The 72,089-nt window shown below is 36.1% G+C and overlaps 1 protein-coding gene across 2 annotated transcripts; it reads left to right on the top strand.

Annotated features, from left to right (window-relative positions):
- Positions 1–17,410: 17,410 nt before the first annotated feature.
- On the top strand, positions 17,411–63,427 carry Calcr (calcitonin receptor). Of its 2 annotated transcripts, XM_026391568.1 has the most exons (13): positions 17,411–17,461; positions 25,058–25,211; positions 27,862–27,972; positions 31,517–31,629; positions 34,101–34,193; positions 42,229–42,278; positions 43,380–43,506; positions 51,067–51,220; positions 52,770–52,830; positions 52,913–52,979; positions 54,777–54,995; positions 56,198–56,239; positions 63,197–63,427. In XM_026391568.1, exons 1-13 carry the CDS (start codon positions 17,411–17,413, stop codon positions 63,425–63,427), a joined length of 1,473 nt encoding a protein of 490 aa, XP_026247353.1. The 2 variants fall into 2 exon arrangements, with proteins under 2 accessions (XP_026247353.1, XP_026247354.1); XM_026391569.1 differs by lacking the exon at positions 42,229–42,278 and having other exon boundaries at positions 34,101–34,192.
- The last annotated feature ends 8,662 nt before the right edge of the window (positions 63,428–72,089 follow it).

Below are 72,089 nucleotides of genomic sequence, written 5' to 3'. Positions count from 1 at the left end.
GATTCTAGATAAGCTTTAGGTCAAATTAATGATTGAAGTAAATTGGATTTTTAAGTATTCAATATATAAATATCCACATTTTGGAATTAGAGTGAAATATTACTAATTTTACCACAGAGACTTTTCAGTTCTGGACTTAGGCTTTCAAAATTCAGTATTTTTATATGAATCATTTATTTGATTGTTCCTGAACAACCAAATAAATAAAATCCCTTTGAATATTTTTCATTGAACAAATAAACTGGAAACTTCTGCATTTGGCAGAAAGTTAACTTCCAAATGTGAGTATTTAAAATGCTGCTTGGGCCAAAGTCTTGAGAGAGAAAATAAAGCTAGTTTTTGCTTTGAAAACAGTTGACCTCTAAAGTATTAGATTGATGCTAAATTGGAATTTTTTGCTGAGTTGTCTTGAAAGTTTTTTCATTTTGTTTTGATTTTTGTCCTGTGTCCAAAAGAACTTCAGGCTTCTGTTTATTTATATGACTTAAGGTTAGGAAGACTGTTAGCTCTTAAATACCCTATTAGGATCCTTTCCTTCCCAGGTAATAATATATTTCTAATACTTGAGTCTCAGAGTTTCTAGCGACTATCAGAGGATGACTCCCCAAATTAGATTTTCAGTAATGTGCAAGGTAAGACTTCATCATTTTCTGTCTGAAAACCAATATTGTTGAGGACAATTTAAGAGACTTGGAGAGAAAAGAATTCTGTGTGGGAATCTTATGGGATCCCTCTCTGCTGTGCTTTTATTTGGACCACAGAGCTTTGCTCTGCCCTCAGCCCAGTAACGAATCTCTCAAAGGCAAAGTCCAGTTCCTAGAAACAAAACTTCATTCTGTCTCACCAAAACTAGGTCATCTCTCAAACAAAAACATTCAATCTAATTTGCTGAGGATCATCTTCATCTTTCTTGGGCAGATGTGCTAGTGCCCCAGAGAATGACATTGAAATGAATGGGCACTCAGTTCCAGGACCTTGATCTTCCTTGTGGTTCAATTAAGTCACCACCTCATGGCTTGTTGTTTTCCTGTATGTCATGGTCCATTTCTGCCACACAGAATTTTTAACATAGTTCAGTTTTCAATGATCAAGAAATGAGAATGAGCTGGGTGTGGTGGCTCACACCTGTAACCCCAGCATCTCGGGAGGCTGAGCCAGGAGGATTACATATCCAAAGCCAGCCTCAGCAGTTTAACAAGGTTAAAGACCCCATCTCAAAAAATAAAAGGGCTGGGGATGTGGCTCAGTGGTTAAGTGCCCCTGGGTTCAATCCCCCATTCCAAAATAATAATAATAATAATAATAATAATAATAATAATAATAATAATAAATAAAACAAAATGAGAATCATCATTTTATCTCCTCTAAAAACTATTTCCTTAATTTCAGTTAAGGATCATTTATTTCTAAAAAATAGAATAGTGTGCAAATGTGTTCTTTCTTTCAGGGAAAGTAAAGGATAGGAATAAAACAAAGAACTAAAAGTTAGCGTTGTATCTAGCCAAACTATTCCCCAGGAATCAAAGGAGATGTTTTCTTAGCAACACGTGGGATGCACCCACTGAATCAGAATCTTAAGTGTGGGCCCAACATACTGGTGTTCTGATAAAAATTCCCCAGATGATTCTCATGCACCCAGGCTTGTGAAGCCCTAGGTTTCCTTCCATAAAGGAGTACTGAATACTGCCCATGTCCCCAGTTTGTATTTGCTACTCCATATTATCTGTGTGGCTTTTAATATTGTCTATACTGCTTTTGTATCTGTAAAGTTAAAGTGGCAAGTCATGCTCGCTACCTCATTTTCTTTTCATCATGAAAATCATAAGCAGAAATGTTCACCTTCCATATAGCAAATTTGAAGGGGTTGTAAATGTGCATCAATGCAGATAGGAAGATAAACTTATCAGAGTCCACTCTGTTGACTCTATGGTAATTAAAGCTCCCAAGGTATTTAGTAAATGGCGATTACATGATTTTTTTATAATTTTTTTGCATTCATTCACTCAGCAAATATCTATTAGGCGTAGCTTATTATAGCCCCTTAAGAATGCTCCATCATAGAATTGTGGATTCTAGGGCTGAAAGGGATCTAGTCCAGTTTTCCCAATTTGAAGATGAAAAAATAACCCAGAATCAAGACTAGTTATAACCAGACTAACACATCAAGTGTTTTGAAGAACTAGAAATAGACTCAACTGCTTTTTCTTAAACTTTTTTCTGAGCCTTAAGGCCGTATTTTATTACAGTTCTATATGGCTAAGGTAATAAATTACCCAATCTTTAGTAGCTTAAGACAATAATAGTTTCTTATCTCTCAGTTTCTGTAGGTCAGGAATTTGGACAGGGCTCAGCAAGAACAACCTGACTTTGTTCCACGATGTCTGGGACATCAGTCGGCAGATTTATACATAGAAGGGCTAGAATCATCTGCTGGCTCTTTCATCACAAATGTGGCAGATGATGCTTGTATCATCAGTGAGAACGCCTGAGCTTGACCCTTCCTTGTGTTGTGGCCTGGGCTTCCTACAACATGGTGGCCAGATTCTGAGGGCCAGCAGAGCAGAAATTATCTTACTTTCTATAGCTAAGACTAGAAAGTCATGCAGAGTCACTTCTGTTCCACTTTCCTGGTCAAATTGATTACTAACTAATGTGTACCCAGATTCAAGAGGAGGGAATACAGATCTTACCTCTTCCTTGTGGAGTTATGCTGTCTTGCCCCATTCATACACAAAACTTCTGAGCACAGTTTTCAACTTGTACCAGGCTCCCATAAATAAGCTCTGATCTGTGACAGATTTTATTTCTCCAAATATGGCAGCTCCAAAATTCATCCCATTCTCACGTGATTTGTTTAGAGTGTGATGTGGACACTCCTCCAATAAGAGGTAAGGAACACTCAACCACTGAGCCACATCTCCAGCTCTGTTTTGTATTTTATTTAGGGACAGGGTCTCACTGAGTCGCTTAGTGCCTTGCCAATGCTAAGGCTGGCTTTGAACTCGAGATCCTCCTGCCTCAGCCTCCCGAACCTCTGGGATTATAGATGTGTGCCACTGCACCTGGATTTAATGAGCTTTTTAAGATCCCGTTTCAAATATAGTCACATTTTAAGGGAACATGGGGTTGGAAAATCAGGTTAAGAATTTGAGGAGTGAGGAATACAATTCTGCCCATGAAGTATGGTCTGTGGGGTCTGATACTCTGTATCTTTGCAGGCATGTCTTACCTTAGCTCACAGGATCCTCAGATTTAGCACATTCCCTCACACTGAGGGCTTTACACATTTTCAATACCTGGAGTTCTCTCCTCCTGTACTTGATAAGCTCCTACTCCTTCACCACAGCCGACAAACAACTCAGACCATTCCAGGGAAGCTTCCCTGCCTATCCTTGCTAGGTAAATATCCTTCTTAGAGACTGTCAGAATTCTAAGGGCTCTTTTTTGGTTTGTTCATTTAATACTGGGGATGGAGCCCAGGGGTGCTGTACTACTGAGCTACAGCTCCATATCTTTTCTTTATTTTTTTTTAATTTATTTTGAAACAGGGCCTCATTAAGTGGCAGAGGGTCTTGTTAAGTTTCCAAAGCTGACCTTGAACTTGTGATCCTCCTGCCCCAGCCTCCCAAATGGCTGGAATTATAGGCATGCACCCTGTGGAAGCACTTATAATTGTGATTTTTCTACTTAATCTTCTAGTTTTTGTATTGTTATTTGTATGTCTCCTCTACTTCACATTAAAACCCATGTAGGCAGGGATGTCATATACTTTTTTTAGCATTATTTTTCTAGGGTCTAACACATCTTTTTGGCACAAATTAGAACCTCAACAAATTTGTTTGTTTGTTTTAGTAAATTAGATGATTTCATAAGATTACTTAAAACATTAACAAATATATCCCAATAAAATGAGCATAAAGAAAGGATGTTCATTTCAGAGTTTCTGCCTTTTAAGTAAGAGACAAACAAAGATTTCACATAGAAATCTCTAGTTGTATGCTGGGTGCACATTATAGGAACACCCCTATAATGCCAGCTACTCAGGAGGCTGAGGCAGGAGGGTTACAAATTCCAGGCCAGCTTTGGCAACTTAATGAGACTCTGTCTCAAAATAAACAATAAAAATACCTGGGATGTAGCTCAGAGGTAGAGTGTCCTTGGGTTCAACCCCCAGTACTATAATAAGAAAGAAAGAAATCAATCAATCTCCAGTTCCGAACAAAATCTAATATCTGCCCCATAATGATATTCTTTTCACCATTGTTTGGCTCTCACACAGGCAATACATCCATTTACAACCTCTGGCCATTTATCCATCCTGTTGAAAATCTTTGTCTTTTGTCTTGGTTTATTGTCTCACTTTGTTTTATGCTTTTTTTTCTTTTTGCTTTTTTATGATGATTTTAGCAATCCCCATTGAAATGCTTATTAACCATGAAAACCACCTTACAAAAGCATTTTAATGATATCTCATTCTCTATTTGATAGTCACTCAAAGGAGGCTGTTCTTATTGTCCTTTCATGAGGGATGTGTCCCAATGTCCAAAGGAAAAGAAAAGAACTATTAAAATGAATAATAGACCTGATTCAATGATTTCTATTTCTTGGCCACGCTCTGGAGCTATCCAGTAATGGGTACCCTCACAATTCTTTTCATGCAATTATTTAATGAAATAGGAATCTGCCCCTCTCCAAGCAGTGTCCTTAAATTGAGTTTCTTTGTTCAGCACACTGCCATCCAGAGGGGGGAAGTGACCTTTCCCCGCAGGGAGATATGAGTGTAAAATGTATCCTCTAGCTACTAAGATCTTGACTGCTATTTAGAGCATAGGATTACTCTGCCCATCATTTTTTTCCCCACAAGAAAAATGTCTTTCTGCTCCCTCTTTCCTCCATCCCTTAAAATTGAGCATTGTTGTGCTTGATTCTCAGTTCTCTGTGTTCTTCATCTCCATAGTATTACAGTTACTGAAGGTTAGAGAAGCTGTAGTGCCATCTTAATTTCACAGCGATAGTCCACATCTTGCCCAAAGTTGCTGGATCTCCAGAATCGTGTTCTAGTCATTCCTTCTTAACCACTTCCCCACACATTTCTTTTTCCTTCCTGATTCGGGGAATAAATTATCAATAATGACAATCATGTGAAACTTTTCATTATTAGTATTATTATTTCTTTTCATTATTATTAGTACTTTTAATTGTAGTGACATACACCTAACATAATGTTCAAATTTCTCTTTGAATCCCTGCTTTCAGTTATTCTGGGCACATACCCAAAAGTGTAATAATCATTGATCATTTGGTAATTCTGTTTTTAATTTTTTTTGAAGAACCAACATACTATTTTTCCATAGAAGCCACACTGCTTCATATTTCAAAAAACCATGTGCAAGGAATCTAATTTCTCTACAACCTTGCCAACATTTGTTATGTTTTGTTTTTATATGTGGTAGCCATTCTGATGAGTAACAAGTGGTATCTCATGGTGGTTTTCATTTGCATTTCCCTGGTAATTTATGATGCAGAGCATCTTTCCATATACTTACTGGCCACTTATATACTTTTTTTTTTGGAGAAATATCTATGTATGTCCTTTCCTCACTTTTAAGTGGTGGTGTTTGAGTTCTGTTTGCTTTATTTTTTAAGAATTGTCGAGCATTTTGTTTTTTGGTTTTGTGGTATATAGCACCTATATTTTCTATAAAATATCATGCTAAAAATACCATATCAATAAAACTTGAACATGATTCACATTAACATAATTCACATTAAGTTGCTAATATAGTATATGTTGTGTTTGTCAAAAAATATATTATAAATCACAAGACCTGACACATGGTAGGTGTTTTCTTAGTGCACATTTAATTCATTCTTAACACTTATTCTTTTTTTCTAGAGCTATGAGTAGTCCACAAGGATTCATGAGCTAATAAATATTAGCAATTTATTTCAAAATGAACTTATGTGGTGTTATCATTAGGACTTTAATATAAACTTTTAAAGGAAGCTTTTGAATCTATACTATACTAAAATTAATGTTAAAGTAATTGACTTTATTTATACACAGGTATTATGTACTTACAGGCATATATTCTAAAATTGATCTGCAATTCAGATTTATTATATTTGCTGAAGAATTCTATTTCTCTTAAGAAATGAAAAGACTATTTGGAAATAGAGTTTCAAACTATTTTGCTAAAAAACCCTGCTCCCATATTTGTATCCCTTTGCTAAAAAACCCTGGTCCCATATTTGTATCCCTTTGAATATCTTTTGAAATATTTAAAAGATAGTTGCATCAACCAAGTAAAGGTCATTTACAACTCTCTTTTTAAACTAAGCAGAGAACTATTTCATTTGATACTTGAATTAGATGAGACCATACATAAGTTGAAAATTCAAACATATGTTTACAATTTTAATATATACATTAAAAATAACTTCCAAATGGAAATTATTTTGTTAGATAAAAGAGTGGGGTGAAACGATTCTATAATTTAGGCTGAAAAATATTGAAATGAGCTCTGAATGAGAGCATTTCAATATTTAACAGTGGAGATCCATACATAGAATCTTTAGAATTCAGAGATACCCAATCTATTGAGATTGGGAAACTTGAATCACAGATTAAGAAATGGAGGAATACTTATGAAAAACTTTAGAGGAATTATTGGCTTATATATCTTTTTAAAAAGTTAAATAATTTTTAGTAGTAGTACTATTACAGCTAAGTTCCTGAGAGAAAAAGTGAATTTAAAAAATTGCAACACTGAGAAAGATGACAGGACTCAGATTGATCATTTGTTATCATTTCCAGTTCAAAATATATTCTTGAATTGCCTACAAGTACGGGAGTTTAATAAAAATAAGCAATATGAGCATTGTATTTGACTCAACTTGCTCGTCATACAAGAATGAGCCAAGAACCACCTTAGAATGTGAAGTATCTACTATGCTATATAGATACTGAGGGACAGTATAAAGAACTGTATTTGGATGTGATTTCACTTACTCTTTTTCAAGGATACAGTTGGGTTCTCTTGTTATCCCACTTTGTAGACATGGTTTATCCACTTCTTTCTTTATTTGGTCTTTATATCTCATGGTGGAGATGGGAAGTTTGGCAGCTTCCTGAAAGGAGGGGGCGTGGAGAGAAGACAGGAGAGGAGTAAGACCAGATGAAATGTCCAAGGAAGACCATCCACTCACTGCACATACTTGATTCCCATTGCCAGGCATACACTTTCTGACTTTGAACAAGGTCCTTTTCTCCTCTCTGAGCCTTAATTTCATGTTCAAATAAGGGTATCTGATTACATCATCTCTAGAAAATCTGGGAAAGTTCATATCCTTCCAATTGTCCCAAATGGAGGGGTACCTATTTTTATAACCAGTGCCATCACATTCTTCCCTCTTTGACTAAAAGAGACACAACTGGATGTGCCAACCAATTAACTGAAAAGGGAGATCAAACTATTTTGGAGGAACTAAGCAAACACCAGTGTAATGATGAACTTTTCCATTTTCTTATTTCCGGCTCCATCTAGACACTATTGAACTTGACAAATATAGACCTTTTCCATGTGACCTTGGAATGTCAGAACTGTTACCTTCCTTGACACTTCCCTTTAGTAAACCATGGGGTGGGAGGCCTAGGACAGGGGTGGCTGAGCTAAAAATTGCCATCAGGGCTCCACTACTGACACCATAGCTCATTCCACATCAGCAACCAATGAGGCGGCGAAAACCACATGGAAATACCCCTGCACCATTAGGATCGTGGCATCAATGGTGTATGGCTTTCTCTCTTCAAATGAACTTGGAGATGGTCAAAATTTTCACTGGAGTGGATAGATCAGCAGATCACATATTTTATATCCAGTATGAGAAAGGAAGACTCTGCTCGACAGAGGAAATAAGTGACTAAAGAAATCCCGGGGGCTCAGGAGGCAGAGGCAGGAGGATCTCGAGTTCAAAGCCAGCCTCAGTAATTTATGGAGGTGCTAGGCAATTCAGTGAAACCCTATCTCTAATAAAATTAAAAATGGGGCTAGGGATGTGGCTCAGGGTAAAGTGCCCCTGAGTTCAATCCCTGTTACCCCCCTAAAAAAGAAAAAGAAATCCTGCTGGCATTCTTTGAGTATCAATATTGCTGAGGTTAGATATTGTAACTGTTTTAAGGCCTATTAGTTTGCATTTAGGGGTTTCTTTATTTCAAGCATAGATCTTGCAAAACTTAACCATTTTTAGCTACAAATGTGAAATTTCCTGTTAGGGCAAACTTTCAAAGAAGCAAAACAGTGGTAAGATTAAAATGGGAAATTTGAGCCATCTTCTGTATTATCACTGAAAGTGTTCTGCCTTTGTATTTTGTTGGGAGTTGTTTTTATGAACATATTATGACTATTCTTCATTGACCACTGAGATTCATTTCCCTTTATAGTTTTTTAATTACATTTGTGAAATACATTTTTAACACCTAATCAGCATCAGGGCACTCTTAAGAGATGTAATTAGAAAGCCCATCAGACATTCTGTCTTAAATCCACTGCTAATTAGTACTAAGTCATTTTTTTATTGTAATGTTGCTAGTGGTATCATGAATGAAGCTTTAATATAGAAAATGGCATTTCTATTGGTTTAAGTGTCTTCTTTTAATTTGTTATTTGTTATTCCTTATTAGGGATTATTGTCAAACATTTTTAAAGTATAGTTTCAGTTGCCTAAAAACAAATAGAAAGTAAGACCAGTAATTAAGGTGTGATAGCTCTAACTGCCCCTTCTCCTGTCTACAGCTTTCTCATTTTGAACTCCACAGCTATCCCACAGGGAACATTCCTATCAGCAATGGCGAATAAAGCCAGAACAGAGCAAGATAGTTAATTTTGTTTCTTCCTATTGTTCCCTCTTCCTTTCCTCTTATCCCCTCCCTTCATTTTATAAGAATGTAAAAATGCAGATGAACAAAAGAAAATAAGATTGCTTGCCACTCCATCACCTGGAGAGGTTCTAATCCGTTTTAATATATTTAAATTTGGCCACAAGTATTTTTATGCATCAATCAATGAGGGTAACAGACAGATTTTCTAACTAAACACTAAGTTCCACTAGTATCAGTGTTTTATTTGGCTGATAACAGAAACTAAGAAGGAAACTCTGTTGCTTGCTACCAACCCACCAGCAAGCAGTTGTCTCTGGTCCCAGAAAGACATGCCCATGAGCAACCTGCCCACTAGCCACAGCAAAGAAGTACTGAACTTAGGTTAAAGTCAGTCTGTACTTGGAGAAACTACTGATAGTCCAGTCCTGTTCAGGTTAACTCTAGGTCAAATCAGTTATCCCTCTCAGTTGACTCTGAGTAAGTTCCACCTCTTATTTCTGCTTCCTGAGTAAATTCCACCTCTTATTTCTGCTTCCTTTGGTTCCTATCATTGAATGAATACCACCACCAGAGGGAAGCAAGGAGATACACAATGTCACATGCATCTGTGGATCAGATATTGGAAAAATTTGGATAAAGATTACCTATGGATCTAAGTTAAGTAGATGCTTCCAGATACTCTGTAACAACTAAATTGAGGCAGTTTTGACTTCTCAGTTATTAGCTCATCCATATTCCCAAACCAAATTACATTAATGAAAATTACTTTCTTGGAATTCTTAATTTTGTCTGGCTAAGCCTTCTTTTGTATACTATAACTTCTTTATGTACCTGTTTTTTTTTAATAAAAAAAATGAACTGACAAGATGAGTCATCAAGTTTTTACAATTACTAAGCTTCTTTTTAATTAAATAGTATATTCACTTCACCTGAAAACTTAAATTACCATATTGAAATTAATTTTGACACCATAATTTAGGTAAAAGTCATTCATGTTAGAGCTTTGAATATTAGCTTTTGGGTCATGGTAGGAAAGAACAGATATGGTGAAAACCATTTGCATCCCCATGGCTGATGTTTAGAGATGCAACTTGGCTGGCTATCCCTGATGTCATTAATCTCACTTAATCTCTCTGTTTTTTTAAGGGAATCCAGCTAATTTTACACCTTTTGAACTGCTTACACAGTCATGCAAAATGGATAACTTCCAATTCACTCAAATTTCTGGGAAATGGATCCTTAAATAATTGAATAAGTGGCTAAGTTTGTAATGATTAAATTACATTTGATGGTGCTTCTCTCTATTAATAAATATGTGCTCCTGGAATTGGAAATGCAGGAACAAGCTGGTCCCTTATAAGGATCTCGATGAAATATCTTTGTATAGAATCCCATACATGATGGGAGGATTGGGAGATGTGTATGTTAAGGGTATGCAAAAGGTTAGCTCCCAGTTGGGCATTCTCTGCAATGCGTAAAGACTCCGCAAGAGCAACTCTGCATCTGACTCAGTAAATATTTGATGAATGAATTTATAAGTACCATAAATGCTCTCTCCCTCATTCCAGCCCACCTCCATTTCTGCAAACACAAATATAAAGGATAGATACACAATGTATAGCAAGGTTATAGGGGAAAGGAGGAATGTAGCTTCCAGCTAGTGAGCATTGCCACAGCATGCCTGTGGTTACAGCCGGCAATTGTTCTGCTTAGTGCATATTTTAGTAGCAATGGTTGTTAAATACTTTGAACAACACTTCTGGATGTCTCATTACTTATCCTCATTTATCAGGTCTAAGCACCTTCTATCCTAAGACATCCTCAAAATCAGAAGAAAAAAAAAATATCCCTAAAGGTGATTAACAGAAATCCAATTGGGCAAGAGGAGGAACTACGATCATTGTATTCCAAGACCATGTTTTAGAGGTTTCTATGCAGAGTATTAAAGGCAACTGAGACACAGGGTGATAATTTAGAACATGCACTAGGTTAGAAAATATGATAGAGATTTTAACCAGAGCTCTTCCATCAACTTCTAACAGATTGGAGGGAAATTGTTTTGGTAGGTTTCACTAGTTCATTTCAGGTAGAAATGCTTACAAATTTAAAGCAATGAGACCAGCAACTTTTCAAACTGTCATTTGTACTGTTTTGACCAAGGTTAGTCTAGCACTTTGAGTGTTCTCTCTACTCCTTTTATACCTTCATAGCTGAAAATAAGTATCCATGCCAGATTATTCCCATCAGAAATAATGTAGGTAAAAAACTATAGATTATTGTCTTTGACCTTTTATGGTGTCATAATAAAAATGCCATCTTATGCTTAAAAATGACAATGAAAATTACTTATATTGAATTAATGAACAGAGTATAGTAGAAATCAAGACTGGAGACCCAGGCTGGTTATGGAAAACTTATACCCAAAAAGTGTTTATTAAATAAATGAATTTATAAGTATCATATGATATAAAAGGCCTCAGGTTTGTTTTGGGCAGCCATGAACCAGTTTATGACCTCAAAGAGCAGGTGAAAGTTGGAAAGCAACTTCAAGGCATGAGAAGAACACTGGACTAGAAATCAAAACATATATTTGCCCACACAGTGACTACACAACTGGAAACTAACCTATCTCCTTTGGTTTTTATTTGTTCATCCATAATTTGAGTGTAGAAGGAGAATCCACATGTTAAGACAAAATCAACACATATATAATTATCAAGCATGGTACTGAAAACATAATAATTAGTAAGTGCCAGTTAAATGGTATGTGTGTGTGTAAAACACAAGGTAGAAAGTGGTTAAGTCTGTAATTATTATATGTGCTACTAAGTTATCATGACTGATAGAAATCACATAGCCAAGTCATTGACGTAATTCAAGGAAAAAATCTTATTTCTCTCAATATGACATCAATTTTATCCTCTTGCACCAATCATCTGGATCTTTTATCATAGGTCGTGTGCCTTGCTGTTTATCAATAACAGCTCTTCATTTTAGAGAGTGCTAGAGTTTATTCCACTTAGGCTTGAAGCCTGGATTTAGATGAGCATTTTAAACTCATGATGAAGAGCAGAAAAGTATTCTGTTTTGCTTAATGTGGCAACATAAATTGAGTTAGGCCACATTATGCCTTGGCACATTAATTCCTGTGGTAATGTAGAATGATTTTCAAGTACGTTAGGTAATCAGTTGACCGAGCAGAAGAAATTGCTAAAACAACAAAATCAGCCCACCCTGTGATTTCACAAAACTCATTTACCTGCTCAGACCATATCTACAGACATATAGTAAAGACAGTTGACAGATTTTAAATTTGAAACAGATTCAATGCTGTGAGTGACAAAAGTCCACAACTGTTTTTAGACTAGTAGTGCTTCCTTCTGCTTGGTTCCTGCTCTTTGCTCATACACCTTATTCTAGTCCTCGTTTCCATAACCGGGATGTTGATGGACAGCCCCTTAACAAACAATGCTCCAAAGGAGCAATTGCCTCTTAGATGCCTATTAATGGTGTTGGGATTCGAACCAAGGATATGGCTATGTAAGACCTCAGACATTCCTCTTTTACCGCATGGAAAAGAAAGAAATACTTTTTAAGTTAAAAGGAGTTCATTATCATGATTTGCAGTCTTTATTGACTGGGGCGGTTTAGAAATTGCATCGAGATAAGAGTGTTTTCCTAAGTGTATGTATACATGTGTTATTAGCTGTTACCACCCAAATAAACAAACAAAAAAATAGTGTTTCGTGATCAATCAAGCTTGGGGAATGAAAAGTCAAATAAATGAATGTTTTAGTGTAGGAAAAATAATGTCTTTATTTAAACTACTAACATCTAGGATAAATCTCTAAAAGGAGTGTAGGCAAGACTTAATTTCCTAAACTTATTTGGGTGTGGAAACCTTATTTTATACTGTTCCTCGTGGAATTACTATGAAACATGTTTTTGGAAATACTGACCAATGAGAATAGACATATTATTTTCAGACGTTGATGTTTCATATTCTCCATAAAAAGTAAATAAGTAAAAATCATGTAACTTTGCTTTTCAAGGAAATTTACTACCCTTAAGGATGATTACTCGATTCAATAATTATCCAAGAATTAGTGATTTAGATTCTGCTTATTCACCATAAAAATGGTTCCCCCAGATCAGCCCACCTTTGCAACCCAGAGAGAGTTTTCTAGAGAGGGGATTATTCACAAGTGTCCATTTGTGAATGCAGGGCAATGCTGAATCTGTTGTCCCACCAGCAACTGCACCTCTGAAGATGGTCTACTCATCTTTATGTTTAAACTTAGGTTCCACATTTGGGATTTTAGTCTCCACATTGATCTGGCTTATATAAATGCTCCACAAAAGCTTTTCTTAGGTAAAAGAATGATTCAAAACTATCTTCGGAACACTGACCTTTACTAGTTAGACTATTGAGACAGATCCAGAGGGATCAATAGGGTTCATACACAGTTGTGTGCTCTTTTGTTCAAGGATGGCAAAGCCATGTAATAGTCATTCAACAGATGGGAAACTGGCATAGAAGTGAAGCTCTTTTCTCAAAACTAAAACAATAATTAAAGCAGAAACAGAAATTGGAATTTCTGGGCTGCACAGTTAGGGCTCTCTAGGAAAAGCCTAAGGCTGGCTATCTTTCCAGATTCCGATTGACATGTCTTGGATTCTGTCCCTAACTTATCCCTTAAAACAACCAACCAGCATTTATTGAGCATTTACTACATTCCAGACTGTCTTCTTGATTCTGGGCTTAGAAAAGTGAACAAAGCCCTTGCTGTGGTTAAGGTAATTCATCAAGAAGGGAGTAAGCAAATGATCCCAAGTCAAAGTAAAACCTTGTTTTATTTTCCGAGGCATCTTCCAGGTATACCAGATGACTGGTCATGGGTCATCTATCTTGCTTGTTTTCATTTCAGGTTCACAATTTCCAAGCTACATTTTTCTCTCCACTAACTGCTATTTGCTTGATGCTGTCCATCCTACTTGCGTTCTAGTTTAAACTCTCTAAGCCGCCAATCAAAACAATTCTCCTCAAGGTCAATGTAAATAACCAGTATCACCCTGAATCCTGCCTACTTGAAATCCAACATTCACCTTTCTCTAGATTCTACCTGCAACCCATCCACTTTTTTATTCTATTTTGTAATCATCTCTTTAGTTAAGCCACAAGTCTCCAGCATTTATCCTGCATTTTTCATGGCTGTCACTCTCTTTAAGCCTTTCCTCATTCCTTTTACTCCTTCTTTCCCTTATATATCTTATCTTCATTCTAGTGCTACTTTTCATTGCCTTTTTTTCTCTGAAATTGATAAAACCATCTCTTTCTTCACAGATATACCTTTATTTTCTTGGTCCCTTTATCAGGAATCCTCAATGAAGCACATCTTTCAGAGGCATATCTACAAGGCACTATTTAATCAGGACAATTGTAGGGCAAGCTCAATGCTTGTTACAGTTGAAAATAATGCAAGAATCTTTAAAATGATAGACCTCATCAATTAATAATCAGAAAGAAAGGATCTTGTGTCTTGCTTAACCCCCCCCCCACCCCAATCATTTCCAAATGTTCATCCTCAGATCTATTTTCATACTGTCTTTATTCACCTTGGTTGGTCCTGGTACAATTGTCAAACTAGTGTATTGGGCTTTGAAACCATGGGGCTCCCCTTTTCTGCAGTAAGATGGCTGTGCAGTTCCATTCACCCTAAAAGTGAGGAGTCTCCAATGGCCTCCAATGCTCTTCATTTTAATGATATCGTTGAGTCAAACAGAGCAACTTCTACATTACAAAATATTGATTGATATCAAACAGATGGTATGGATAGTAGAAGCCAATTAGCTGACTAATGACCCCATATTCACATTCATTGAGAAGTTATCTCCCCACCAAGCTTAGGTCCCACATATGAACTTAATGAGAGGGACTTTCATTTCAAGAAGAAACCTGAATTTAAGCAATCTTTTTAAAATTCATGTGTAATGATCTAATCAACATAGTCCACATTTCCATCTCCCTATACACTTTAAAAATTTTTTTGATCAATACATAATATTTGTACAGGGTGATATTATAATGCATGCATACACTTTTCTTTGTTTATCAGTGATTAACATTTCCACCTGACACCAATAAGGTCCTGCACATCCTGCTTCTCTTCAAGGCTAAATCATGGGACTGTGATAAGTAGGAATTCCAAAAGCAACCTTATTAAGAAAGGTTTCTCATGTCCTTATATATGCATACATTTCAAAATCCTGCCTTTCACTCCAGGAAATAAGTCTCACCCAGAACATTCCTGTTGCATTATTCTCAATTAAGGGAGAGGACACAGATCAAAAGCTCCTCCTCCTACTACTTCTTTCTCCTAAGTTATTTGTCCTTTTGTCAAGTTAGAGACCTAGGAGACAACTTTAATTTCTTCCTCTTTATTTCTCTCCATTATCATATTGGTGCATGTTACTTTAGGAGGACCATATATTATATTACTAGCCAAAAGTTTTGTGCATTTGCCTAAAATGCATAAGCAATTATTGACAGAGGATAAGATCATATTCATTTTATTAGATAAATTGAGTTGGAAAGATCAAGATGTGGAGCACTGAAACTGGTCTGGAGGCTGTAGCCAGAGGGGAAAGAGGGGTGGACATATATTTGAAAGATACCTAAATGCAAATAGTCAGAATACTGGAGACAATATATTGGGGATGAAGAAGGGGTGGAATCAGGATGATCTCTAGTTTCTCATCCAGACAATTCATGGATAATTGTGCAATGCAAGAAAATTAACATGTTCAGATGTGCTAGTGTGGCTAGTGTGGTGGTATGGAGAGGACACACTTGTGAGAACTCAGAGCTCTATGATTCATTTAATTTATTAGATCACAAACCATCATCATTATCAGTAACAGTAAAAACTATTTTATTAAAAAAATTATTTCAGCTGTAACAAGCATCAGATAAGGTTGTTATAATGTGTATACATAAAGATGAATATGCATGTATACAATGTGCCAAAATGGTGGGTTTCAATAATAAATAAATAATAAATTTCCTGAGCACTCAAAAGTCTACTTATCTAGCCTTATATCCACTTTCTGAGAGACTCTCTGCTCTAGCTAAATTAAACTATCACATTTATTATTCTTTGGATATAATGAATTTTCCTATCTCTGTATCTTATTTGCTTTCTCTGCCTAGTAGGTTTTTGCTTTTCGAAAACCTATTTAATTTTCAAATTCTATCTTAAAATATAAATCCTGCCCTGGTCTTCCCAATCAAGAATTATCTGGCTCTCTTCTAAGTCCCTGTATTTTCATAATTTTAATGAGCTTTGTATCAAGGCAGCATTTTGGTTATTTTACCACACTCCATGTCATTTATACCTACTCCCTGCCCTGCCCCAGATGTTCAGATTCTTATAATAGTGCCATAGCTCATCCAGCTCACCCACATTTGTATGCTTGTAGTGCTTCAGCACTCAATGCATGTATGTGTGTGCTTTTAATCCTCTGAATGGACTTGAATTAAATCAGAAACAATGAATAAGGATAAGGATATAAGATGACATTTCAAAATTATACTTTACGTTCTCCATTTATTATTGTGCCAGTATGCAAATCGAATAGAATTTACTCTTTCAGAAGCAAGTACATCAGGCCCACATTGTAGACACCAAGAGTGGGTAAAATCTATCATACAATGAATAAAGTGTAAGAGGCAATCATGCCACTTAAGAGAAATCATAATCACTCTCTCCTGGTTGAAATCCAGTTTTCACCCAAATCTCACTGATGAAAAGCAATACATATTTAAATTTTCACCCCTTTATTATCTTTCCTTGTGTACCATTATCTGCTGAGCTCTGAGAAACTGATATTTGTGACACAGTAGCCTTTTCTGACTGTGGTTCTCTTGAGCGGGAATGGCGAGCAATTGGTGACATAGTCCAACTTTGCTAGGTGGAAGAAATACATTCTTACTAGCAACTTGAAGCTTGAAGAAGTATTTATGGGAAAAAAATAATCAAGACTCTAAATAAAACTACTTTTAGAGTTGACTTTACGTTATCTACAGGGCATAACCATGAATCCTTCACAAACCACAGATTTTATTTGCTTATGTCCAGTGAGGTGAGTTCTTTGTGGATGCTTGCATAGCAATTTTCAGCAGTTCTATTAATGGCACGCACTGTCAAAATCAACCTGAATTGCTCTGATTTCTTAGAATTCCTTTATTTCAGTCCTGATATGCAAAACTTGCTCCAGAACTTTTTAACAGCGCCTCAAGGCCAATGATCTGTTTGACAGGAGAGACAATGGGACATACAGTTGCAACTGTGTCAGAAGAACGTTGTTCCTACTTATGTGTATTTTATTTAGGGTGTCTTGGGATATCGATCCTCTTCGAGTCAAGAAGACAGAAAAGGAAAATATAAGTTGTTATGGAGGCTATATTGATTTAAACCTTTGTTACTTTTATATTTTTATAGGACAAGGAGGGATCTTCAAAACCCCAAAATGAAGTTGCCAATGACATTCCGGTGCCTGGCACTGTTCGTTCTTCTGAATGTAAGTAAAACAGAATTATTCTAAGACATCAAGAATGCCAAATAGGGAAGAATGTTTGTGTGTGATCGAATTGGCATGTGCAAGGATAGGCATTCTTCTAAACTATCATTTAAAAATATTTCATTAACAAATCTTCTTCCTGAACTTTCACTAATTTAGATTAGTCCCATTGTTTTCCCAGAAATTTGAGTTTTGTCTATTTACAAAATTTCATGTTCATTTGAAACACCTCTGTATTATCTTGGAAATAAGCATGAAGGTTGATGACGTTCTCGTATAAAATGTTTTTCCTGTTTGACATGTGTATTTGAGTCATAGTTTCATGGCTGTACAGTACTTTCAAAACATCTGATCTCCATTAGTCTGGTTATTCACTTCAAATGTATATCTCATCAAAAACTAAGAATCTCCAAGTCTTTACATACCACTGTCAATCCATAACTTTCTCTAGCCTTTTAAAACATGTTTAATTTGTGTCATTTTATATTGTTTTTTCCTAAAAAAATGCAGCTTATTAGAAGTATAATTGTTTTAGAAAACACTATCAATGTCTAGTGGGTTAACAACATTGTTAACCCACAATCACATCAGTTTCAATAGCACATGAGAAGGAGAAGGGTGAATTCCATGTAAATCAATCTGGAGTTGTCTCAATCCTTACTCTTTCACCACATCAGAATAACATGTGTCAATGAACTGGCAGTAGAGGTCACTTAGGATCTTACACTATGATACTGACGCAAGCTAAACTTGTCCAGGGTTCCAGGATTTCCATTATTCATCAGTGTGAGATTGCAGGCTTATAAGTCCACCTAAACTGCTTCTCTTTACATTATTTAAGAAAAAAAATATTACTAGTGTTCCAAAAATGTTAATTTAATTTGTAAGAGAATTTTTATTTTGTAACAGTATACTTCAAATGAATGGTTTACAGGGATGATTGTTAATGCAACCCTTTTATGCTTTTTTGGATAATGGGCATAGTTTATTATATCAGACTGTCCAATTATTTTAACCTATTAAATATTTCTTTAGATAAATTACAGTATAATTTTCTTAAAGTAATCCAGTTTCTAGAAGTGTACATTACTTCATGCCATTGGAAATCTAAGAAAAATACAAAAGAATATTGTAAACTAATAGAATAGTTTATCTTGTTGATAAATGTCCAAGCCCTATGAGCTATTGTATAGATGCAGAATAATGGTATATATTATTCATAAATCTATGGTTATTTTTAATATCTCAAATGAAATCCTATGTCATAGCATATATGTGAATATTTCTAAATAATTTGTACCATAAAGTGTATAATTATATTGAACATGGTAGAAGAAAAACTAAAGAAATCACTAAATATTAAACAAAATACATTAAACTATAGATTATTTGAGTGTATTAAAAAACTAAAACACTGGGCTGGGGTTGTGACTCAGCTGTAGAGCACTAGCCTAGAACATGGGAGGCCCTGGGTTTGATCCTCAGCACCACATAAAAATAAATAAAATAAAGGTATTGTGTTTAATTACAACTAAAAAATAAAATTTTTTTTAAAAAAACTAAAACATAATTTTTACTTATCTTCCAACTTAAATAATGAAAAAAATGCATATATTTATATGAGTTATAGATAGAAATATCTTATGGTTTGGAGGCATTTCTTGAACAGCAACATAAGTGAGCACAGTACTTTGTGCTCTCTTTGCTGTATTTGGATTATATATGTCATCTGGAGAATATTTTAATAAAACAAAATTCTGCCAAGACTCGAATTTTAAAAAACAACTAAGTGAATAGCATGAAGATCAGTAGAATAGAAGGAAGGGAGTGAGACATTTAAAGGCAGGGAGGAGAAGGGGAAGTACTGGGGACTGAATCAGAACAAATCATATTCTGTGCTTTTATAATTATACCAAAATTAAATCTTTTGGCATGTTTAAAAAGAACCAATAAAAAATAAGTTCATAAACTGCATCTCAAAAAATAGCATACAGATAAAATATTTTTGTTCCAAAGATTCATTTTGTTCCACATTGGTAACTTAAAAATGGCAGTGGTCTTAATTCACCTAGTAACTTTTTACATAATACACTGTTATGCAAAACCACTGCCAGTATATTTATTAAATTCTACCAGCTGTTTTCCACATGGTCTTGTAAAGTATGGTTCTGGGCCATCACCTTCCCTTTGGTGATGTCTTCCCCATTAACCAAATCCATGCACTTTCTCTTCCTTCTCTGAGGTAATGTAACAGGGTTTGGATAGGAGTTGATAGATTGTGAGTGCTCAAAAAAAATGTTATCGATGTGGACGGATAGCAACAATGATGAGGACATAGAAAAACTAGGTGGGAGCACTTAGTTCTTGTTGCATTTCCCTAGAAAGTACATAGGACACCAACTAGGCATCTGATCCTACCTGGAAGAACCAGGTACAACATTGTATATTTTACAACACTGTATTTCCTCCTTTGTTATTTTGAAAAGTTTAACTGAAAACTCCAAATAATTATAACATGTACATTACAAATATTTAGGATGATGACATAGATCTACTGTTTTTTTACATCAATTTGTGGATCCTTGATTCAAGTTCTTTTTATTACTAAATATTATTTGCATTGTATAAATGTATGAGGTCACATGATAATTCAATATATGTTTACAGTTTTTAATGGTCAAATCAGCGTACTTAACATTTCCATCTCCTTAAACATTAAAAAAATTTATTACCACATGTGCTTTTTAGTGCAGTTCTGCCCATGTCCATCAATAGGAAACTTTTCCTTCAGCACGATAGCTTGGGCTTGAGCCATTGCAGAGATGGCACATTTTTCAAAGTTCCAGACTAAACAGCACTATAACTATTCTGTCTGTGTACTTCTAGAAACTACCTTTAACCCAAAACAGACTGATGTCTGATATATAAGTAAGAATTGCCTCCATATGTGGCCATTTCAAAGCAGATTACTTTCCTCTCTGTGGTTAGTGTGGATGAAACCTAGAATGTAAGCTCCATGAGGGCAGGGACCTTGCCAGTCTTGTTCACTGTTAAATTTCTGGAACCCAGAATGGGATCTGGAGTGTGGGAGGCACTTCAAGTATTTATTCACCAAAAGAACCAATGAGGGTCAGCTGCTGATTGCTGGTGGCAGCTTGGCTGTTGGATGTGTGGCGTCATTTACTTGAACCTTTAGAAGTGACATCAAATATCCAGCAGCTAAACTGCCATGGGGGACAACAGTTGAGAGATTGTTAGTTTGTTTAAGAATCATGTGAGATTGTTTATAGGCAAAATTCGAACATCAGTCTTTTCTCAAACAAGCAATATACCCTTAAGGTAGCATTTCTATCTTCATTTAAGCATAGAATCATATATTTATTTAAATCTCTCAAACACATAACATACATAACAGTTGTGATAAGTAGAATATTTTTTTTACCTCTCACATTACGTGATCATTCTAATTACAACTGGTATTATTTTGAGTCTTTACTGCTAAAAATAATACTACCTCACTAACAATTTTTTTTATTTGTATGAAATTATCAGAAAAAACTTAATATTTTAAAAGAATTTTATAAAATTTGTTACTTTATGGATATATATACACATATATGTTGTAATTGAAAAGATAATGCTGGAAAGAAAATCAACTTTTTATAATCACATACATAATTGTACATCTATATCTTTTTATCTATTCATCATCTATCCACCCATCATCTATTCATCCATCTACCTATCCATCCATATATTTATCCTTATATCCATTCATCTATCTACCACTCACCTAGCCATCTATCAATTCATCTACCCATCCATCTAGACATCTATCCATTCATCTACCTATCCATTCATATATTTATCTATCAATATCAATTCATCTATCTATCCAGCTATTCATCATCTACATATCCATCTACCCATCCATCTAGACATCTATTCATCATTTACCTATTCATCTACCCATCCATCTATCCATCATCTACCTATCCATCCATTTATCTGTCCGTCTAACTCTCTAGCTACCCATTTGTTTATATATCCCTTCATCTAACCATCCATCTATTCATCTGTTTATCCATATATCCATCCAGTTATATATCTATCCATCTATATCTTTATTTATCTATTCATCTATGTATCCATAAATAGAATGCCACAATTTTTATGTTATTTTAGGAACTCATAAAGACATTCAGCTACCATTGGGAACATTCCATCTTCATGGCTCAAACATGGACCAGCCCAGAAGCAGACTGAGATTGCTATGGCTCATCTAACAACAAAGATTCTGATTTTCATTCCTTCAGTGTTGAAACAATCTCTACTGAACCAGGCTCCAAACCAAGTTCACTGGAGTTTGTTTCAATATTGCAAGAATGATAAAATTGAAGCTACTGTCATCGACATGATCTACACCTACTCTTATTCAGATGTTCATATGTCCACTGTTACTGATGTTAAAATGAATTAAATCAAATAAAGATGTAATTGAAAATATAAGTATTGAGTGTTTCACTTAATATCTTTGTACATACAATTTCCCATGGCTTCAGTGAATTTGCAGCTAGTACTGGAACATATTTTAATTGGTTGTCAGCCATTTAAAGACAGAATTCAGAATGTTACTTCTGGAAAGAAAGCCAACCTTAAGGAAAATAGTTCCTAATGTCTAAAACATCTAATATATAGGAGGAGATATATATGTATATATGTTTATGTACATACATATACACACATATATTTGGTGATTCATATTCTAATTTTATTTGAAAAAGCTGAGAAGTTAGTCCATAAATTAATAGTATATCAAATGAGAATTTTCATATTAACTGAAGAATTTAAGAATTGAAGCACAAAAGAAGTATCTAAAATAAATGCACACGCCATTAATATCTCTATTGTAAGGACACCCTGATGCTTCCTTTCTTTGATGGTTCCATCATATTTAGTTGCATTTTTGAAGCACACACAAACACATACACACAACACTCAAAAATGTAAAATAATTAAATACAAAAAGAACTCATAACATGGAATATTTTCAGTGTAGTCTTTTTTGAAGTTTCACAAATCATATTCCAATTCATAATGGAATATTTCAGAGTTTTATGACTGGTGATTATTTTATATTCACAATTTCTGTTAGAATATTTTGTAGTGCTGGTCTTTGTTTGCTAAATTGTAAGCTCCAGGAGAGCAGGATCCACATTTGTCTTATTCAGCACTGTATCTTCAATGTTTGACTTACCAAGTTCAGTGTGTGTTTTCTGACAAGTTAACCTGAAAGCCAGTGAGAAAAGTCACATGTCAACAGAATTAGGTTCGACTACATGAGTAAAGGGTTTGCACATATGTAAAAATGTTGTGGGTTCATTAATTTCTCTTCTGTCATAAATTCAAGAGACATTAAAAATAGAAGTAGCCTATTTAAAGAGTAGTGTCAACTTAATTCACAGTGAATGTCCACTTAGCAGCTATAACAGTAATAAGTGTTCATCCTCTTCTCTTTGCAAGCAACTTCTGAGTACCAGAGGGCATCTACAAACCAGTTCCAAAATAGGACTTAACTTACCTTCTTCCCTCCCTCCCTCTACCAAGGTTTTCCTTTTCGGATCCCTTCCTTTCTGGGGAACTACCATTTGTTCATTTACATAGTAGGCTCTTTGACTGTGGCCACTTTCCAGTACTTAGACTCACACATCTTTATTATTCCGGGAGATGCTGAGGGTTGTATTCTCCATCTATCAATGGACTCAGTCCAGGCCTTTAGCTTCCCAGTTCCCCTCCCAGTTCTAACCTGTGGACACTGATGCCTGCCATGCGGATTACACTAAAATTATCCTTTTACAGCCTTCACTGATCAAAAACCTACAAAATATATTTTATTTTATATCGTGTTTTGATAATATTATCTAAAAAAGTATTAAGCTTTTCAAGTACCAGGCATTTTGTATTTGTTTTTTTTGTTTATTCTCACCATACCCATAGAAGTTAAATATTACTACAAATGCAACTTAGACCTGGAGAGATTGCCAATCTGCTCAAAATGACAGTACAAGATAGTTCAAGAACTTTTTTTTTTTTTTTTTTGGTACCATCAGACTCCTTAATCCCATTTCTTAGTTAAAGTTAAATGAGTTCCCCTTCAGGCAGTGTGGCTCTATCCCAGTGTTTCACATGTGCTGTTTCCTACCTCTGGATTCTTGCACATTCCCTTCCCTTCATCTTTAAGCCCTACTATTTTTTTTTCTCTGCCTAAACAGACACTACATATCTCAAGGTCCAGTTCAGATTCTGCCATGTATCTGCGACCACCCCTAATTTGCTCCATACTCTCTCCCTGTTCAGAATTTCAATTGTATTTTGTACCACACAGCTTAGCATGTAGTGATGAGCTCACACAGAAGACACAGGATGACACCCACTGGGAAAGAGTGAGGCTTCACAAGAGTAACCTGGGTGCACAGGTCAACTTAATGGCAACAGGTTTCATTTTAGAGACTAGGGAATACAGGAGAGAACAGTAGACTATTTTTGCCATTAATACACATGGGAAAACTTCAACCTGGGAATAATTTAGACAGAATAAGGTCAAATAAACATGTGCTATATTGTATGTGATAGAAAGCAATATTCTGAACTTCAGGAAAAGGAAAGTCAGTGTAGACTAAAGTTTCTAGGTTTTCTAAAAACAAAACAAAATATAGATATGCAGGGTGTAAATATTTTTTTTTAAATCAGATTCAAGCACCACGAAGAATATCAGTCACAGTCACAAAAGAAATTGAACTTCATATAAACACAAGTTGGGGTGATATGACACACCATGATCTTTTCATACAAACACATCAATTTTGATAACCAGAGAGCTGTGATGGTGATGGAGATTAATCAGAACTGAACAAAAACTCATGTCAACCTATATTGAAAATACAAGTATGCCAATATAAATATTTAAAAATTAAACTGATTTTCATCAGAAAAAAATTGAATAGTCCTATGTAGGTCATGTGCTAATGAAACCAATTTAAAGAGATTAAAGTCAGTTATCAAAGGGATAACTTTGTTCTATGGAATACATGGCAGATTTCTGGCAGCATTCACAACCTAAGCACAACCAAAAATTCATCTGAAAAAAATGTCCCATAAATGAAGCATCTTATTTTACTGTCTAGTTTTAAATAACATGATCCATGATTCTTAAGAATTCCAACGAAGGCAAAGTTGGTTTATTTTGGGCAATTTTCTGAAATCATGTTATGTACTTTGTTTACTTCTAAACTTTACCATGATCAGAGAATTAAAACAATCCTAGATGCTAGAGAGATGTGTGCGTGTGTGTGGATGCTCTCCATTTTCAACGATGAATAGATACTGGTACAAATATAGAATTTGTAGCTAGAATTTGTGTAGGAAATGTAAATACACTTTTTAGTTATAAAGCAAAAATATTCTACCTGGAGGAGATCAGGAATAAGTGTTGCTTTTGGAAGGAGTAGTAAGGTGTTTTCAGACTCTTTGGTTATCTCATTTGTGTGTCCATGCATCTCTTCTCTCTACAATTAACCGATTTTCCTTTTAATACAGCACCCAACTCCAATTCTTCCTGCCTATTCCAATCTCACTGATCCGACAACTATGACTGAGCCATACCTGTATATCATTGGCCGCCAGAGGATGATGGATGCCCAGTACAAATGCTATGACCGCATGCAGAATATGCCACCATACGAAGGAGAAGGTAAAGAGAAGATATATGTGAACATATGTTTGAAATATCATTAAAGACTTGTTTCTTTCCATGGGTGGAGATGTGGTAGATAATTTAAATTTAATACACCAGAATTTTCCACACTGTGGTATCTTTATATGTTTCACGTGAGATATGCCTATCACTTCTCAACTTCATCTGGCTTCTTTTTGGTTAGCATCTGCCTGCAGGATGAAATCACTACAGTAACTCTGGACTCACTCCTGGCAAGCAGGACAATACAGGATTAAGTGAGGGAGGGGAGGAGGAAAATGACAAGAACAGGAAGTGGAAGGTGGTGGGCAGAGAATTTGCCTGAGGTGGAGCCTGTCAAACACTCTTCTTGGGCTGGGGTTGTAGCTCAGTGGTGGAGCACTTGCCTGACATGCAAGTGCGAGGCCCTGGGTTTGATCCTCAGCACCACATAAAAATAAATAAAATATTGTGTCCAACTACAACTAAAACAATATTTTTTAAAAAGAACACTCTTATTTGGCTTAACTAGGCATAGGGTTTTTTCCCTGTCAATTGGTTGGCAATCCATGCTCTTTCTTCTCCCTTTCTACCCCAAGTTCCCAGGAGAATTAGAAAAACCAGATCTTCTCAGCAAACATGGTTTCTCTATCACCTTCTCTAGAATGTTCTATGTGACTGCTGAAACATTTTCAGGGCTCAGCATATTCAATTTGCTGTTGAAGGCCCAGAAGAAAATAAAAGAGAGGTTGTTCAAGCATTCGAACACCCATTTAAATTCTTTCCCATGCCTCCTGAAACATTTCAAAAATTCCAACAAGACCTTGTACAACCTTATGCATTTTAAGACAACCCTACTTGTCAAGGAGGGAAATGGTTAAATATACTCTACTGCTACACATGGTTTCCTTCCAAATGGTTAAAGTTCATGGTTCCTATTTTTAGCATTTCCTTTAAACAGAAAAATAAAATCCAAGTCAATTAAAGACAAGTATATGTTATTCTTTTGTCTGTGGTAGTTTCAGTGTTTATCAAGAATTGAAAGGGCATTAGATGCAATTCTATCCAAAGGCAAAATCATTTCTTTGAAAGAAATGAGACAAACACACACACACACATACACACACACACACACACACACACACAAACCCTGTTATTTTCAGAGACCAACTGAGTGCAATCTGTTTCACTTTAGTCTTAGTCACCTTGGGAGGTTGAATTTTTATTCTATGATCATTGTATTTTTTTTTTAAATTGTTTTGAGAACTGCCTTCAAAGCCTGAGACTCATTCTTTTGAATACCTTTATAGAGGCACATTTTCCTGTAAGAAACCACTTGGAGCCAATGTAGATGAATACATAAAGTGGTCAAACTGAGCATTATTTCAGTTAGTAACAAAGTGTAATTCTAAGGTAATAAGACTTTTAAAATGTGATTCACTAACTGGCTGTAAGTGCAAATCCAATAGGAATTTTGAACAATTCCAACACCCTTGGATTAAGAATATCACTACCCAAGGTAACCCTTTGAAGGTTAACAGTTAGTAAGATCTTTATGTTCTAAAGCCATATTGATGTTTACAAGCAAAGCTTTATCTAGGTATGAACTTGCAAACACTTTCACAAGAGTTCCTCCTAGTATTTCTAAAAGTTTTTAAAAGTACAGCTTTTGAAGGAAAGGTTAAATGCATAATACACGTATTTCTTTTAAGGAACAAACAGAGTAAACCCTACAAAAATGTAAATTCCATTAATAATATGTAAAGTGAATATCTTTATTTAGTTGTTGCTGCTGCTGTCACTGTTTTTAACATTTCCATATCCAGTGGATTCCAGAATAAGATATGCTTAATTATCTATGCATAGAAAAATCCTACTAAGGATTTCATAGTTTTTAATAACTTTCAATTGTATGTTACTCTTCTAATTTAAGTCCAGCCCCCCAAATAAGACATTGAGTTGTGAGAACCAGACTACCATGCATAAAATTCAGTATCTCTTGTCAATTCCTAGAATTCAATGTTTATAAATAAATAAATGTACTATTTAAAGAGAAGATTTATTAGATGCAATATGCTGATAAGCTTTACAAAATTTATTCATCGAAATTCATTTCAAATTTTTAAAAATGAATTGGTGTCATGAATTTTTTTCAAGTAATAGTGTCTTACTGAGTTGTTCTTCAAATCCTTATGTTGATAGTGGTAGAAAAACAGCCTACTGCACAAGAATTGCAAGGCCTGCAAACCTAAATCCACTTTCCTGGTTGGATATTTTAGAGAATAACATTTTAGGTGGTGAATAACTTATTAATACATCTCAAAACCATTTGATTTAACAACCAACCTATGTCTTAGATTTATCTCACCATTAAATAAATGGAGAGCAGAGTTAAATGCAGTCTTTGCGTTCACTTACTTTTTGATAAGTTCAGTTGTGGAAACTCTTACAAAGTAGCACTAGAACCCTGCCTTTCAGCCAGGGAAATAATTTAGACACAGATATTCTAAGCTATTTGAAACTTTATTTTCATGACAGTGACTGATTCATTTGAAATGTGGGTCATCATGACCAGAGCAGTGTAGGATTGCCCTGAGACCACTCTTCTCTTTTCATTTTAATTTTATTTAATAAATTTATAAATATTAATTTCTTTCTAAATGCCCAGGTCCGTACTGCAACCGCACCTGGGATGGCTGGATGTGCTGGGATGACACTCCGGCTGGAATGTTGACCTCCCAGTACTGCCCCAATTACTTTCCGGATTTTGACCCCACAGGTAAAATATATATTTTTGTTATGAAGCTTTTGGAGTTTACATAGATCAAAAATTTTAATCACATATAAAATATATCTATCTAGTCATACTCCAAGTTTTATTACATTTTGAAGCGTTTCCTTAATTAAAATATTATTCAGGCTGTACAAATACTACAAGTTGTGTTTATTTTTTAAGTCATATTGCTGGCTATTAAGGCATATTGGTATTACATTCTGGTTTATAAAATTTTCTCAAAAACTTTATAAAAGTTTTATCTAAATGTAGGTTTTAAATTTTTTTTTTCAATTGTCACATTCAGTAATTTATGCAAAATCTGGATGTAGAGTTTGCATACACTGGGATGGTATGATGTACACAATGGAAATTCTAAATAACCTTGAAAATGTTTAACTAAATGTCTAATAGCTCTAGACATCAAATTTCTGTTCCAACCTCAGATTATTGAAATATGCTCAATAAGTAAGACTGATAGTGCAATAATTGATTAAATGGAAACCCAACTCTGAACTTGGGACCAACAATGACAACTGACAGATATGTTAAGTAAATGAGTGCCACTGAATTCACTTTAGTTGTAAAAGCTACATATGAATGCTCTTTGTTAAATACCAAAATATTCAATGTGTATAAAAATATCAACATTATTTTCAAAATATCTCCTTTACCTAACTCTCTCTATATGATTAGGCACAACAGTTTAGAAAATCAGTTGAGAACTGTTATTTCTCAGTCTTCATATCAACTCATGCAGATTGAAATACTTCCAGAACTTTTGAGGCTTCAATCTTGTCACCCTGCATGGTTAGGAATCAAGCTGGGATGCTCAATCAGGGAGAAGGCCTAGGAGGAGAAGATTCCAAGGGAGAAGTTTCCAAGTATATTGAGAAATTGAAGGGCTGAAGTCACATGTTTCTGAATTGTCAGGTATTCATAAGCAGGTTGGAGGTGTGTACCAGAATTAGTGCTCAGGAGCAATGCAGAAGAATGTAGAAGAGTATTGACAGCATCACTCCAGAGACTAAGCAGATGGATGGAAGTAGAAACTGGGACTGGGTAGTAGGAAGTAAATGATTCTCTGCATAACTGAGAAGCTGGGAAATTAAAAAAAAAAATAAAATAGAAAAAGATCTCCATGCCAAGTATCACCCAGAGATTCTGATTTAATGGGAATAGATATTGGGAGTAGAAGTACAGCCTGGAAATCAGGAGTTTTGAAAAGTTCTGCTGAAATTCAATGTAGAGCCAGGATGGGAAACCAGGGGGAAAATTAAAGTCCAGGTAAGAAGGTAGTCAGAGCCAGGGAGGCTCATCCAAGTGCCCAGGTAGCTGTGCCCATGGGAGGCAGAGTGTGACCTCAGAAGAGGCTGATATATTTCTAGAAAACAGGGAGGTATCAGAGGGTGGGAGAAGGCAGCCACCTAGCTCCAGGCACTGTTGCTGACAAGCCAGAAAAATCCTGTCCCAAGAAACTAAAAAGAAATATGTCCTGCTAAAATAAATCTGGAACAAAGATCCTAGAAGGGGGATGAGAATGTTAGTTATAAAAGAGGCTCAGATGCTGAAACTAGATGGGATCAGCTACAGATGCAATCTGTTAAGTCCCTTTCAAAGGGTGAGACTCTTTTCCTGAAAGCAAAATGTTCACTGTACTGGTTCAGAGGACATTTAAGTGGCTCTAGAATCCCAATTAGAGCAGAGAAATGAGTCCATCCCTGGACAAGGTTTGGAAGACATTATTTGCATCTTCCTTCAAGGGAATAGCTGAATTATTTCTGAAACCACAAAGTTCCACCTAAGCAAGGCAGGGGTAATTGAAGTAGAATTACAGGGAGCTTCTTTTAAAACCAGTGTCGGCCAGCCACTTCTGGGAATTCCTATTTTGATGGAAGAGTTGAGATGTGAAAAAAGAAGGGGCTCTGTCCAGTGCCCTAACTCAAAGCTACATTCCTACAAACTCTAAGTAAATGCTACTTAATGATAATCCTTTGGTTCTTTATTGAGTCTTCCCAATAAATGATGCTTCATTAATCTTGATTTGACAACTACATTAGAGGTAATTTGATTGGCATAAAGCACCATTCTGCAATTGAGGCTACTAGACCAGTTCCAAAGTGGCAGCAGGCTCCTGCCAAAGTGACTATAAATATTGACTAAAAGGCAAGGTTTTGATCAGCAAAATAGAGATTTCCAGGCACAGATCCATCTTTTCAGCCTTGTTTTTAGATGGAACCCTCTCAGTTGGGAGATAAATCCATTTTCACAAACTACCTAGTTAAAATGTCTATATTCAACAAACAAATTATTTAGGATTTTATTATTGCTCTAAAAGCTACATCTTAATGATGTACAAAAAAAATTAATAAAATGTCAGTCATTTCATTTTGGAAAAAGTGCCTTGTGAAAGACAAATAGTGAAAGAGGAAAGAATAGTATTGAAATTCAGAAAAAGATGACAGTGTATAGGAAGATGCTAATAAAGCAAAATTCAACAGAGGCACTTAAGGCCCTGCACTTGGAGTCAAGCAATCAACAGTGCCAACAAGGTCAACATGTGGTTTAGGACAGGGCTGCTCAACCCTCATTCCTTTAGAATTGGTCTTGAGGTCTATCCATGAGTGGAATGGACTTCTTCAGGAGAGTACCCCTCCTTTTGAACACAGTAGTTTCCCCTCTGCTTGCTACATAACAAACATTGCTACAGAGCTAATTTCTAACAATATAGTAAAGGTAAAATATTGCCATTAAAATCACTTTTTTAAAATTCCAAGTATGCTTGGAATGATCACCATCAACAATTAGCTTTAGCAAAATCATGAATAAATTTTTATAACAATGGTGGAAATTTGTACTGTGCTAATTACAAATTCACTAACTAACACCTAAAGAGGTTTAAAGAAGCAAATAGTAAAGGTGAAAGCTATGAATTCCAATATGCATTTTAAAGTGAAGAGAGAAATAAAAAAAATATCTTTTTCAGAGGTGGAAAAATGACCTCTTGATGTACCCCCCCCCCTTAGTTTGGGATTTCTGTTGGATTTAACCATATGAAATTGCAAATATTTGACCATTTGACCCACAGTTTCATATAGTCAGTCTTATAAAAATATTACAAACAAATGAAGAAAGATATGGTTTCCCTGTTCTCATATATTTCCCATTTATAAGCAGAAATTTGTCTGCTAAAAATATGAATTAGAGTATGGGTAGCACTTTGGAGGCCAGCAGACTTGGATTTAAATCTTGGATCAATCCTGGATTAATGACCTTTTCAAATTCTGTAACCCCTCCCCATCTGCCTCCAGTTAATACATTGGAAATGGCAACCTCTGCTTCCCAATGCTCCGTTGAAGATAAAATGAGACAACACATATTAAAATACTTTATATAACCCGTGATCCATATGAACTCTACTGACTGATGATCACGTTCAAGTTCTACAGATGATTAGCACTTTGAAATAGCTTGTAAGCTTTAACTTACTATTCTTTTTCCCTTAGGATTTTGAGGTATTAATGTTTTGATTATTATGTTTCATTAACAGAAAGGGTCACAAAATACTGTGATGAGAACGGGGTTTGGTTCAAACATCCCCACAACAATCGAACCTGGACCAACTACACCCTGTGTAACGCGTTCACTCCTGAGAAGCTGCAGGTGGGTTCTGTTTCAAATTTCAGTACTGGATGAAAATGCCATTATTTATATGCAGAAATGGGTATATAACTTTAAAATACCTGCTACTCAGAAGCCAAATGATTTTTATGGAAGGAAATCAGTGGTGACCTATAAATTAGGCTTTCTATGAAGTAGCATTAGAGAAGATGACAATTCCTTTCTTAGTGTTTAATCTCAAAGGTACCTCCAAGAACATATGGAATCCCACCATTTGTGACAAAGCAGATAGTATCCATGAAACAGATGATGGGATCCCCTCTGATGCCAGAAACTAGGCACACTCCTCTAATCCCAGAGACTCAGGAGGCTGAGGCAGGAGAATTGCCAGTTCAAAGCCAGCCTCAACCACTTAGGAAGGACCTAAGCAATTTTAGCAAGACTCCAAACAATCTAATGAGCCCCCCTCCCATATATATGTATAGCCTGGGGATATGGTTCAGTGGTTAAATACCCCTGGGTTCAATCTCTTTTACCAAAAATAAATTAATAATAATAATAATAATAATAATAGTTATACAAAGCCTTCTTAGAAAAATAGCCAGGAAATTAATTTCTGGGAGAAAAGACAGGAGCCAAATATTTTTTTTTTTCTCAAAAGTATTCCTCAGTCCCTCCCAGTAAGTTCTCTAAAGTTTTTATCAGCTCCAATTAATAAATAAACTATTCCAATTTTATCATCATTACCTGTAAGGATAGGATAAGAAGTGCCATTAGGAGAATTGTATCAGCAATAAAAATGTCAATCAATGTAAATGCCCGGTCAAATGGAACAACAGATATAATTCAGGAGAAGTAGGTTAATCTGTAATGAAATTCCTGGAGCCTTGAGAGGTGATAATTGTTTGAGGACAGTAATCATACCCATAACTAAATGAAAGTCTCTGCATGCATTGAGAACATTTTAGCAGAATTACTGTTTCAATCTCAGATCCTTTACAAGGCAAGTGACAAGAATCAAAATGCTCAAGATACATAAATGTCACATTTACTCCCCAAATTCATAACACGTCATAGAAATCATCCTTATTATCTATATTATATTGCATTAATACCAAGGTGAACACACTGAAGAAGGAACTTCAAACAAGAAGTCAGGAGATTAAAATACAAATACAAAATTATACACAAATTTTTCCTCATTAAGAAAAACAGCAAGTAAAAACAGAATCCCCAGTTCCAATAGATCTAAATCTGCTTCAATTATAATGGATTAAACTAAGTAATTTCAAAAGCTAGTGTCAAAATTGTGTGTGTGTGTGTGAGAGAGAGAGAGAGAGAGAGAGAGAGAGAGAGAGAGAGAGAGAGAGAGAGAGAGAGAGAGAGAGAGAGAGAGAGAGAGAGAGAGAGAGAGAGAGAGAGAGAGAGAGAGAGAGAGAGAGAGAGAGAGAGAGAGAGAGAGAGAGAGAGAGAGAGAGAGAGAGGAGAGAGAGAGAGAGAGAGAGAGAGAGAGAGAGAGAGAGAGAGAGAGAGGGGAGAGAGAGAGAGAGAGAGAAGAGAGAGAGAGAGAGAGAGGAGAGAGAGAGAGAGAGAGAGAGAGAGAGAGAGAGAGAGAGAGAGAGAGAGAGAGAGAGAGAGAGAGAGAGAGAGAGAGAGAGAGAGAGAGAGAGAGAGAGAGACTGACTAAAAGAAAGGCAGAAACACAGAGGGAGAGAAACAGTGAAAGACAGAAAAGCCAGAGTTGGATGACCAGCTCAAACTCTCCCTTCTGAGAGATAGCCAGGTAAGTACAGAACATCAAATTATGAGAAAAGGAAAGATTATGGATAACCAGTAAAAAGATACTATGATATTATGCATTTCATGAAAGAACTCATTAATATTCTTTTGAACCAACATGACACTAGGAGAGAGTAAAAATGAACCACGATTATGGAAAAATAGAATTAACAAATGACCATCAAGGAAAAGACTTCATATTCTTCAACCAACTAAATACTAAAGATACCCTTCTTTTTTCAAATTTATTTTTTTAAATGGATATATATATATTAAATTGTATGTACTTTAATCCTGGGTTAAATACAGGTACAGAAAAATCTGCCATCGTACTCTCTTTTTTCTCTGTGTATTCCTAGTGCCAAGAGTCAGGAGAATTTGTAGATTATTAATCTGCCATTTCGTAGACATACCCACTGTCTGTAAGACCCTAGAAGTTAAACCCTGCCAGGATCTCTTCCTCAGCTTCATGGTAATCATTTCCATGCACTTAATATTACTTCAACAGTATATTTTTGAATGAGATTTAATTCACCTCAAGGAACTTTCTTTGAAAATAGGTCAACTGATTTCTCTAAAATCAGATGAATAAACCAAAAAAATAATTTTATTTGCTGAAGTATTGTTCTGATGTTTTTAGATGGTTTTAAAGAAGGAAAACTATGCTGTCTTGTATCCAGAAACAGAAACTCTTGCCCCCTCCCTGAACTCATTGGTTCCTCTCTCTGTTCCAGAACGCGTACTCTCTGTACTACCTGGCTATCGTGGGTCACTCTTTGTCCATTTTCACCTTGGTGATTTCCCTGGGGATCTTTGTGTTCTTCAGGTGAGTACATTTACAACATCTGCTTTTTATTTTCTTCTCGAAGTTACTGGAAGAAGTGGCAAATTCTCTAAGAGTGGGGCTGGGGGAAGGTCTCCTGCAAATCATGAAAGACAGGCACCATTGGTAGTGATGAACTAGCCAAAATATCAAATGCTTTTGAACCCTAACTTTGGGAGAACAAGATGGATTCATTATTGTTTTCAAAGGCAATATGCCTCCTTCGCCAAATAAGACAGGCCTGTGAACCCAGGAGGACCCTGTGGTAATATGGAAAGGTTCCATTTACCCTGGCTGAAGTTACATTAAATACTGAGCAGAGGCTCCTCCACCTTCTCCAATCCTTGCTCTACTATACAGAGGCCATGGCCATAGGTTCACATGCACCCTGCCTAGTTATGAGCTGTATCAAAAGTGGATTTTCCATGACCGGTGAGGCCATGATAGTGGTTTAATCACAGAGGAGGGCAAGTCTTGAGTCTCTCTTTATGCCTTAACCCACTCAACCAGGATTGAAGTTGGTGGAAGAAGATGGTTCTTTGTCCAGTGTTAATTCTTTCTCCTTGCAAACCTACTAGTTTTCAACCACACCCATCTTCTAAGACATTGTGAGGAATAATATTCTCATGAGGGTTTTTATTCTAAGGTTTTGTCTATTAAACTTAATTGCATTATCTGTGGCAAAGTGATTAGGTTGATATACATGCAAATTTTACAATAATGGAGCATGTGTTGAGTCCTTCTTCATCGTGTGTTTGACAAAGTAACATGACTACATTGGGCTGTTTCTTAAATTTGGCATCATTTCTTTAACTCAAGGCATGAGGCATGTGGCACTACATTGCCCTTTCATGAGAATTCTAATTTTTACACTAAAGCAATAATTCCCTCTACTTAGACTTATATACCCTTTTATGTGCAAACTTTGGATTTTCTTGTATTTTAGATAATTAGATTGATTAGGAAAAATCTTGATACTCCATTCTCCATTATATGAATAAGGTAGGTCTAAATGTGCATAAATTATCTGACATGAAAATTCTATAGAATTCCCAGCAGGCAGGAGGTCTGCTTATGTTTTCCATGCAGAAAACTCCCTTATCAGAATTTCCTACTGCTGTTACACTAGTTGAGATCATAGCCAGCAATCCCTGGAGCAACTTGGATGAAATAACCTATAGACATGGTCTGGCAATTGCCATCTGCTAGAACACTTCAGCTATAACCCCAGAAGAATGAAATTCAGAGATATGTTAGCCTATGTGAGAATAAGGCATAAAAAAAAAAAACACATCAGAGCATGTCTTTGCAAAACCCAGCTCAAATATGTTTTTCTTTAGTCTTTATGTGTGAACAATTGTATCAGAATGCACAATGTGAGAAAATACATAAGGAACAATTTGAATACTTGAAGGTGTCTTGTCATCTTTAGATAAATATAAACAGGATCTTTTCAAATAACTAGACATTTCAATTAGAAACTATTAACTATGTTTACATCACAGCAATCCTTCATGAAAATAAGGCTCCCATAACATAGCCCTTTAGCTGATTTTATGAATTATATTCACAAATGTAGGTCTAAAATAGGCCACCCATATATTTTTTTGTAAATGAATTGCAGTTCATAAATCTCTTAGAAATGGAAATAAATTAGATGGAATGATACAGTATCTAAATTAGTATCTGACACATAAAAAGTGTAATATGAGTTAGGCTCAGTGGCACACACCTGTAATCCATCAGCTCAGGAGGCAGAGGCAGGAGGATTGAGAGTTTAAAGCCAGTCTCAGCAATTTAGTGAGTCCCTAAGCAACTCCGTGATACTGTTTCTAAATATTTTTTAAAAGGGCTGGGGATGTGGCTCGGTAGGTAAGCATCCCTGGGTTTAATCCCTGGTACAAAAAAAAAAAAAAAAAAACACCAGTGAAATATGTGTTTGGTATCATTATTATTGCTATCACCATAATTATTATTGGTAGTAATAATAGTTGTAGTGGTATGGCAAACCCCTAAGCTCAGATTCCAGATAATCCTTTACACTTAAAAGATGTGCCACACAATTAAATCTAGTCACCTATATATAGAATAACAAAAGCTTAATTTGATTTTTGTTAAAATGTTATCATGATAGTACTAAAGAAAATTAAACAAATGGGAGAATAATCAACTCTGTACACATCCTTAGCACAACTTTTACTTTTTTCTTGGTCATTTTTTAAATCTTTGTCCATATCATAGTCAAGATTCTTATATTGCCTAGCTCAGTGATACATGCATACCTGTTATCCCAGCAACTTGGGATTCTGAGGCAAGGAGGATCATAAGTTCAAGCCAAGCCTCAGCAACTTAGTGAGAACGTGTCTCAAAGTAAAAAACATAAAAGGTTGGGTATGTAGCTCAGTGATAAAGTGCCCCTGGGTTCAATTTCCAGCACACACACACACACAAAAGTGACTAAAGAAAAAGTAAACAGACAATAAGCTCCTACCACAAATGGCTCAACAGAAGACTGATAAAGCAGAAAGACATGAGGTATTAATTGCTAGAATTAGAAGAGTATTTTCAATTATAATGATCAGAACACAGCAAAGTAATCACCATAGCATGATTAATTTTGGAATGTCTGCTCATTTTTCAATGGCTCTTCACCATGGTGAATAAATACATCATCTTGACTCTCACACAACTTTGATTAAAAAGTCTGCTTCTAAAAGCCTACTTTTTTAAGCTTTTAAAAAATATAACAAAAAGAAAAATCCCAAATTTGTAGCTATGCAACTAATACTCGGATCAGGACTTTAAAGGTAATGGCAAGGGGGTGTTTCTTAGGTTTTTTAATATCTCCATTCACTTAAACAAGTTATGAGATCTGAGAGTGGAACCAGCAAAGCAAACGAGAATGTTCTTTCAATTATTATTCTTACATCAAGCCACAGAAGATGAGTGTTTAAAAGTGTGGCACATGGTTGGGAGGCTGAGGCAGGCAGGTTGCAAGTTCAAGGTCACCCTCAGCAACTTAGTGAGAGCTTGTTTCAAAAAAATAAAGAGAACTGAGGTTGTGGTTCAGTGGTGAGGTGTCCTTGAGTTTAATCCCCATTACAGGGGGAAAAAAAAACACATGGGTAAATTAGAATAGTTAACCCAGAGTAAAATGATACTGTTCTAACCCTAGAGGGGAGGGTAAGAGGGAGGACCTGAGATCATCTGTGAGGCACATTGTTCTATTGTCTCTATTTCAAGAAGCCCTCAGTCAACAACTTAAATCTGGGGAGGAAAAACAAGTACTAACAAGTATACTAATTTGTAATCTAAATCTAATAATGCAAAGATATAAACGGAAATAGCTGACTCTCCAGGGCAGCCACACAAGAGAAGAATGAGAAATGTAGTTCACAAATGGGGAGATGTCAAATATTCAAATTCAAAATAATGAGATACAATTTTTATACTTGTTCTCAATGGTCTCCTAAAAATGCCCAAACTAAAAATGTTAAATACGTCTGTTTTCTTAAAAATGAAGTATGTTCCTGGCTTTTCTAATTTTTTCTTATATTTGTATTTCAAAAATAATAAAAATTATCGTGAAGTAGAAAGTAATTTTGACCTATCACTGGAATTTATCTTTTAATTAGCAGAATTTTCCCAGGAATTTTTTTTCAAACAATTAACATCACCCATAAGATGTTTACCATACTTTACAATCTAAGTGTTCATCATTTATTTACTTAAATACCGTTATTGATGTGAAAAATCAATGATCAATTATCTGTCTCTTGCTTAATTCTGCATTCTTGCGGTATTTTGAAAAATTTGAACAGTTAGTTGCATAAAACTTTTATGAAACCAAAGTGAGAAGTTATGCAGCTTCCCTTGGTGGACTAGTTCCTTCATAATCATCCCATGAAATCTCACTCTGAGGTCCTCAGAACTCTTGAAATGCACCTTACAGAGTCTATCAAAAAAAGAAACTCTGCAGGTGTCCTCCAACCAGCAGGCTAAGGAGGCCTGCAGGAGAATTCAAAGTTACTGACCATACAGGAGGCAATGGAACTGCCAATACTTCACTAAAAATCTTGGGCTCTTACTCAGAATGAGGCGATTAAAGCATGCCCCTGATCTTAATGTAATTTTATTCTTAGTCTTCAGGGAAAAGGAAAAGGCAGGGGGGCTACATAACCCTGAAACAAATAAAAATCATGCTTTGTTATTTTAAAAGAAGAAAACAAAACCTCTGTGTCTTCTACAATCTAGAGGAAACTGAGTTTCAGTGATTTAATTAATAAAAAAGGGCACTAAAACTTTTATAACTGTTATGAAAGTTTACATAACATTCATCATCACGGTATAGAGGTTATTTCTAGTCCAATAGTTAAAGATAGAAAACAGCCACTTTAGGATGCTATTTGGTTTAGGATGTTTGCAGGGAAAATAAGAACAATAATAAGCAGAAGAATTAAATATAAACATCAAATTAGTTCACCAAGACCTCTCACTATTAGATGCCAATAGTACATATCAACAATAGAACTAAGATGTAGAAACCCTTAGGGAAAACTGATTTGGAAAAATTATGTAAGTGCACATTTAGGTGAGTTTGGTTCTTGACCATTTTCAGCAAGTTTTTAATAAATCCACTTATTTCTCAAGTTTTACTTACAATTTATCAATTGCACACTTAAATACTTATACAGCTCACGTGCTCTCTCAAGAGAGGCATAATAGAACATTCATTAGCATCCATTGTGACTGATCAGTACTCATACCTTCTGGTTGTTAAATAATTAAAACATTTATTACTCTTGCCCAAAAGGCTTTAGAAATATATTTTGAAAGACAGGGAGTGTCTTATTGCATTTCAAAAAGCATAGGGAGTAACATAGGTCAAAAATGGTAGCTTCCATTGGGGCATCCAGAAGGAACGCTGGTTCCTTTACTACCAACTCAGCATTTCCTGCCATTTCATTTCACACCTACATTCTGGGTGGACAGACAAGTCTTTATCTTGTGTGGTGTCCACCATTATATGTCTCTGACTGCCTTCCTGCTCCTCCAGAGAGAACACTCAGTTGAAGACATCAAGGATAGCTTACTTTCTTCCAACCCAGGCACTGGCATGCTGGGGACAGTCAAGATAACTGTTGGTCAGACCATGACATATTGTTCACCCACAGAACAGTAGTGATAGGAAAAGAAGCAAGCATTATGATTAAAAGGGGGAATTCTTGATAAGGATTTTGTGCTATATCTAAAAGTAGAAAGTTCCTTATCAGGAAAGACATACATATGATCTGTTATGCAATTATGCATTATTGCCTTCTTCTCTTGCCCTTAATTTTCATGTCCATTGTGAAGAAGGTACAATAACTAGGTAAAGGGGAACAAAGTCAGACTGGAAGATGCAACTTGGGCTTATAGCAATTATAGAAATGAAATTCCTAACTCATGTTTTCCCATGGACTAGTAAATCCATACAAACTTTTCCGTTTCATTATCGGCTATTCCCTGTTTGCTTTGAATGTGACTCTAATTACAGACTTATGTAGGATTGATACCAAAACTGATTTAAGAAATCTGCAAAACTCCAGGCAAATATTAAGTGCCTCTCATACAGCCACAAGCTCTCAAAAAGTACACATGCATATGCCGATAGAGTACTAATAAGATGAAACAAATTCTTTGTGAAAGAGTTATACCAGATAAACTATAACCATGAAAATGACTTTTTGATTTAGCCTTAAAATATGGCATTTTGAGATTCAAAGTCAAGAACACTTATTTCTTCGTCACATTTGAAATGACACCACAGGTTAGCCCAGACAGCAGATAATGGTATCTTGTCCTCCCACTATTGGAGAATCTATAGTACTTATGGTTCCCTGTCACTCAAATTAACAAGCAGTGTTCTGTCCATCTAAATGCCTATTTTTTTTATCAAGGGAATATAGTATAACATCAGGTTTATGCAATTTCTACTTAAGACATTTCAGATCTGACAAGAAAATGTTATCAGCTGCTCTTACATTCACTCAAGCAACAAGATTTTTGCATTATAATTCTTATGCTAAATTCAGTTCATCTTCTCCAACATCCTATGCCTCTTCTTCAGAACACTTATCACAATAAGAGTAAATAAGCGGCTATGTTGCATATAAGGTTCTTGAAGTCAGAAGCTTTCTATTTGTGCACCGATATATCCTCTGCCTCTACTAGAAGTTCTGGATCATATTGAGTACACAGTAACTCAATTGTTAATTAATTTTGATAAATTTAAAGTACCGTTAACTGGCTTCAAAAAGATGAGTGTAAATGTCATCAAGTAATGCAATAAAAAATTTTAAACTCAATAAACAGAAATCATGTTTGAACTTTTAAGAAACAGAAACTCATTATTAGCCATAGTCTCCCTTTGGAGGCTAACAGTTTATCTAGTTTTAAACCATCATTTTCTCTACGTTCTCAATGAGAAGTGTGTATGGGTTCTTATGTAGGTATATGCACATATATACGGATTTATACATATATATAAAATATTGTTTTAGTCAGCCTTTCTCACTGCTGTGACTAAAGGACCCAACCAGAAAAAAACTGTAGAGGAGAAAAAGTTTGAGGGCTTACGGTTTCAGAAGTCTCAGCCCATAGACAGCCAGCTCTATCACTTTGGAGTGGCTCAAGGTGAGGCAGAACATCATGGTGGAAGAGTGTGGTGGAGGAAAGCAGCTCACATGGTGAACAGGAAGCAGAGAGAAAGACTCCACCCTCCAGATACAAAATATATTCCCCATAGGCACGCCTCTCATGAAACCACTTCCCCCAGCTACACCCACCTGCCTCCATTTACCACTCAGTTAATCCCATCAGGGATTAACTAACTAATTATGTTAAAGCTAAAGACCAATTGTTTCTCCTCCAAACTCCATTGCATTGTCTCACACGTGAGCTTTTAGGGGACATCACATCTAAATCATAACTACATATGAGCTAGTGTTGAACAACAAGATGATGTCCAATATTAGTTAGCTTAACAACTTAAGAATTTGGTCAATGTTCACTGTGATACAAAGTATGAGATATGAAATCATCTAGCATTTAATATAATTCTTTGATGGACTGAAAAACTGTTGAGTGGTCACAGCTCAAAGCAAAATTGTTGTCATAGATTTTTAATTAAGCCATGAGTCTTAAGTCCTGGGATGTGTCAGTGTTCTAGGATTATGAAACAATTTCCTTGGACACTACCATGCTAGTGGGAGGAAAAGAGAAAATAATAGGCAATATCAAGAGGTGATGAGTGTTAAGAAGAAAAATAAAGCAGGGACTCAGGGGCAAGAGTAAGCAGCAGGTAGAGGAAATATCTTTTGTTCAGGGGGCTTTGGTTTCCACAGAGAATGCAGCTAATGAAGTCCCTTAAGCCAGTGTTATGCATCAACAGATTATTGAACTCTGCCCAATCTAAAGAAAGCCAGGTCCAGGAGCAGCAGACCTTCCTCCTGCTTTTCCTTCTAGACAATGGCAGTTGTCATAGGCTAAACCAGACTGAATGCCATGAGGAAACCACAGATATTTACACCTAATGAGAAGAATTATTGAACACAATTATGACTACATGGAAGGTGTCAGGTCACAGGTTCAACAGCACTGAGTCCAACAGTTGCAAGATGGAAGCGTTTATGTTTATAAATGGGTACAGTGTTTCACACAGTTTTTTGTTCTTTTGAAAGCCTTAAACTTTCAACCTGTCTTTAACATTATTGTAAAACCCAGCAAGTTTGGTTTAATTTTGCTGCCAAGTAAGGTAATCCATCACAGTGACGGGGGGGGGGGGGGGGCTGGGAGGGTAAGTTCTTCTCTAAGCCCCATCTTTACCATAGGCTGCCTTCTGGACATAAAGTTCTATATTCTAATACTGCCCAATAAGTGACAAATTCTAAACTGTTATTCATTAACTACTAATATGTGTGCTTCCTGAGAAGTGTATCTGCAGTCATCCAAATGCGCTCTCACAGAGGTCCTTATTACTTACTCTTACTTTTGACTACAAATTATTGACAATTCACTTTCCTTTGAGTTGTGAATATAGGAAAGCATTGTAAGTAAATCCAGACCATTCTGATATTTCATTTTTCCCCGGATTTCTTTTTCAAAATTCCTGGCTTCTAACTTTATTCCATGAACTTGTTTTAGGAGTAGCTACTGTGAGGAGTAACTGCAGGTTTTAAGCTTTCACAATGTAAATACATTATACTAATATTTTTGACTGGATGAAATATATTAAATAAAGGATGTCTATTGACCTACAATTCTCATTCCAATTTTCTTTCTACCATGACACAGGCTATCTTCATTGCATCCCCAAAGTGAAAAGGGATATTCAAAGTAATGTTTTATTATGTGAACTTTCACATCAGTGCTTATGTAACAAGTTTATGAAGTAGGGGAGAAAGGAATAAAAGAATCCAACAAATTATTTAGTACCAATAAGGTGGGAAAGTAACTGTGCAAGGAAGCAGCAGTACTTAGATAGGTCTCGCCAGATCTGAAGCACAATATGCCTCATGAGGAGATCAAATTTAAGCCCATTTACAATTCTCTGCCTGTGTCCGAGCTCCACCAGCAGGAGAATGTGGAGAGCAGGAACCACAGGAGGGATTCCACAGATCTAGGAAGATGTCAAAAGACACAGTGGAAGGAAAGAATGGTGGAATACTTGAAGCTCGTGTATGTAAGGGCTCCTGTCCCTGGTCATGGGCATCCCTTGTTCTGACTTCTTGCTCTATGACCCCATTTACCACCTATTTGGGGCCTGGTTACAACAACGGACAGTAGACTTTTCATTTGAAGCACACCCCAAATCCTAATGGTTTCTCCTCCAAGAACCCTTTTTTAAATTATTTCCCCAACATTGTCATAATCAAAAGTCATTCCTTGCTCTTTCAGTTATTGTAGGAAGCCACTGCAAGGACCCCCAACTACAACTTCTGTGACTAGAAAATTGCTTTTAAAACTATTTTTTTAAAAAAATCAGGCAGAAACATAGTAATCAGTCTTGAGGATGGGACCCACCTCATTTGCTTCTGTATGTCCTCATGTCTGTTGCTAAAGAAAATATGAAAAAATATCATCCATTTTTTTTTTCAGGAACTTTAACATTTGGGCCCCAGTTAATACTTCACATTACTTTTTCTTCCAGGAGCCTTGGCTGCCAACGTGTGACTCTGCACAAGAACATGTTTCTGACCTACATTCTGAACTCCATGATTATCATCATCCACCTGGTTGAAGTCGTGCCCAACGGAGATCTGGTGCGCCGGGACCCGGTAAGCTCTGCATGATTTTGTTTTCAATTTTATTTGGAGAACCTAGTCCCTGTAAATAATGAGCATGCTGTTAATGCTATTGACATCTGCAAACATATGTACTTCTTGAGTTGAACTTTGCATTAGCAAAGCATTATCAGTTCTATGTAGTTCTTGGGATACATTGTTATATGCTATGATAAAGGACTGGAATCATTGAGTCATATAAGCAAATGAGAATCATACAACAAGGCTTGGGTCAGTCACCTCAGCTATAAACACTATGCATTTATTCAAATGAGTCATATAAATATGTTCTATGTCTGCATGCTTTGAAAAAAGATCTATTCTGACATAAGAAAATGAAAAAGAATTTAGGGGTAATGAATACACCCATGAAACTCATACCCATAAACACCATCAAAACAAGAAAATCTAGTGAGGGTCCTCCTTCTATAAAAGTATTACAGAGAACAAGAGAATTGAAATCATTTAACTCCATTACTGAGAACCACTCATAATGTCCTTAGAGTTGTTAATAATAATTCATATCTGTCTTCAATCTTCTCTTTTTATCTCCAAGGTAATATTTTTCCAAATGGTTTCCAAATATGGTTGCACTTCAGAATCAACTGGGGGAATTTCATAAGTGTTAGACAGCCACTGTCTGCAAGGTGCTAGAGTCCAGTAGCTATGGGTGGAGCCCGGGAAAGCACCCCAGGTGTTTCTCTCTTGCTGCCAAATTGGGAAATCATTGACCAATTGCTGGGTGAAGAAAATGAGCTGGCAGAGGAGGCAAAGGAAGAGGAACATGAAGGCTCTGCTAATTCATTCAATCAGCCCCAGATATTAAAAACCACCAAAAATTAGAACTGAAAGAGATTTTAGTCCTCATTTTACAGATTAGAGATCTGAGGATGGAAAAGCCAAGTGATTTACCCTGGATTGTATGACTGATATAATTCAGTAATTGCAGGGGTAACAAGGACTCAAATCCACTCTCCTTACTTTCAGTTTTGTTCTTTCCTTTGCATCCTAATGATGTGTCTCTAATTATGAATTGATGAGGGCTTGGTAACATCAAACTAGTTGATTAGGTTCCCAAATCTACCAGATTGGTTTTAAAGCAATTGAATCATTTTGGTGCTGTGATACCAAACAACCATTTACTTTCCAAATTTTTTTTTATTTATAAGCTCAGTGTTTAGATAGTGTATAATCACTGTTTCTACCATTTAATAATCATTTGATCCTTAGCAAATATTTTCATCTTGAAAAATCTACAGATGCTTCTCTGCATCTCCTGCCTTTTTAAAATTTCAACCAAAAATCTTTTTCTTTTTCATTCATGGCCTGCACTTTAATTGATCAATTCAAAACAATTTAATGATGTAATGATTTCTGGCATTGCATATGAAATTGCCAATATTTGATCATTTTTGTTGTATAAAATTATGTTTCATTCCAATACAAAGTGGGGACAATACAATGGGGACTGTTACCTTGCCTTGGCCTGAGTTGACAATGGAGGGAAAGATGAAGGAAGCTAAAGACAGAGGAGTGGTATGGTTGAAGGATGGCCTTCAGAAACTCAAGACTTCTGCCTCCAAACACAGCCAGCCTATAGTAACCCCCGAAAAGGGACCAGGGAGTAAACACTCTTACCTCCCTGTCCCTGCTAAGGGTTCTATTAACTGAGCTCAACCAGAAACCAGAGAGCAAGGAAGCCCTGAGAGAGGCATCCAAAACCACATCTCTGGGCCCAGGGCTGTGGGAGGGGAGGAGAGTGCATCTGGAAGCTCAAACTGAAGCTATCAGCACACAGTGAATGGCCATGGAATATTTTCATTTTTGTTTCCCTGCTTAACTGTGTTATGCAAGCATCTGTAGATAGCCTCATCTTTCAAAACTGGCATTTGACAGTTCTGCCAACCCAATGACAAAAATGCGTGAAATCTGCCCAGAGCATGCATCCTGCTTGACAGTGGCATGGCATGGGAAAGCAGCTTAATTTGGCTTCTAATGGATCCTTGGTGTTAATAATTTTTGCAATGTGAATATATCCAGAAAGGCATTAGGATCCATCTTTTAAAACCATGACATCTGTTATCAGAGACAAAGTCCTGTCTTACCTGAAGAATAATGTGACCAAATGGGGTTTATTTTGATGAGTTTTTCTTTTCCAGTGTTAATTGATTTAAATAAAATTTATCTCACTTAATTTTATCCTCACAAGACCTCAGTGAGAAGGATATTATCCCCGTTTTTAAAGCTGGGAAACTGAGGCTCAGCGAAGCTAAGTGTCCCCCCCATACTGTGAGTACTTAGAAATGGAATTCAAATATGGACCTGTCTCACACAAGACTGTCTCTCTTTACACCACAGTCTGTCTTTATTTCCTTAGGAAGATACATGTGATAAAAGAAGTGGGCTCAGCCATTCCAAAGCAATGATTGTCAACAATTGGACTGGCACACCAGAGTTAGTTAAGCTGACCCCCACCAAATTTAAAATAATGTAGAAGCAATTTGCTAAGCGAAGAGGAGTCAAATATTTGGCCTTCCATTTTCCACTAAGGTGGGAAACCCTGAGAAAGTTACCGCCTGAAGGAAGTAGGCCAGGAAACGGCACTTCAGTTATTGAATCATCACCCACTGACCTGGGAGCAGTGCTCAGTCTATTGTGAAGTACTGTAAATTCACAGGTAGATCCTCTCCTGCCTCACACTGATACCTCTGACCCATTCACCATCCCTAAACATGAATCCAGTGTCATGTAGAAACAGCCCCCACGTATTTGACAACTGTACAGGTGGGATTCAGACATATTTTAACCTATTCTTGAGTGTGCTGTTCCCCCACCCCACCCCCATGAAAAACAAAGGAACAAAAATCTAGATAGTTTTCTCTGTGCACCCACAAGAGGAATCCCTTTCCACTGAGGCTAGACAAAATGAGAATGGGTCACCAGCTGGAACTCAACTTACATGGCAAATGAAGTGATGTCATGATATGAGAACACACGCTGTGCCCTATTTCACATTCCCAAATGTTTGTTTCTTCCATTAGACAAAATAGGGAAACACATGGCTCTCACCAAATACATGTGAATATCGTGTCGGCTAAAACTAGCTGAATCGATGTTGAAAATTAGTTCATGCTGGTGAATTATGAAGCATACACTTGACTCAGGAGGAAAATTAACTAGTTTTAAAAAATAACTAATGTTTTGTTTTGTTTTTTAATCTAGGGTTTTTTTTTTAGTGCTTTCTCTATTTGAACAGTCATTATTTTTCATCAAAAATTTTGTTGACTCTCTTACCTAGCCTTCCATATATAAACAACATAGGACAGCTCTCTCTAGGCAAGTGAAATTAGTTCAAGAAAAGGTAGCAAAGACCTACTTTGTGCGTATTCTATCATAAAGGCATTCAAAGAAGCCCAATTTCTTGAGTCTTTTCTCATCCGAAAGTTTAAGTGGATTGTAGTTGAAGCAATAAATTTGGGTATCAAGAAAGAAGAAATGTCCCTGCTGTGATAAACTTGAATATGAAGAATAAACAAGAGGGGTTGGGGCTATGGCTCAGCAGTAACGCACTTGCCTGGCATGCGTGAGGCACTGGGTTCGATTCTCAGCACCACATATAAATACATAAATAGATAGATAGATAAAGGTCAATCGACAACATATATATTTATTTTAAAAAAGAAGAAGAAGAAATGAGAACTAGGAAAGACTTAAGTTTTTCTAAAGCCCTACCTCTCTTAGGAGAAAAGTTCTTCACTTATAAAGAGACAGATGTAATAGTATCCAAAGACTGAGAATCCAGTCATCCATCAACATTAAGTCACATGCAGAATCATATGTTTAAAATTACTTTAAATTCAGGGTTTAAAATATTACATTCTTCTTGAAAAACTGACATTCCAGAGAACATTTGATTAAGGTCCTCCCTAACCAAGAAAAATAAAAACAAGAAAGAAAACATAAGAGACAATCAATCAATCAATCAATGAAACAGTAGAAAGTTTTGGAAAAAGGAGAGTTATTGGACATTTTCAGTTTATAAATATTAATTGAAATTGCAACTAACATGAAAATATAACCATAGGCATAAATTAAAGAAAAGCAGACTCATCAGCAGACCGTCTCTGATTTAGTTCTATGTTGCCTCTAAAGAAAAACAAAATACTTAACTTTTAAAGTCATTTTCCCTCCTAAGCAAACAAAAGCAAAGAGTTACTTTTTCATATTGACCCTATTCTCAGGTCACTGAATCAGTAGTTAAGAGGCACAAAGCTTTCTCTACTCAATACCAAAGGGAATATATTAAAAAGAAAGCTATTTCTTGAAGTGGGAGGCTGCCTCATACCAAATGTTTTTTTGCACATCTTCTATGAGAGTTTTATTTTGTTGAGGGCAAAATAAGAAGAAAAAAAAAAAGAGAGAGAGAGAAAGAAAAAGAAGTGTCCTCAGCCCTCAGTGGGGAATCCCTGCGGGGTTGAGGTTCCTTCTGCATCAAAGTAGTCAGTTTTTTCTCTCAGAAGCCTTTGGTCAGGCATATTCTCTCCTGTCTGGCCAAGGATCAGAATCTTATTTCTCACATTCTTCTATTTTATTTTTTTAAGTTAAACTCAAAATAACTTCTGGAATAAATAAGGACTGAATAGATCCTCAGTTTATTGAGTGATGTGAAAATTGCCCATTGTCATTTATGTCATTTGAGTATTTCATTTCCATAATATCTAAAATTTCATTTTTTTGTTCTATCTATTCATTTGATGATCTTCATGTAGAGTCAGATTGCAGGATTAAAAGCATTGTTCTTGCTGCATCTAAAGGAAGCTGGCAGGATACTTGTCACATTTTCTAGAAATAAATGTCTCTCTGAACTTTTTATCTGGGTATGAGAGGGACAATATAAGGAGATTAGTTTTTCCTAGGAACCTGAGCACTTTTGTACCTCAAAAGCTGAAACAATCGAGTTACATTTTCTGTAGCTTCTTGTATAAGTAAAGCCAAATGAGTTCCAAGTTCTGAAAAACAACATGAATTTCTTATAGCCCTCATTTGTTCAGAACAGTTGGACTGCCCAACAAGGCCATAGCTTTATCCTAGGTCATCACAGGAAGATCAGGTTGGAAAGAGTGGCTGGAAGTGAAGCGCTAGAGATGATGAATTCCGGGGTGAGAACTAGAGGTTCCTGCCTGGCTCAAGGGAGGCTGCTGGAAGGGAGACCAGATAAATGTAGATGAGGCAACCAAGATGGCAGTGCTTCTGAGATGAAGGCTCAATGGCACATAAAACATGATTGGCATTATCTATTTCTGAAGCCTGTGAAGGGAAAAATTGAATTCGGATTAAGAGTGTATGATTGACTTAGGGGCAGGGTGGGGGGAATAATGCCAAGAATAATGGAAGTGGAATAAGGTATTCTCTGCCATTTATTAATCTTCACTTTACTTACATGTCAAAACCAATGATGATTCTCCAACTTTATGATTAAAACTTAAAGGTTGCTATGTGAATACCCTACTATCATAATTTTCACATAATGTTACAGAATATATTTTCTAGTGGTTCATTATCTAAAAATGATTTAAAACAAAATGGTGATGGCTAACTAGCTTCTATCTAGCAAAATCTCTCACAGATTTAGGGCTATGATAGAACTAAAAAGTGAAGAGAATAAATGTGAGGAAAATAAATCTCAGATATGTGTATTTACTTAAGTTCAGAATTTGGCCCACCCCACAACCACGTGTGTGCAAAGGAATCCAGACCATAGCTAAGTCTAAACTACCTGAACTGAGATTCACATTACCAACCTCACAGGAAATAAGCACTTTGGATTGATTTACCCAAAGTAAGTTCCTGCTAAAACGAACAATAGGAAGAAAACTTCAAGGAATATAACAGAATCTAGATTGTATAACATAACATTTACAGTATCCAGAATACAATTCAAAATTACCAGACATAAAAATTTTGTTTTAAGAAAACAGTACCCATCACAAGGGAAAATACAATTGAGATAGATCCTGAGTTGGCCCAGATGTTAAAATTAGCAGACAAAAATTTTAAAGTAGCTTATCTCAGCTCTACCTCAGGTTGTAAATAAAAAAGACAGGACACCTGAGCCAAAAAAAATAGAAATTGCTAAAAAAGAACGACCTGGAAAATTCTAGAACCAAATAATAAAGCAGCTGAAATTTAAAAGTAAATCACACTAGATTGGCTTAATTGCAGAGTGGAGATGACAAAGGAAGGAGTCAGCAAAACTGAAGATAAATCAATAAAAATTACTAATTTGATGAATAGAGAATACAGGAGAGATAAATAGAGACTCAGGGACTTGTGAGGCAGGGCTTAAAAATCTAAAATACAAATGTTTGAGGCCCCATGAGGAGAAAGTAAAAAAATAGCCTAGCAAAAAAAAAAAAAAAATCTGAATATTTAACAGCACTACAGTTCTTGGTGTTCTAATGTTTCAAGGAGGAGCAACAGAGGGTAAAGGAAACATTCAATTAACAAGGCCAATAACTGCTCCCTATTATCTTAGGTCTTGAGCGATCAATTCTGTTGTCACTGATGTTGCTGTGATTGTGGTTGTTGGGAGATAGGCACAGCTAGATACCCGCAGGTTGTGGTTCTCAACCTGGGACATTTTGCTCCCTGGAGGACATGGCACTATCTGGAGATTTTTTTCATCATCATGACTGGGTGGAAAATGCTTCTGTAATTTACTGAATGGAGGTAAATACTGCTAAACCCTCAAAAAGGCATGGGGCTGCCCCTCACAAGTAAAAAATGATCTCACCCCAAATGTCAATGGTGTCTAAGTGAGAAACCCTCCTCCAGAGTAACTAGGGAATAACTTAAGATATTCTGTGTTGCAAATTAAGATATGAATGTTTCTATACAGATAACAATATGTACTTAATTTGATACTCCAGAGGTGTGGCTTCCAAATCTGCATTGAGTAGCCAGGGAGAAAGCTATTCTAATCTCTGTGCCCAGCGAGGGTTTGACAAGCATTTGGATCCCAATGTAGAAAACCATGCTCCCATATGAAAACTAAAGCAGGAACATCACCTGTGTTCAACATCGGCTCCTAGGCCATGCATGAGATCCATCCTTGTTATTGCCAAAGAGATATCAGCAACACCAGCAGATTAATAGACTCCAGGAGCAACATTAAAAATGCCGGGATTATTTTGCCTCATTGACCAGAGGGGAGAAAAATGTGATAAAAACCATGTGACAAATCCTTGCATGTTTTCTATAATATAAGATGGACTGCAGGAAAATGAACCTGTTTTGTCTAGCAATGTACTGGGGAAAGAACATTTTCAGGACTTGGCTTTCATTGGCCCATATGGCTGTTTACATGTATCGTCTGTGATCTGTACAATGTCACTTTGATTTGTTGATATAGAGGTGGCACATGTTGGCAGATGCTTGGGGACACTGCCTTGTAAACTGGATGGAGACACTTTGGCTCAAATTCGCATTTACCCTTGGTTCACGCCAGATCTTTACCTGCGACTTCCACTGAGTGTCTTCATTTCTTCATAACAGGTGAGCTGCAAGATTCTGCACTTCTTCCACCAGTACATGATGGCCTGCAACTATTTCTGGATGCTCTGCGAAGGGGTCTATCTCCATACTCTCATCGTGGTGTCTGTGTTCGCTGAGGGGCAACGTCTGTGGTGGTATTACCTTCTGGGCTGGGGTATGTATTTCGTTCAGTTGAGCTTTGCTTCTGTTTAAATGTGTAGAGTTTTCTAATCTGGGTCTTGGAGACTTATAAATAGACTTATAAATAAAATGTACTTTTACAATGAACAAATAGAATTTATGAATCTCCTTGAAAAGAAGAATCCTCTAGAGAAAGAATTATTCTTACCCTCACCATCTTTGGTGGGAGGAATAGGTTGCTACAGATCTTGGGGCCTAGAGGAAGAGGAAAGAAAAAAAACTGCATGAAAGAAAGAACAATGGCTAGAGGAAATTGAAGAACACAAGGAGTTAGAAATATGGAGTCCATACCCCTCTAGATTAAGGTGGAGACACTTTCTATGGCATGAGCATAAAAGCATATATGCCTCTTTTGCTAATTCTAAAATATGTATGTCAGAATAAATGCAGAAAATGAGTTTTTGTTTCTGAACTCGAATGGGGAAGTAGTATGTTGGAGCCACTGTGAATAGCACAATCATATTTTGAGTGAACAGTCCAACTTAAAATTATTTCCGGCCAAACATTTAATTAGTGGTCATATTGAAATACATGCTTCATGAGTTTGGAAGCTGAGATTATTCCTAAGTAAAACTCAATTTTTTTGAGACCTTCTCTTTTTCCATATAATTCACAGAAAATAAAAATGTGTGGGTTTAGTTCTCTCCAGAGATGAATTTCTTCATCTGATGATAATAACAAAAATCTCCTTCTACAGATGTTTCAATCAGTCAAACTATTTTCTAATGCACATAGGTAGAACTCAGTAAAAGGAAAATCACTTTTAAGAAAAATCACAACTTTGAATTTCATTTATAGAATGAAATTTATTTTTAAAAGATGTGCTCTGGCAGACCATGTCACCAGTAGCTATCTCCATTGTTCTGTTGATATTCAAAGGTGTTTCTTACTAGCACTTTTGAGTTTAGGGAAGGAAGTGACACAGTTGTCTCCAATTAAGGTCCTACAGTAAGAACTTAGAGGACAGGGGCTACATTAGCTTCTCAGGAGTGTTTGTATTAAAAGGAAACAGAGTCAAGGCACATCATATAAACAGATAGAAAAATGAGAACCTAGAAGAAATAATGTGACTATCAAGTAAGACTTTAGAAGCAATTAGATTACTGCTCCCACACACTGCCCAAGTGACATCCCTCCAGTGTGACCCAGCTCCTGTTCATGTTTGAGAGCCTAGACTCAGTTAACAGTCAACAACAAAAATCATCATCATCAAAGACCTAACAATGGTAGTAAGAATCATACTGAATGTTAAAATGTTCCTGCTACGTAGGGCAATTTGTGAAAAGTTTTCAATTATCTGAAAGCTCCTAACCAAACTCTCTGAAAGTGCATGATGTTCTAATCAGGAAATTTTTACCTGCCTTGACCAAAGATAATCTGTGCACAAATATCAGGGCAGTATCTTGACAGACACACTAAATTTGCTGCTATATTTTGCAAGTATGTGACCATTTTCCATGCAACTGGAGCTATAGCATATGGCCAAGGAACCAAGTGTGATTTGTACTTTTCTACATTTTAAGGGTTCCCGCTGGTGCCGTGCACTATCCATGCGATTACCAGGGCTCTGTACTTCAATGACAAGTAAGTATGAAGGTGGTTTTTCAGCTAATAAATACATAAATAAAATGCATTTGGGCTCATGTGTTCCCTTCCTTTTCTTCAGCTGCTGGCTGAGTGTGGACACCCATCTGCTTTACATCATCCATGGCCCTGTGATGGTGGCGCTGGTGGTAAGAACTGGTTTTTAATCCATTATTAACAGTGCTATCTGTTTGTTGGGATTTTTGTGAACATACTTCTATGTAGTACAGGTACTTCAAAATAAGTACAATTTAGCTATATTCTAAAATGAGGAAAGCAATTCGGTTCTTAAAAAAAATGTATTTTATTTATGGGGGAGAGGTTACCCTAAGCTCATGTTTATACACACCATAACAACAATGTTGATGTATTTTCTAAGAATTCTATAGCTAGATGTTCAGTTGGAGATACATACTGAAAAAAAAATATTGAACATATGTTTGGTAATTAGATATGTGAATAAGAAGAAAGGATATCCTTGACATCACACCCAACACAAAATATGAATTCTAAGTAAATTGTAGTAAATTGTAGGTTTACATGTGAAAAACAAAACAATGGCTTTTAGAAGACACCTTAGGTGAATGTCTTCATGAGCTTGAGGTAAGAAAAGATTTCTAAAGCAAATACATAGACTTCTTGAAGAAGATATTGATGAGTTGCCTATATTTAACTAAGATGATGTTTAGAGAGTGAAAAGACAAGGAGACAGTTGCAATATTCCAGATTTTTTTATGAAAAGGTGCTCAAACTCACTAATCTTCAGAGAACTGTAGATGAAAATGAGGATGGGGTAACACTATACCGCAACCATGGCCGCTGTAAAAAAGCTGACCATACCAAGTGTAGGCCAGGGTGAAGAGCAGTAATATACTACTCCTGCAGAGAAAGTAAAATAAAGCCACCACTTTGGAAGCCCAGTTTGGTAGTGTCTTAAAAACATACTCTTATTGTTTGAAAGGTGATTCTACTACTGGGTGTCTATTCAAAAGAAACAAAAATATCTGCCCACCCACATAATTCAAATGTGAATGTTCATGGAATCTTTATTTGTGATACACAAAGAGTAGGAACAACTCTAATTTCCATCAACAGGGAAGAATAAACAAATTATCTATACTCTTCTCATAATAGAGTAGTTGTACAAAGAGTAGAATGAGTGGAATGCTCAAATGCACAACATGGATGAATCTCACAGGTAGTATGTTAAACCACAGTGGCCAGACACAAAAGAGGCCTCTCCATATGATATTCCATCCCATAATAATATAAACCAGTGGTTGCTTGAGGTGGAGCTGGGACAGAATTTTCTGGGGCTATGGAAATGCTCCCTGTCTTTGGAGTGGTGGTCACACAGGTGCATACATTTGTCTAAACCTCTCCAATGTTTGCTTAAAACCCACATTTTATTTAAATGCTGATTATAATTCCATGGGGTTATTTCCTTTAAAATGTTACTTAGAAAAGAAGACAAGATTAGCGGTCTCTGCTACATACAGACTTTACGGATACATTTTTTAGTCCTCACTTTGCTTTCAGTCAAGTAGAGGTGGATAAGGGGGACATCTTGATAAAGAAAGGACAAGATGGCGAGGTCTTCCCAGGATGTGCTGTGACATGAGATGGCAACACATCAAGTGTCAACTCCTTGTGTACAGTTTATAACATCTAAATAACGAATAGATAGCCGCATTGCAGTTGAACTTCATGTATTTACATGTACAGGGGAAATATTTTCTCATTTAAGGAAAAAAATAAAAGAGAATAAGAATACAGACCTGAAAAGAGTCTGGTTACCCATATTTGTAGTTCAGGAAGCTAAACTAATTATGTGACATCTCAGGCGATCTCTCCTGCTCTCCACACTGGATACATGAGAACTGGGGACAGTAGATGTCTTTAAATGGAGGTGTCTCCATGGTTTGCTCATGTTCATATCTTTGTAGGTCAACTTCTTCTTTCTGCTCAACATCGTCCGGGTGCTTGTGACCAAGATGAGGGAGAGCCATGAGGCGGAGTCCCGCATGTACCTGAAGGCTGTGAAGGCTACCATGTTCCTTGTGCCCCTGCTCGGAATCCAGTTTGTTGTCTTTCCCTGGAGGCCCTCCAACAAGGTGCTTGGGAAGATCTATGATTACCTCATGCATTCTCTGATCCACTTCCAGGTAAGGCAGCTAGTAGCATATTTATTAGGTGACTTGTTCACCAAACTTCAGAAGGGAATCTTTTTTTTTTTTTTTTTAAAGGCATTTGTTTCCACATTCCATGCCTACTCGCCTGTCACTTCCAGGACCCACAAATGGCCCCACCTAGGCAGCTAATCACACACATAATTGTCAGACCTTCCTTTAATAAACAAATGTTGACTCAGGGGTAATGAGGAGCAATGAATTTGCACAGAACTACCTCTGCTCTTTTACCTTCCACTTGTGAGGCCATGTCAGAAATCCATTCTTGACAGTTTACTAGCTGTAAAGGAAAGTTATGTACAGGGGGTCTCCTCTTGTAGGAGATAATGGAGGTGGCTCTCAGAGACTGTCCTAAGCTGTCCAAAGTCTGCAACATTCAAAGGAATGGCTGCTGCATTTTCATTCATTCTGCCCAGATTCACAGTTCCATTGAAGGTGTACTGCTAGGTATTTTGAGAACAAAGTAGTGCATGAAGGGGTCAGGGTAGGGGTCCTCAGGCAAAGGAAATTCTACTCACATTAGTTTTATTTTTTACTGCCAGGGTTTAATGTGAAAACGACTGAATTTTATTGAGTTAAAAGAAAGCATAGGGGTTGTTTTAATAAACTGAGCTGTTGTTTGGGCTGTGATTAAAGCTTGGGCACAAGGAATCTTCTGAGCCCAAGATTACCAGGTCCTTAGAGATTACCTAGTCTATGTCCTTATTTGAGAGATGAACTTGGTTGTGAGTACTATCACAATTTCAGGACACACGTTGACAGCCATGCACTCTGATATTGGTGTTTGTAAAAGATTTCTCTACTGAACCCGATGATCTCAGTTTTTACATTTTTAAGTACCAAGTTCTTTTCAAATCCACTTTAATCCATATATTATGCTAAAAATCTCCAAGTTAAAAAGAGAACTATATTAATAAGATTTACTAGAGCTGTCCTAGTTGCCAAATGATAGAATCCTAACAAGAAAAATTTCTAATAAAATATTCTTATAATGTAGCACTGAGTATGAGTGGAAGACAATTATTTTTCTTACCTTTATACATCATCAAGTTTGACATGCTATTGCAAGAGTAAAATACCCCCCAAGGCAACCTATTTATATTGATATAAATATATTTTGATTGACAACATAGTGCACACAAAAATAACTTTAACTCTATTTTCCCTTCTCTTTTTAGGGATTCTTCGTGGCGACTATCTACTGCTTCTGCAACAACGAGGTAAGTCTGCATTCATTTCATATAATACAATTGGCTGTTTATATAAAGCCAGTATTTTATGGTCTCCACATTTCATTTGATCTTATTTCTACAGTTGACCTCAGAGGCCTTCATAATTAATAGGACTGTGTTTTTTCCACTTCTTTAGCTGGATATTACCTATAGAAATGGGGTATAGTTACAATAAGATCCAGACATGCAGCTAAGTTCTGATCTTCTGGGGTTGCCTCCTGAGCTGGTCAGCACCCCCAGTAGTAATAGTGAAAGCCATTCTGGGTTCCCGTAGAGGGAGAAGCAAGTCCTTATTCCTCCAAAGGCCCCAAGCCCTTGCTGGTACAGAACCAGCCTCCGGCCAGTTTGTACAATCTGTTAGCCTATTTTTCCAGTTTCTTGATGCTACTATTGGACCACTACTCAGCACTTAAAAAATCACCTTGCAGTTAAAACTAAAAAGATCTCCAAATAAATAGTCTATTATATTGAATATTTGTATTAGTAGCACCTAGAGATCCATTAGGCCAGGGTTTTTGCACCAGGGTTTTTACTCTTTCTTCCAACAGTAACTTACCTGGGAGTCCCATCATAAAATGCAAAAAAAAAAAAAAAAAAAGGAGCTGCTGTAACCCCAGAAGTTCTTCTAAAGAACTCATGGGTTTTCAGAGAACATGATTTTAAAAACTCCTCATTTTTCAAGTGAGATATCTAAGCTCTAGAAAGATCAAGTAATTTGCCCCGTGCACAAACATAGCTGTGGTGGTAACCAGGACTGGAGCCTAGACTTTCTGATTCCCAATTAAATTAACTAAATCTCAATAAATTATCTGTGTCTCTGATTCTTCCCTAGAGCTTTGCAAAAGTAGAATATGCTTCTTATGAAACCACAAAACTTTTAATGCAAACATATTTTTGATCATTTAAATTAATTCCTATCAAGAACAATTCAATGCAAGAAAAATCATACTTTAAGATATCAGCATTATTTTCCTGTTAGTAATTAGAAATATTTTCTAACCATTGTTAGTTGATACTTATTTTTTATTCTCTATTTCTTTCATAAAATGATATTTATTGAGCACCTAAAGTATTTTCCTGCTCTATGATGTTACCTATCTCCAGCCCCAACATGGCCATGTTTTTATTATTACCTTTTCATTGGTAGATTTTATTACTTCCTCCCATCATTCCTTCATCCAAGAGCTCATTGCATCATTCAACAGAAATATATTGTGTACTTACTGTTTCTAGGAGCTTGACAAGGGGCTAGATATAATCAAGATCCTTCTGGTGCCAACTATTAGAGTATCCTCCCAATTCTTTTTTTTTTCATTTTCAGAATAGCAAAAACTAATAAATGAGAAGAGCTTACATTGTCCTATGTATAGTACTAAACTAGCGAATACTCTGTGAATGCATATCTATGCCTTTTGATTTGTTTCAGGTGACATGCAAGATAAAATTTTTTAATCTAAAATAATATCAAAATAGGGCTAATATAAAAACCATATCCAGGAGGAGACTGCCTTGTAAAGCACAAGAGGATTGCATGCATTTGTAAAAATACCACAATTTTTATTGTGTCTCAACTATGATGCTGTCTTTGGGAGTGTCAGGCATAGGAAGCAATCCCAGGGGCACACCTAACAATTGAAATGTCTCTGAGTTCATTTGAGTATGCTATCTGTTTTCTGAAGTAAAGAGACCATACCTATTTTCATTAAGATCCTGTTACTGGAAGAAAGTGCAAGTGTGACATTTCTAATAATACAGAAACCATGTACTGTGCCAAATGTAATATCACAGCCCTATGGATTTCAGGCATCTGGGTCTCAGTCCGGCATTCTGTGTACATATCACCTTACAACACTGAACACAGGCAGGGCACTCACATATGCCGGAAGTTATTTCCAGCTGCCTCTGAGACAGAGCTGTGAGGGGACTCTGCCTGGCTGAATATTGAGTTTTAACAGAGATGGATGGGGACAAATAAGTCAGTTGTCCAATGGAAAGATGTAAATTTTAATTTTGAACTGTTATCAGTATGTAATCAGTGATTGCTCTTCTGGAGGTGGATCATATAGTGAGTCCATTGGTAGATGAGAAACAGGGAAAAAAAATGGAGAATTAAAGTAATGGAAATCAGGAGATGTCCACAAGAGCATACTTATGTATCAAGCATTTCTCACAGCTCTTCCAAGTGTGAGGATATTAATTATCCAAACATATTAATAAATTATCAGGTATTAAGGGACCTCAAAAAGATGGCTACAGCTATGAAGATGTACAATTCGTTTCTAAAGAGTAACTTAGAATTAATAGTACTAATAACACACTAGATTTTTCTCCCTTTTTCATATTTTTGGCTAGTGCTCAAAAGAGTTGTGGATAAAAGTTTGTAGATCAAAGAAGCATGATCAGAGCGTGTGAAAACTAAAACTTATTTGCTGTAACTTTCCTTGCATTCAAGAGCCCATTCCAGTAGCCTCTAGTGGTTCACAAGTCTCATTGTGGAAACTAAAGCAGTTAGTTCAAAAGCTTTTGTCCAAAAGGGCAGCTGGTTACCAAGTATGAATGCCAGCACCTGCTGTTGAGATTTCTTGCAGCTTCTCTCACTTCTGAGGACCCTAGGGGGTCTTCTCCGTCTGTCGTCTCCTTGATCAAGTCACAGCCCTACTCTGATTCAGTGGTTTTCCTCCAAGCCATGTGAGGAGGGTGGGGACTTCAGCCCCTTTCTTTATACTTCCTAGAGCCTGTGGTTCTGTCTTCAGGACAGTCCACAGCCATTGCCACTCCACGGCTTGAACACCATGTTGGACATGGTGTCAGGGCAAGTGTGGGACTTCTTTACAGGGTTATCAGTTTTCAAGATTATGCTCTTGGAATCAATAAGAAAGGCCTGCTGTTATAAGGGTACATCGAAGAAAGCAAGTTATCCCTTGCTTTCTTCTCCCCATTTTCCCAGAACTTCCACCATGAAGGGGAAATTGAAGGTCATTTGTGTCTCTGTATCCTTCCCACTTTTCTCTTCCTCTCAGAATTGCAAGGGGCCTGCATGCACCACTTACCCTTCCTGTCTGTAAAAGACTCTCCCTAAACCATATCCGACTTTTTCTCTACACTATGGCTTTTAGTAAAACTCTTGTTTTCAGATCAATTAACTTTTTATTACATAGGCAAAGAAGAATTTTTATTAATAAATTCTCTCATTAAATAAAATGTTTTTCAAAACTATCTTCTTTTTTTTTCCTTCAATTTTCTAAAATTTGGGGCAGGCAAGATGTTGGTCCAAGGATATATAATTACAGTTAGATAGGAGGAATAAATTTCAAGGGGTTATTTTCTTTCTAGAGATCCAAGAAAGTCTACTGAGGACTCAAAGCTAAGTGATAATTTCCTTATTCTAGACCAGCATTCTCAAACCTAGTGAATGTCAGAATCACCTGAAAAGTTTGTTAAAACACAGACTGCTAGTCCCCACCAGCAGAGGCTGCTCATCAGGACTTTCGGATTTGCATTTCTAATAAGTTCCCAGATAGTACTTGGGCCACAGGTTCAGAGAACACTTTGAGGACCACTGTTCTAGATAAACTAGCTTGTTCTTCAAACAATAAATGACCTTGACTTAATGAATGAAGGAAATACAGGGGAATGTTAAAAAACTTAAGAAATACAATTGCTAAATATTTTCAAGATTTTAAACCATATTACAAATGATATTTATTCTTCTTTAGAACAAGAAATCGTCCTTTAAACATAGGAAAGTGGGTAATGAAAGGGAATTAAAAGCCCTGATCTTATAATCATCAAGTACCCCATTGCCTCAAATTACAGAACATTTAAATTCCGCAAATGAAACCAGAGATCACTAGAGATGTTTCTGATATGTACTCCAAACGAATAAAAAAAAAAATCAGTTAACAACTTGGAAGTGTTCCAAAGCATCTAATTAATGGGCTTCAACAGGGATCCAGTTTCTAAAACTTACATAAAACCATTGAAAGTGTGCAATTGCTTTTTAATTTCCAAGAAATGTAAAGTGCTTTTTAAAATCATGTTTTTTTTTTTTTAGTCTTAGATTAAGATTGTAGCAGGTCTGTTGGATTGTGGTGACAGAAAGTGAGGACATGAAGGACCAGGACTCAAAACCTTTTCATTCATTGAAGGAAAATCCCCACCTTTCATTCAACACTACGTAACTATAGGCACTTAGGATGAATTTACCTGGAAAAGAAAGATGAAAATCAAAACTACTTAAACCCAACTATAGAGATCCCACCTTGACTTTTTTTCATAGATGCAAGAACTAAGGCCCAAATATACGAATATTACATAGCTTAATAATAAAGCTAAGTGTAATAACCATGTCTTCAAACCATCAGGACAACGCTCTAATTTTCAAAGTAGCAACAAGTAAATTGATATAATCAGGAAAAAAAAGTAAAGTGATTTGTGTTCATTGTTTTTTAAATGAGTGATAGATACATTTATGTAATTCACAACTTTATGTTTTAGTTACCCATTGACATCTCCTAACATTTCTGTTATTTTTTCAGAAGCAACAAAAGTCTCCTAATGTGGTTGTTTTCTTTTTGTTTTTTATTTTTAGGGGTACATATTTTATGCCCTTATTCTTGTCATCAAAGCAGCATCAGATTCAACCCATATTATTGCAGGCGATATTGCCCTTATTAAACTATAATTATTAAAGTGTCTTTTATGTGCTGCTCAGGGCTTGTTCTCATCTGTGTGGTTTACAAATTGAAGCAGATTGACATCTCCACACAAAAGGATGAGTTATAATTTTGGAATGCAATTAGCGAATGCTGTAAACTTTCTATAATAATAACCTTAAAACAGACCCCAACCCTTGTTGCTGCTGGGCTAGGTACACTTGAATACACATGGATACTATGATGGGGATTACTTTAAAAGAACAGGTGAGGCAGAAATAAAGACTTGTTTTCCTGCTGGACACTTGCAAATTTGTTAAAAGTCTACCTCAGATACCTGTAAATATCTGTGTAAGCTTAGCTGGAAGGACGGTCTTGGTATTTAAGAGATGTTAAATCCATCAAAAATTATCAATTCTCTGTGGACTTTGATTCTCAAAAAAAAAAAAAAATACACTGAGCCTGTATCTTTCTCAGTTTCTCAATAAAACATGTGGTGGGTTTTAGATTCTAAAGCTGGCATTTAAGGACCTACAGCCACACTTCACTTGGGACTGTGGCTCTGCCACATTCCAGGTCTCTTACTGAGGACATACGGCATATTCACAGCCCTCCCATCTATAAAATGAGGCTAATCGTGGTTCCCTCCTGTTGAACAAGCTAACCAACCCAGTGATTATGATTTTGCACAGGGAAAGCACCCAGTAAACAGTAGCCAAAATTCTTTATGCCATCCTTTCTCCCCCTATGTGGCTTTTATCAATGCAAAGTCCAGCTGTAAGGCACACCTCACTCCTGAGCACTTGCAGTACTTGTCTTGTTTGTCTCTTTTGAACGTAATTAGACATAAAGTACTTTGTAACCAAGTACTTATTACCAGGGCTTGTCACCTCAGTGATTTGAAAAGTCTAATATTCCAAATCTCAGACTGCCAAATAATTCTCATAGCTCTTTGTCACCTTGAGCCTTCTGATTGCTCCATTGAGTGATGATGAACCTCTCCCACTATAAGTTTCATGGCTGCTTGACTGGCTTTTCAATGAATTATTTGAATTTGCCTTCTCCTGAGTAAAATCTATAAAATTATATAACAAAGCTAATAATTATAAGGAGAGATTGTTACTCTATTATATAAAGAAAAAATGTGCATGTATTTGCCATAGATACATTTAGCCTTACATTATACATGTTTTATAATATCAATTGGTTTTGCTGTTATTTTCATCTTCTTTCAAATTCATACCAATGTAAAATAGGCAAAATAGCATCCTGTGATTGACTAGATACATGATTAATCTCATGTTGTATTTTTCCCAGATTCTCTTGCATGTGGGTAGCTGCCATATTTCAAGTTTGGCAACAGAAAGAACTAGGGATCTATTAATAAGTTAAGGCAAATATTTTGTACATAAGCTTGACTTATGTACTAAGCAATAGAAATGCTTAAAATATGGAATAGATAGTATTGCAGTAATCTCTTTTTAAGTTTTGTTCAGTGATAGAGAAAAATCAAGAAGTTCAGAGACAACATGAAGGATGAACTTAACTACTAAAATGAATTCAGTTCTGTAAAAAGTAGAGCTAAACAAGCAAAATTACTGTGGTTTTCACTTGTGGTTATTGTAGTTTTCATATTTAGAGTTCCCTGACTTTAGCATTTTCTCCACCTCTTGTGTTCAGTATATAGTTTGCCATATTTATAAAACAAGTTTGGTTTATTTACATGTTAGAAGTCTTCAATAGAAAGAGATTGAAATCTTATTTTTTCTTATTAAAAGTGTGTCACTGCATTAGCAGGAATTTTATCTGGCAGACCTCATCTCAAGCCACCTTGGATGAGGGTAAATTCACACGATGGGGCCATTATCATAAAAGCTAGAACTGTGTGATGAATTCCATATGTATTTCACCATCAACAGTGTGTGGATTTCGATGAAATCTTTCCTTATCATGGATGGTAGCAGATTAAAAGTTTCCTAAACCTTTCTTCCATAATATGACATGCACACATTATGAAACCAAATCAAGTTTCGTTCACTGAATATAAGAGCTAAAGAAGAAACTTCTGCTCAAAAATAGCCAGTGTTGGCATGTAACTCAGTCCTCCAGTTTGCACGTTCTTCTAAGATGACCTCTTGCACCACCGAATAACATACAACTCAGCCTCTTATCAGAATTACCAATTCGATGTGTTGTAAAACTCTGATAAACTCCAAGAGTCACGTGCCTAAGCTTTGCTTGGGTCCTTTCTGACCACCATATGAAAACAAGGCTCCCTCTCGTCTTCCAGGTCCAAACCACCGTGAAGCGCCAATGGATGCAGTTCAAAATCCAATGGGACCAGCGCTGGGGAAGGCGCCCCAACCGCCGCTCTGCCGCTCGCGCCGCCGCCGCCGCTGCTGCCGCTGTTGAGGAGGGCGACCTCCCGGTGTACATCTGCCACCAGGAGCCTAGGAATGAGCCTGCCAACAACCAAGGCGAGGAGGGTGCTGAGATCATCCCCATGAACATCATCGAGTAAGAGTCATCCGCTTGAATGTGAAGCACACACAGCATCGTGATCACTGAGCCTTCATTTCCTGGGGGAAAGATAGATCATGCATTTAACGATCCCCATCCCCCCAGGAGCTGAGCATATCATTTGTGAAGAATTATTAAGTGAATTTGTCCATAGTGAATTTGAAGAAAGTGATTCTTGGTACTATTGCTTTGGGAGACAGTCTAGGAATGGAGTCTCCCTCTGCAACTTGTGAACTCCATCATTCATCCAGGACTGAGATGCGGCATGTCTTAGGAATGCGAGGGAAGTATCCAAGAGAAAGGCAATTTAATTGACCTAGTTCAGATACAGGGTGCTCCTTGTCAATCTTGAGCCATTTCTACCTTTGAAAAATTAAGATCACTATCAAGGTATTTCTTTTTAACTCTAGATTTTGAATTAGAATATTTCTGTATTTGGCTATGGATCTGATTTTTAATTTTTTTATTTCAATCAATCCTGAGGTTACATATTTTACCATCCGTACAATGTAAACTGCACAAATTACATGACCTCTGCAAGAAAAAATGGGTTTCACATATAAAGATGACTAAGGATGTGGAAGGCAAGACCTGCATTTGGCAGGAAAACATAATGCTTTGAATGAAAAAGAAATCTTGAGTCAGTTTGCTGGAACTATTACACGCCCAGCTTGTTTTTGGATAATTCTGGTAGGGTAGACCCTAAGTGCTGTAAGGAATTGGTCTTAATGTTGACTGTGCTTTGGTGGCTGACATTTATAAATTGGAAGGTCACAAAGAATCCATCACTAAATTTTTCACAAACTGCCAAAAATATAATTCTTAGTGGAAGAAAAGACTCTTTAAAGAGTTTTCCACTTTCCTAAACTCCAGGATTTATAAAGCAAATCATTCTGAGGTTTATAAAGCAGATTACCTCTTGCCCTTGGGTGCTATCTAGCAGTAAAGATAGATGTGTTTAAGGACTGGTAATTAAAAGACTCCATGTAAGTCCATTAGCTGCCTTCCATCCAGCTTCAAAGCTTAACAAGATCACAGTCTTTTCCAGGAACTTTCAGTAGAGCTAATTAGAAATCAGTGTATAGTTGACCTCTTGTGTGCCGCTATTAGCAAAACAAGAAGAAAAAAACGTAAATGCTACAAGTTTAACTGCATATTAATGCATGTTAAGATAAAAGTAGAGTTTCTCATTAAAATCTAGTAATGTAGATTTCCACATCTCTCTTCACTTCTGTGTATAAGATCTTTAAAAATTTCTGAATAAGCTTGTGTTGTTAACTGGTGAATTTGTAATAGTAATCAGAGTAATCATTGTGTAATTTGTATGCTAAGTGAGATACACTGAAATCCTCCAAATCTCAAATCTCATCTGTGTCATCTTATGCCACTGCCTTTCAGAAGTGATTTAGTTGTGAAAAGACAAGAAATTGATTTGTTCTGGTAACATATTTAGTGCAACCAGAGAAAATAATATTTGTCCAACGAAAATGTATTTTGGATACTGAAGTAGATTGAGTCTCCTTTACTGAATGTAAGGGAAGAATTGAAAAGAAGGTATTTTTCCAATCATAGTGTTACGTGATGTGTTATTTTTGTTTACAAACATGGAAAACAGAGTATTTCTGGCAGCTCTAGTACAAATGTGATAATATATTGCTAAAATATTTTAGATGTTATTGTGCTAATATAGTAGTAATATAGTAAGTAATATAGTAATATAGTAATATAGTAATATAGTAATATGGTAATATGGTAATATAGTAGGAACTGAAGAAATCAAAATAGTTTATTAGTATTGCATTTAGTGTCAAAATTGTGTGAAATGCATGCATTATGTATATGTATAAATTAATATAGAGTCAATAAAAGCAAAAGATATATATTTGTGTATTTTTCTAAAAAATACATTATTCATTTTTTCATCCATTCATCTTGTCTCCTGTTCATTCCATGCTTTCTTCTTCATTTCAAACATGGCCTGCTGATATCTCATCTAGTTTGTACTACAGGAAGGGGAAGAATAATCCAAAAGTATTGGTTAGAAGTAGTGTGCAAAAGATGTCAAGATCCTTATCTTTATTAGTGTAAACACCTTCGGTCTACAGTTTGACTCAATGGTGCAGTTCTCATGCCCTTGATAATGCAAAAACCACACATGACTATCAGTCTCTTCAGATCTATTTTTAGGAAGACTTATTTGGGATCCCTTTGTCGGAAGGAATCAAATTTTTAGATCTGTATAGATCTGGATAGCATGAAATAGAAAAAAAATGAGGATTAAATGGAACTGTGATGAACTTAATAATGGGAACAGGAGTAATTTGTGGGAACTTCACATTATGTGTAGCATTCAAAATCGTTGCTTCATAGATCTGGGGAACTTTTTTAGGAGGGATACATAAGGGGTACATCTTTCCCTGTATGTTCCAGAGAGTGATTCAAATAGATATTATTATCCTTGTGATCTTCAAGAATGAAAATAATCTTCCATCATGCCATAAAGTCTGATTCTTCAAAAGAATTACTTACACTCAAAAGGTTGGCTGCCCACCTGCTTTGATTCCCTCCTACAAGGGATCCCAAATAAGTCTTTGGGTGCAAATGGATATCATGGTTCCTGAAGAGAAGGAAAGATGTTGGAAGTCCTGAGAAATATGCTTAACATTGTGGAGCTACAACCCTTCTCATTTCTTCCTTCATTCATAATTCATTGATTCAACCATGTACCTTCCATCCTGCATAAAACTGAGGTTCATTAACACGGTTATCATGGCAAAGTTTCTTTGCAATGGTGGGTGCTTCTTTTCTATGCCAGTGGTAAAAATGGAAATCTATAAAGTGAAAAGCACAACCACTGATACCTTTGGGGCGGAGAAACAAAATGGCACATGTGGTTGGCGATGGTGGCTGCGTGTGAGTTCCCCTCCTCACTAGCCGGGAGCAGAAGAATTCATTACAACACTCTCATAAGAGTGTTATCATTTTCTCAATAACAAAATCAAAAATAGTGGTTCTTCTATTGAATACATTACAATCCAATGCCTAGCATAGGAGTTAACACTTCCGAGTTTAAAATGTGATTATTCATGAAAAATGAACATCAGAAACAATATTTAGAAAAGCAATGAGATAAACTCAGAAGGAACCTTCATTTGTTATTTTGAAAAAGAAAGCAGGCAAAACTGGTATGGAGCAAGGGAGTTGGAAAACACTAACTGAAAACATAAACAAAAAGAATGATCATATGTGCATGTGAGGGTGGAGGAAGCTAGAGAAGGTACATTTGAATGTTAAGAACTAACCCTATTTCCAGTGAGTTTTATTCTTCTGGCCTTTCACATCTTTTTAATATCTCCGAATTACATGAAGCATTGGAGAAAACACAACCACTGACATCTAATTTTCTAATATTGTATCTTCCTCCATTTACATTAGCAGGCACCTCTGAAGGATTTCCCTTATCCTAAACATTGTCCAGCCAGTCTCTTCTGTCACCCATCAAAATCCATTTTCTACTTACAGAAATTTGATATAGAAATTTGATACTTTCTAACTTTCTCAGAAATCCTTCCATTGGGACTCAAACTGTGCTGTCCCTCTTCTTTATTTAACCAGCATTGCCACCTTCTGTCACTATAGTCTCTTTTGTTTGAGAGACTGCCTTATTTTAATTCAGAGAAACTGTCTCTAAATAAAATCAGAGTACTGGCTAATGAATGGATAAGATGGGGAAGACCTTGACTATCCACTCGCCCACCCAATTATGCACCAGATAGTGAAGAAAAGTAGCTTCAGGGCCAGCTGAGATGGTCAAGTAGAGAGCACATTGATTCCCACCCCAGATGCCCCACTTCAGAAACTACAGAATCAAAGAGGACACAGAGTTTCAATAGTTAGCAATTAATGGAAAAGAGAGAAAACAAAAGGGAAAAAAAGAAATACACAGAGAAAACTCTAAGCTTCATGAGTCAATGCACATTTTAATGGACCAGAAAAAGATTCAGACAAGAGGCAGAGGCCACAGGCAGTAAAGAACAGAATCAAGGAAAGAGCTTTACTCTGTTTTGCACCTCTGTTTCCATCGCTTGGAGACACTGGCTGTAACAACAGGCCTGATTGCTGGTCCCTGTGTTCCTGGTATACTCTCAGGGCAGACCAACAGTCCTAAAGGACTGGGGAGTTCATCAGAACCATCAGCTCTGCAGTAAGCAGACACCTGGAGCACTTGATCCTCTGTTTTCCTCTGCTATACTCCCATAGGACTGATGAGTTATGAGCTAGGGAAGTTTCCTCATCCTAATGATTTTACTCTGAAGGGATTAAAAGTGTTAAATATTGCTTTCCTATAAAAATAGTGAAAACAAAAAAGAAAAGATCAAGGATTCTTTTATGGTAACTATTTTTTTTTTTTTACCCTGGGTCTCACTCCCTTTATTCTCTTTATATCCACCAGAACCCCACAAAGTCAAGGCCTGGCCTTAGGTCATTTCCTAAAAGACATTAGAGACCAATTACTCCAGGAATGAGAGGTCACAGGACAAGATAACGAGACATCTGAGGGACACAACTATTTAAAAGAGGACTAGCCAATACAACAAAGCACACCAACTTACGGAGTGATCGGGAAATACCAATGAAGAATCTAAATAAAGACTGAAATGCATGTTGGAGGACTTAAGTGGAGATGTTAAAAACATAGAAAGAAACAAGAAGAAATTCTACCAAAGAACCCAGTGGGTTCTTGAAATGCAATAGCTAAACTAACACTATACTTAATAGTTGAAATAAATAACATTTACTTAACAATATAGACCCACATTTAAAATGAATTAAGGAGGTAAAAAGAAAAAAAACAGGCTAGTAAGCTCTTTTAGAGGAAAGGATAAAAATCTAGAAAGCATAAAATAAAAACTAAAAGATGCTAGGTGTGGTAGCACATTGTGATTCCAGTGACTTGGTAAACTGAGGCAGGAGGGTTGTCAATCAATGCCAGACACTGGCTGAAAATAAAAAGAGAGTTGGTAGTATAGCTGAGTGATAAAGCACCCCTGGGCTCAATCCCCAGTACCAAAAAACAAAACCAAAACAACAACCAAAAACCCTAAAAGATAACAAAGACAGAACTACCAGTGTCAGAAGAATAGGGGTCCCAGGAGGACACACACAAAAATAAAAATGAAGAAGGGACATATTTTCAGAAATACATTTAAAACTCTCCATAATTAAACATAAAAGAGACCTAAAATAGGGATAACTCAAAGATTTCCAAGTAAATGCACCAAAAAATCCTATTAATATTGAAAAGATTAGAATAAGAAGAGGTCAAAATCACATGAAAGCAGGTTAAACATTTTCTCTTTTAGTGGAACGATAGATATCTATACAATTAAGGGAGTTACAAGGGTGAATAAATGAGTATAAATCTTAATATGACATCAATTATAATAAGGTAGTCATGGCCACCAATTAAAAACAGATTCTTGGGGGGGAAAAACCAAAGCCCCCCAAAACAACAAGAGACAAACATAAGACAAAAAGAAAACGTAAGACAAAAAAAAGGTATGGGAAGAGTTATGCTAGAGAAATATGACCCACAGTAAATGGGCCTTGTCTTAATATCTGACTAAATATGACATTAGACAAAAAAAATTTAAAAAAAGTCTTAAAGGACAATGTGTTAGGCCATTAAGGCTGCTATAATAAAATACCTTAGACTGGCCTGTTCCTCAAAGATAGTGTCTTCTATATGTCTTTCCACGGTGGAAAGAAGTAAGGAAACTCCCTCTGGCCTCTTTCATAAAGATATTAATACCATTAATGAGGTAGAAGCCCTCACGACTTAATCATTTCCCAAAAGATCTCACCTTTTAATGCTATCACATTGGGAACTAAGTTTTAATATGGGTTTTGAGAGGACATACATATTCAGGTGACTGCAAAAGTAGTAATTGGACAGAAGATTATAACCACCATAAACTCATACGCATCTTTAAACACAGCTTCAAATTAGATCAAGCCACACCATGAGAACAACAGGATGAAACAGATGATTTATCAGCTGCAATTGAGGACGTTAACTTACCAATCTCAGAATCTGATACATTAAGTGAGTAAAATATTAACAATGATATAAAATACCTGAAAAATTCAATTACTGATGTCAAGCAATTAAAAATATATCAAACACTATATTCAACATTGAGAAAGTGTGCACTCTTCCGGAGTACACATGGAAACGTCCATAAAAAAGCCATATTTAAGAACAAAAAGGACCATTTCTTCTGAAGGATTGAAACCATACAGATCTCTGATCATAATGCAATATAATTAAAAATCAATAGCAAAATTGTAGCTTAGGCAACCTGATGTAAGAAATAATGAATATTTCTAAATAATACTTTTAGAAGCCTATTAAGAATTACAGAATGGTATGTTTCTAAATTAGTGTCATGTTAGTTTTAACTTAATGTTATTTAGATAAAGTGTTACAACTCCATGGGACATACCTAAATCAATTCCAGCAAGGAAATTGAATTTTAGTTATATTTAAGTAGAACAATAAACTGAGAAACAGAGTAAAAGCAAAACTATAAGGACAATGTCATTGTGAGTAATTACCCTGATGCAATGATACCCTGTGTGTACATTATCAGGCAAGCTAGCTCAGAGCTCATGGTCCAGAAATGGTCACAGACAAAATTAAGATGTTCAAATCACGGAGTTTATTTAATCAATTGAAAATATTCAGTGAGAAGCCTGGGGAAGATTAAGTAGGTGAACATATTTAAGCATAGATAACTGCAAGGTGGTTTTTATACTACCTGGGCTTGTTTAAGTTACTGAGTATGGGAGGTTCCTAGGGCCAACACTGATGGTATCTACTCTATCAAAGAGATGCAGGCATAAGTATTTGTGGCTTCAGTTGGAACTTGCCAATCATCATTAAAATTAATAGCACTAGATTTTTTCTGAATTTCGGGCAGAAGACATAGGAGCTAGAATATTTCACTATTGGTCGAAGATTAAATATCTCATGACTATTGAGAGTCTTAGAATCCTCATGTATATGTAGAGTATCATGAACAACAGGGATTCATATGTCATCTTTAGTCTGTCAGAATATGTATCTTTAGTCTATCAGAAATATTTGATATCTCATGATTATAACATATTATATTGCCTATGTCAAGCACAAATATATTCAATGTTTTTCTATGTCTAATATATCTTATGGGTTACTAACCTACATACCATTCACATTTATTGTCTTCTACAGCAGAAATGAATATCCTAAATAACTCATCAAACATATTGCAGATGGCCATGAATTTCCACATATCAATGAAATAAAAAATGAGAGAGGGGGGAGAGACTAATAAAATCAAGACCAAAAAAAATTAAACTAATATGACATTAATATAAGAGGCATAATTCTATTCTTCTTAGTATCCTTTTAAAACTAAGTTTGTTGTTTTCAACATTGGATTGTTTAGCAATAGTGCCAATTTGGTCCTTTAAAATACATTGGAAAAAATAAAGTCTCTAATTAAAATGATCAATGGAAAAAAATTTCTTATTTTTGAAATATATAATAAAAGGGTGGGTAATTGAGATACTATGAAGATGATAAAAATAGGAAGATCACAGTGATGTTTGGAAGTCCAGTGAATAACCATGTACTAATAAACTTGAAAACAGATGAAACAATGAAATTTCTAGAAAAAAAATACTTAAGAAGACAAAACAGGAACAAACAAAAATACAAAACTTGAATCAACTAAGTAGTCAAAACAATAGCCTGAGATGACTTTATATCTAATCTATCAAATTTATTGAGGAATAATTTCTGTCTTAAAATCATTTCCCGACACAAAGAATTTTTCAGACTACAAAATGAAGGTGGCCCCACAAGTCAGGGGAAAATCAATGAGTTGTTTAATTGATGGTGTTGGGAAAATCAGCTCACCCAATATAACATGTAATAATATAACATCTAATTCCAATTCCACATAAGGGAAAAGTCCAAGGACATTGAAGATTTAATTGTAAAAATCAATCTATACATCTACAAAAAAATATGTATGGAAATACATTCAGCAGGAAAAAATGTCTCATAAAACATATCATAAACCAAAAAGCAGGAAAAGACAAATTGCTTAGATTAAAATTAAAAATTTTGTTTATCGAGGAATATTGCTCCTTATCAAACAGATAACTTGAATTGACAAAAGAAAGAAGATAGGTCTGACAGAAAATTAATACTAGAAAACTTAAAACAACTATGGCAAATCAGAAAGAAAATACAGTCATGTGATTGCTATGTGATGCAAATTTGCAAAAGAGATAAGAGAGGTGATCCCAAAGTTTAGCAAGCATGTGTGTACAGAATCATTAGTTAGCAGAGATGAGCTTACTAATACAGCAATACCACTATGAGACACAAAAACAGGCTGCTTCTATGGAGAACCACCAGAGTTCTTAAGAGAGAGGGGAATCTGCTAAGTAGTCACTATGTTGTCTGATTCAAAAGTTGTCACTTGAGGAGCAAGCAGGTCTCCCTCTTTAAGGGGGAAGAAAACATCCTCCGGTTCATTGGAAGATCAGAAGGAATAGAAGAAAATAATTCTGAAAGATTGGAATGAAAACAAAGCCAAAGTATCAAA

Source organism: Urocitellus parryii, chromosome 3 (genome assembly GCF_045843805.1).
Source record: "Urocitellus parryii isolate mUroPar1 chromosome 3, mUroPar1.hap1, whole genome shotgun sequence".
Classification (NCBI taxonomy): domain Eukaryota; kingdom Metazoa; phylum Chordata; class Mammalia; order Rodentia; family Sciuridae; genus Urocitellus; species Urocitellus parryii.
The sequence above is the reverse complement of the archived record's forward strand: the minus strand, read 5'-3'. Positions and strand labels throughout refer to the sequence as shown.

Coding starts and splice junctions, on each gene's coding strand:
- Calcr (XM_026391568.1), top strand. CDS start 17,411: ATGAAGTTGCCAATGACATTCCGGTGCCTGGCACTGTTCGTTCTTCTG. Junction 52,980..54,776: donor CTGTGATGGTGGCGCTGGTG/GTAAGAACTGGT, acceptor ATATCTTTGTAG/GTCAACTTCTTCTTTCTGCT. Junction 54,996..56,197: donor ATTCTCTGATCCACTTCCAG/GTAAGGCAGCTA, acceptor TTCTCTTTTTAG/GGATTCTTCGTGGCGACTAT.